The sequence below is a fragment of the Durio zibethinus genome, chromosome 9 (genome assembly GCF_047325235.1).
Source record: "Durio zibethinus cultivar Kanyao isolate XHJ-2024 chromosome 9, ASM4732523v1, whole genome shotgun sequence".
Lineage (NCBI taxonomy): Eukaryota > Viridiplantae > Streptophyta > Magnoliopsida > Malvales > Malvaceae > Durio > Durio zibethinus.
This window is the reverse complement of record NC_143170.1, coordinates 9,392,217-9,464,305: the sequence shown is the minus strand read 5'-3', so window position 1 is coordinate 9,464,305 and position 72,089 is coordinate 9,392,217. Positions and strand designations below refer to the sequence as shown.

At 31.1% G+C, this 72,089-nt stretch overlaps 2 protein-coding genes and 1 pseudogene across 3 annotated transcripts; 1 reads left to right on the top strand and 2 right to left on the bottom strand.

Annotated features, from left to right (window-relative positions):
• Positions 1–20,978: 20,978 nt before the first annotated feature.
• Positions 20,979–24,412, bottom strand: LOC111310887 (AP-3 complex subunit delta). The gene has a single exon (XM_022910265.2). It carries the CDS (start codon positions 24,072–24,074, stop codon positions 21,267–21,269), a length of 2,808 nt encoding a protein of 935 aa, XP_022766000.2. The 5' UTR covers positions 24,075–24,412; the 3' UTR covers positions 20,979–21,266.
• Positions 24,413–37,793: 13,381 nt separating this feature from the next.
• Positions 37,794–55,159, top strand: LOC111310877 (zinc finger protein BRUTUS-like; annotated as a pseudogene). The gene is made up of 14 exons (XR_016345158.1): positions 37,794–38,210; positions 40,146–40,355; positions 41,963–42,157; positions 42,244–42,583; positions 43,494–43,723; positions 44,120–44,288; positions 44,402–45,629; positions 45,713–45,884; positions 46,048–46,269; positions 46,344–46,481; positions 48,054–48,288; positions 48,410–48,469; positions 54,347–54,418; positions 54,740–55,159. The product of XR_016345158.1 is annotated as a zinc finger protein BRUTUS-like (transcript).
• Positions 55,160–59,078: 3,919 nt separating this feature from the next.
• LOC111303106 (uncharacterized) lies at positions 59,079–60,807 on the bottom strand. The gene has a single exon (XM_022899152.2). It carries the CDS (start codon positions 60,261–60,263, stop codon positions 59,490–59,492), a length of 774 nt encoding a protein of 257 aa, XP_022754887.1. The 5' UTR covers positions 60,264–60,807; the 3' UTR covers positions 59,079–59,489.
• Between the last annotated feature and the right edge of the window lie 11,282 nt (positions 60,808–72,089).

Here is a 72,089-nt window from a genome sequence, read left to right as displayed (position 1 = left end):
TATCGATTTCTACCTTTTTTTTTTCATAACCATTACCGAACTAATGGTCTGGTCAATTATAGCTAAGTATAAATATAGTACCTCATTGGGTCTTAGTTTAAAGATAATAAGATGGGAAAAAATAAACTATTTAAGCTCTTCAAATACTTTTTGACACTAGGGTGTCCATCTACAATTAGGATTTTCTTAAATATTTTGAAAAATGACAAGCAACACTCTATCGACCTGAACTTGAATTTGCTTAAAGTAGTTATTTTTCCTATTAATTTTTGCTCTTCTTTTGCTGAGGTCAACTCTTTAATTTCTAAGATGGCTTAAACCTTTTATGGGTTTGCCTCTATGCTTTTTTTGTTAATCATATAACCAAGGAACTTACTCGATGTGACTCTAAAGGTTTACTTAGGTTGAGGCTCATGTTGTATTTTTTTAAGGTGCCAAAAATCTCCTCCAGGTTTTTGAAGTGCTTTATAGGTTTCTTGCATTTCATTATCATGTCATTTACATAAACTTTCATGTTTCAACTAATTTAATTTTTGAAGACCTTATTAACCAACCTCTAGTAAGTTATTATTGTATTTTTCAAGCTAAAATATATGACCTTGTAGCAATACAAACCTTTTTCAGTAATGATGGCTATTTTTTCCTCAACTTTTTTTTTTCTCAATTAGGTTAGGATTATTTCTTACGAAAACAAATCCTGACATGATAGTTGTTTGTTGTTAGTAAGATTAGGTGTAATAGAAATGTAGAGCTGAACAAAATATATATTTTCATTTCATTTTTTCTTTGGTAGGCTTAATAGCTCAATCCCTTAGACATATATATGTGACAACTTAAAAGCTCAGCCTCTGTAAGATTAATTCAAAATTTATAAAAATCTATAGCTTGTACAAGTATAAAGCTTAAGAGTTTAAAATGGCATAAGAGAGTGTTTCTTTGAGGTCAGTTTCTTTTACTACTATTTCGTATGATTGCACTTAAAATTTTATCTTTTTAGTACTTAATTTTAATGCAATTGACTCATATTTTAGCTTGTTCTTTAACATTTCTTAGCAAAAATACTCCTAAAATCATAATTTTCTTATCTATAGGGGCAATTAAAGAAAATGAAGAATTTTGAACATAATGTGGAGGATTTTGGTGCTAATGGCCTTCATTAATGTCAATTGGTCACATTGATACTTAGGGAGTCTTTTTTTTAACTATTCTTGCTTGAATTTTTTTAGTTTTATTTTATTAGATTTTTTTTAGTAAACTTTGTGATAGAAAAACTCATTAAGTGTTGAAAATTCTTTTATAAAAAAAAAACTAAAGGCACAAAGAATGTTGACGTGCATGAAGGATCAAGCTACTACAAGGTTGCCTAAGCTAGGTTGGAGTGTATCAAATTAAAGAGTTAAGTTGGTTGAAGCTAATGCATGTGAATTAATGAAAGTGCAAAGCTATTGAAAAGCCAAGCTCTTGAACAAAACCCAGGCGTGGTGCACCCCAAAACCCAAACGCACACAAGTACCAGCACCAGCAGGAAATGGGTGAACATGCTAAAGCCTCAGACATGCACTAAAAAGAGGAGTGAGGCTCTAATTAGCACATAAAATCCTTTTTTTCTAGCTATAAATATGGAAGAAGGCTAGCTTTAGAAAGCACTTAGGCTAGATTTTCATTTTTTTTTCTTTTTGTATTTTTTTTCACATTCTTAAACTTTCCTACCTCTTAAACACTTGTTTTCTAGATTTTCTTAGTGAAACTTGTTTTTAATTTGATGCTTTTGTGTATTTTCTTAATATCTTTTCAAATCTTGCAATGAGATTTAAGGATTCAAATGGCTTTTAGCTCCAAACAGATTAACTCCATTTACTTTTCCACTTGTTTATAAAATTGATTAGATTGATATTCAATAAGTTTTTACACTAAATCTATAGCAATTTTGTTAGATTTTATTCAAATTTGTTTTACAAGTTCCTAAGTTATAGATCTTTAACATTTATAAATTTTAGATTGAATCTTGAAGTAGAGAATTTCATATCAAGGTTGGAAGGTGCGATTGAAATAGCTATTGGTGCCAAATGTGATCACTTCTATTTGGCATGGATCTACTTTCTTCATTGAGACATGTTTGCTTTCTTTTCTTTTTAGACTGATAGTTTTATGATTTACTTAATGATCTTGATTACTTCCTTAGGTTTTACTTAAAACTAGGTATTGTTTGGATAAGTACTTTCTATTAAAGCATGTCAATAACTTATTTTGTTTTTCACTTTGCTAAGTTGATTTTACATTCAATTTTTGCTATTTGCTTGTGGATTTTTATAAAATACTTCTTAGTACTAATGTGTTCAATGTTGTTCAAGATTTCTTATTACCTTTTATGATTGTTTACTAAAGTTTTTTAAGGTTCATGCAAAGTAATATGAGGTGAAATAGTTTCTAGTTAACTTCAAGTTGAAGTTTTTTTTTTTTCTTTAGATCTGTTATATTTTAGCTCTGGTTTATTCATCATTGCCTTGATCTTTTAACCTTCATTTAGAGATAGGTTTCTTTACTAGCATAGAGATTTCATTCATTGAAATTGCATGTTACATTTTCAATTATTATTTACGTACACTAACTACATACATGAAACTGAAAATTTTTTTCTATTTTGCTTTTGTTCAATCATTTGCTTAAGTTTGTTAATGCATTTTACCTCATTAAGTAGATCTTTTCTTGTCCATACAAAGTGCAATTAGATTTAAGATCATATATACATTTTATGAAAGTAAATTGAGATGTTTATGCTAGTGCAATTCATGCAAATAAAGATGCAGTTACTATTATTTACACTTTTCTTGCATTTTTTTCTATTTCTTTCATTGCTACTCTTCATATAAGTATGCATTTAGTTTTTCATATAAGATTTTCTTAGTTTTAATGTTTCATCGATAGGCATCAAGTTAGTGTTGGCATGCATTTGTCTTTTTTAGAATTTCTTTTCAAAGTTGATTATATGAATATATTTTGCTCACTTTGAGAAGTTGTTCAAAGATCTTGATATTTAGTGGTTCATTTGTGTTTTGTACTTGAAAATTCAAAGTCACTTTAGTGTAGTTTTGTTGTAAAGTAAATTTAGAAATTTCATTATAAGTGCTATTTTGTAGATTACACTATATTTCAACTATAGAATTTTGTTTTTAGAATATTAAGTTCTATTTTTAGATGAATATACCATTGTTCTTCATATTTAATTTTTAATTTTGCATTCTACTACATGTTTTTGCATTATAGTTCTTAGTTTTGATTCATAATTCTTTTTGTGATTTGTTCCTTGATTTGATTTTTCATCATTAATTTTGTAGAAGTATTTTTTTTCTTTCTTTTTCATAGATATTGATTGATCGAACCAACTTTAGATAGTGTATGGGAATAAGTGAAACTTAGTTTAGAAACCTCTTTTACTAATCCTCAAGGGATCGACACTCAAACTTTTTAGTCTTTATTATTACTTGATAGCCTATGTGCTTATAGGATTTTCCCAACTATCTTACCCTTGCTTTTCCCTATTTCTCTCATTTTTTTTCTGATTTAAAGCCCTATAGCTTCCTTTTTTTTTTCCAATTCATCGATCCTGGTCAAGTTGTCAATCTGCTTCCTAATCTTCCCTTTTATCATGTGACATAACGTTACCATGTTGTGAACTAGTCTTTCCTAACTTCTTTAACCCTATTGGGTGTTGGGAACTTTACCTCTAGGTGGCGGGTCAAGCCTATAAGTCATATAATAGACTAACTTGATCAACCCAAAATCATATTGTAAGCTAATAGAACATCTACAACCATGAACTCTATGATCGAGGTAACCATCTTCGATTCTATACCTAGTAAGATCAGTAGCTTAATAGTCCCATTGACCTATACCTGCTCATTTTTTAATTTGATTAGTGTAGTGGTGATTGACTATAGCTTATCCTCTGTAATTCCCATCTTTTTTATGGTAACATAGTATAGAATGTCAGTCAAGCTTCCACTGTCAAACAAAATCTTTCTAACCATAGAGTTATACACCATTATTATAATTATTATGGCATCATAAGAAAGTTGGATCCCTTCTAGTTCTTTCATACTAAAATAAATAGATTCATCTTTCCAATCTTTTTCTCTTTTAGTCGAAAGTTGGCTGCTATAACCAAGCCCTAATCAAATTTCCTTTTGGTCGAGGTAGAGCTCCATCTCATAATCACATTAATTATGCATGCAATAGATTGGTTATCTATATTTTAATCCTAGTTCTCTTCTTGCTCATTCCTCTAATTCTCACCACCCCTATTACCTTTTTTTTTTCGTTCCAAATTCATTTTTATCCCTTCTCTCTAATCCTCTCTTTTATACTATGTTTTGTCCTAACATTATCTTGCTCAATACACAAATCTATCTAGTTGACCTCTCTTAATTAAACTTTTTATTTCATTTTTTAGGTGACACAATTTTTAGTATTATGATCGATGTCTTTGTAGAAAGCATGTCTTTTGGTCGAGTCTCTTTTTATGTTCTACCTCAATGAGTTTGGCCATCTGAGCTCTAAGTTTTTTTTTATTTGCATTAAAATCCTCTCTCATGAGGTATTCAGTATAGTGTAATTCCTTACTCTACTTAAGCTCATGTCCTATGTCATCTCTCTTTTACGAGAGGATTGTACAATTCTTTACCTTTTTTTCAGCCAAAGAAGAGGGATGAGCTTCTTTCAACTCGACTACCAATGAAGAGGATAAACATCTCTTACCTTGGTTATTTTTCATGATAGCTTCAAAATTTATGTATTTTTCAGCTACAAGTAAAACGTTGGCTAGCGTCTTTAAGGGCTCTAAAGACAAGGTGAGCATAAGGTTGTATTTTTTGTCACTCAGTCCATTGGTCAAGGTGACTACAATAGCCATTTGCTCTATGTCTTTCACTTGTAGAGCTTTCACATTAAAACACATAATGTAGTCTTTTAAAGAGTCGTTTCTACCTTGATAAAGTGACATTAGACTTAAAGTAGCTTTCTTAGTTCTTCTATTACTGACAAAATAGAAGAAAAAAGAATAGTTAAGCTCTTTAAATATGGTGACCAACCTTAGTTTAAGGTTGTAGTATCAGGACCAAGCTACTCCTTTGAAAGTTGTGGCCAATCTTTTACAAATCAGTGCTTCATCTACACTTTACATCATAATATTAGTTCTATAGAGTTTCAAATGATCAAAAAGATCAAAAGTACCATCATAGGTTTCTAAGGTTAGCATTTTAATTTCTTTCGAGGGTACTATCCTATCAATCTCTTTGATGAAAAGCAAGGTTTCCAGAAACTTCAGCTTGTCTTCAAAACCAATAGTTTTTCTTTTCGATTCTTTTTTCATGGCCTGCATTTTGGCCTCTAGGTGTCCATTCGATTAGGGTTCTAGGTCAGTCTATTTGGATTTTTATGTGGTTACATGGGTAAAATTATGGTTGGGATAGTGATGATGGATGTTAGGGTGGTATGTTCTTCTTCCCTTGAGGCTGAACAGGCCTCAACTTCCTCGTAGTTGGGTTATCTTTCTATTGATTGTTTGCTGGAGGTGATCAAGTAGGGTACTTTTAAAGCTTAGGGTAGTGTTATGGTTTACAACATCTACTTTAGGGCTTGGATCTATTCGATCAAAGCTTGAAATTTTTCTATGGTCAACCCCACTTGCTATGGCAAAAGTTAGCCCATATGTTGGCTATTTTAAGTTTCAACCTAACTGGGACAGCAGTCTCTCTTTCCTCTTTGGCTTTCTTTTTGGGTGGCATGGTATTCAACTAGACTAAAAAATAATCCCCCTACCTGACATGTGAAATTTTTGTACCAAACTTCGAGTTGAGGTTCACAACCCTAAAATCATAGGAAGGAAAGAGAGGAGTTAAAGTAAAGGTAGTGAGTGTTCCTTCCATTCGCATTGACAGTCACTAATGAGGTGAATAACCAATTTACCTTTTGAACCCAGAAATACCCCTAACAATGTCGATAGCCCATAATTTACGAAGACCATATATCTTGTGCTTCTGTCTGTGTTTCTAATTATCATGGTTAAAACTAGATTTTTTTTAATGTAATTGATAAGAATAGTTTGATTATTATATTTATAATAATATTTATATATTTCTAGTATACTCTTATAAAATAAATTATTACTGATAAACTAAAGTGATAAATTAAAGACATTTTTATTTATATTGAATTGTGAATTCAAAATTTAATTCAATTAGTTTTTTTTTTCAATATCTAACTATTTTCTTTAATGATTTAGTGTCATTTTAGATATAAAACCAATAAAATGCTCTTTTTCATCTAAAAACAAATTTACACAAATTAGGATTTTTATATATTATAAAATAATTATAATTATAGTAAAAAATTATAGACATATATGTTATATTCCTAACATACTTTTTTTTAATAAAAAATTCCTAACATACTTAATTTCCTAAATAGTTGTTAACTTCAACCCAATGTCCAAACTATCATGTGCATGCCATTTGACTTAGCTCAAAAAGAAAATTAGTCATGTAAATAATCCAAGCTAAAATTTTCAAAAAAAATTGAAACAGTTAGGTACAATGAATACTTATTTATTTTTTAATTTCTACTAAGAATTAGTGGTTAATATAAGCTTAAGATATAATAATATATCTAGTGAGCATATATAGGCTAGTCACGATTGGCAAGCAATAAGAAATGACCTATCAAGCATTTGATAACTTGATAAGCAAAATACTAAAATTAAATTTTTTTTTAAAAGGCAAAATTCTATATTTATATTATTTTTATGTTATCAATTTAATGTTTTATGTAGTTATTAGTTAATACTAAATTTTACAAGTTCTAATATGATTATAGATAAAAATAATAAAAAAGCTTTTGAATTTTATAACTTTATTTAAATGACTCATTATACTTTTATTGCATTCAATTTAATTTTTAATTTGCACCAAATAAATCCATAACTTTTAATTTGTATTCAAATAAAACCTTTAACTTTTAATTTGTACCTAAATAAATCTTTAGCATAAATTATTCTTTCATTTTAAATAAGGGCCTATTTATACAAAAAAAATTATAAGGGCTCATTTAAGAAAAGTAAAATACTTCAGGGGCTTTTTTAGTAGTTTAGCCATTATTACATGTTGATTTTGACATTTGTTGATGGTGTTTTACATAAAGGTGAGCTACATAATAATTTGGAAAATGAGCTAGAACTGGTTTTACCTAAATAGAAAAGTACGATCAAGAGACATTAAAGTTGGTTCTTCGAGACGTGCTTTAACACTAAAGTTAATCAAGTGTCTAAAGTTTTTTGGAGGAAGAATGTAAGTTGTAGAGAGTATCAAGGAAGCTTAAGGAATAAGGGTTTAAAAATCCTTATCTAGACTTTTTTTTTACCATAAATATGAGACAATGGAAGATGATGTCATCAGGGTTGTTGATAGTTGATAGGAAGTCCATATAAAGCTCAAAAAAAAGTCACTTAGGTGAGTATGGGCTGCATTTAATCATATTAAGCAAATTAGAGGTTAGTTGGTTTGTTGTAAGGTGATGCACTGATGGCACATTATTGGTGGTAGTTGGGCAAGCTTTTCTCATAAACAAAGGAGTAAGGGTGAATCCCTGTTGTAAAGAAAAGTCTAGATGTCAATCCTTGATGGTGATGTGGTAGTTGGGTATATACTAACTTAACAAGTGTAGAGATTAACTTTGTAGACTGAGTGGCTAGGTATAATAATTGCCCTCAAGTCTAAAGAGGCTTATAAAGTGACCACCCTTTAACCTTTGTTAGGATACACCATCAAGGTTTGGCAAGTAGCTCGAGTTAAGAAACCTAGCTTGGCAAGCTTTCTTGATGACATGTCTCTATTTGGTTAAAGGACTTTACCTTGACAAGTCCAGTCGATGACATGACCTTTTGGTCAAGGGATTTTGTCTTAGTAAGTCATACTAATGGTGTGTCCTTATTGGTCAAAAGACTTTATCTTAATAAGCTACATTAATGGCGTGTCTTTGTTGGTTGAGGGACATTGACTTGGTGAGCTGTATTGATGATATATCCATGTTAGTCAAGGGACTTTTTCTTGGTAAGCTGTGTTGATGACTTGCTATGTTGAGGCACAGAAGGCAATAAGTGAAGACTTTAGAAAAAAAATTTTGTACCTTTCGCTATGCAATGTGCATGGTGTGATTGAATGGAGTGCATTTTTAGGAGTGCCCTAAGACATCTACCCATGTTTTTGAATAATACAACTATGTAGGACACATGGCGCAATAGGGTTTAAAAGTTGTCAACACATTTAATGCTTTTAAATTTTAAATTGTACCAATTTAATTAAAAAGAGAACATTTATGTTTTTTTTTTAAACAATGTAACTGAAGCGTCAGTCAATTTAGGAATTAACATGGACTATTTCACAACCAATCCAAATGGGGCTTTAATTCTTACCATTTCAATTGAAACATTTAACTAGGTATAAATAAGGGAAAAGAAGGATTAAAACTTACTTTATCACTTTTTCAACTAAGAGAAGTGTGTTGTTACCTAGACCTAGCGATTCATGTATTCGTGTCATATAAAATACTAAAATTTATATATCTATATCATGTTTTACACAAAAATTATGTATCATAATTCGTGTCAACACAAAAATATAAAATACATTTTTTTATTTTATTAAACTTAGATATAATTATTGCTAAAATTTTAAGCTGTGTCACCTTCTATCTTATATTCGTATCGTATTCATGTCATGTCACCACGTCATGTTTTAGATTACTAGGAATATAGTTACCTAAGTTTTATGTATGGTGCTTGTTTTATGTCAATCTTAAAAGAGTTTGTGGGTAAGTAAAATTTTTAAGATATGACTTTTATTAGATTATAAGTTGAAAATGGCACTAAAGAGAAAAATTGTAGTAGAAGATTTTAGTAAGGACAAGAGCACTACGGTACTAATCACTAGTGGTAGGTCTCATGATGGGGAAAGAGGGTGCAAAAAAGGGGTAGTAGAGCCCAGGTGCCTAAGCAATGTCCAAGGTTACGACATTGTGAATCAAGAGGTGGGTGCTTCAAGTTTTTAAGGAGTGTTCTTAATGGTAGCAAAAAAGATGAGATAAGAAAATGGAAGGAAGTGGTTGTAGAAGAGTCAAATGACCTTGAGTTGGAAAGGTGGACACCAAACGTGTGCAAGCTCATAGTAATGACAAGCATGACAAACCAAGCTCTAGATCGCAGCCATTCAATCCAGAGAACTTGGTGTTCTCAATTTCCCTACCTTCAAAGGTTTCATAATCAGTCAAGTGAGGGCAAACGAAAGAATGGTGAGGTTTTTTCTGCATAATATCTGCCATGAGTTTCACCTATCATTGTACCTTTTTCTTCCATATGGTGCTGGCTATCTTTAATTTAGCCACATCATAACCGAAACCAAATGCTTGGAAAATACTTGTGACATACTTCATCTACTGTTGACTAAATAAGTAGGTCACCTTGGTAAATGTGGTGTTAGCACTACACATGCTAATGGTGATCGTTTACGCAATGGAGTTGCCTTTTAATAATCGCTCCAACTATAATAGGTTCATGGTGGCTCACACAAAGACTCCTGGCATATATTTTATCTTCAAGATTATGTGGGCTCATTGTAGTGCATTGACAATAGGAATTTCAAAGTTTGGAAATGATAAAGCCAAGTAAGTGAATATCTTTAAAAATGAGAAGTTGTCTTACTTCGTGCTAGCCACCTATTAAAACATTTGTGATTAGTACTCTATCCTAGGTAAGGATCAAAACTTAGCTTCTATCGTAGAGAAAGATTTAGACCAAAAAGAATGGCAAGATGGGGATGAAGTAAACCAAAGGGAGAATCAAGAGTGCTAGCACCTATGCCTAATGGAAAAAAAATTTAGGTGATAAGAAAGGTAAGCTGATTATTTATGCATTGTTTGCTCTGTTGGTTAAGTTGTTTTCATTGAAAGATATATTAATGTGGTTTTGTGGTGGCTATGGATTTATGTTGATATTGCAATGAAAAGGGCATCAATAAAGTCTAAAAAGTTAGTGGTTTGTTAAGGAGCTAGTGCACCAAAGGCTAGTGGCATGCAGTAAGTGGTGGAGGAGAGGCCTACTATGGCTACCAATGCTAACATGCAAAAAGTTGAACTAGATAGGGGCAAGCTACGATGCAAGTAAGTGATGGCTACTGGTTACACTAATCAAGTAGAGGTAGAGAATGACCAAGGTCTGGCACAAGCCTATTAGTTAAAGGAAGAGCTTGCCAAATTAAAAGCTAAGTTGTATATAGAGCGTGCAAAGTTTTCAAAGAGGCTAGCTGAATAGAAGAGTGAATCATCTCTTATGTGCCTAGCAATTGGTGAACAGTATAAACTCTCAATCATATACCAAGCACAACTACAACTAGGGCCACTAGACATGAAAAAGGTGAATTTCTCAAAGACGAGAATACCAACAAAGGACTTCAACGTGAAGTTCCCAAAAAACCTAGCATAGCTCAAAAGAGTAAGAGTGTTAGAATGGGTTGGTAGGATACTGAGGGCATGACTTGAATGTCCTATCGGTTGTAACTTTAGATGTTCTGGCAAATAGTTTTGGCAAGGTTGTTAATATTGTACCACACAATGTTTCAATTTTCTTTTAAAAAAGGCATATGCTGGTACCAATTATTTTGGTATATTATTTCAAATTTTTGATTTAATACAAATATATTTATAAATATACATGGATTTATACATAATAATACTACTAATAATATGTAAAATAAATATATAATATCTTCGAAAACTAAATAAATAAGTTTAAAAGTACAACAAATAATATCATCAATTTATCATGATATTTTTAAACACTTAATTTGATCATATGATATTTAAATAAACAATTTTCTTTTTCATGTAAAAATATATTAAGATAAAAATAAAGAGATGAAAAAGAAATTAATTTTAACTTTAAGATTCTTAAATTTTAGAGAGAGAACATTATTGCTTTTTAGAAAAACTTGTGAATTTTGATTCAAAAAAGTATAAAAAAACATGTTGATATAGAAAATAGAGAAACCTAACTTCAATAGTTATTTTGTTCAATAGTTTTATTTTTTTAGGTTAAAAATAGTTATACAACAAAAGACAAGTTAAAATTACTAAAAATGTTTTACATTCACATATCAGCCAAAACAAGCTATTTTATCAAAATTCATCGAAACCATTTGAAACCAACAAAAACAATTAGTATCACCTAATACTAAGTTCAGTATGAAAAACTACCGATAAGTGTACCATATTTTAGCATAATTAGAGCATATCAGCATGTATGGCTGGTACTAAAACAAAATTAATAACAGTAGTTCTAGGACCAAGCTTACTCCTCTTATGCGTGATGCCAATGCCATTATCCATGTCTCGATGCAACTGATCCTCCTATGATCCTTATTGACAATGCCCTAAACCTTGCTGTTCCTTAAAAAATGTTTTTTTATTTCTTGATGAATTTTCAATTTTCATGTTTTGTATTACAATTCTTTTATGACTAAAAATTTAATGTTTATACAATAATTCTTATCATTTCCTTTATCAATGCCTTTGATTCAAGCATGTGTTTGACTTTGTGTTGAATGTTATAGGCAAAACCTTGTGATTTTGTTTGACAATTTAGTGCATAGAATTCTAAGTTGGGAAATTTTTTTTAATGAGTGCCAATTTATGGCTAATAATCTTAGTAACAAAATTTTTCTTACTCAGTAGCAAGTCACCTTTATAGTCTTTGCTTCTTGGACTTAGTGACTTTACATGCTTTTAGCCTTAAAAATTAGGTAACTTTGTATGATGGTTTATACTCATTGTCAATTTATTCTTACATTCTTGTAAGGATCAAGTAATGATGAGTCATAAATCCATTAGGCAATGATTTAACCTCTTACAGGCCTATTTTGTACCATGAAGATTTATAGGTCTATAGTCCTTTCAAGAGATTTTAGAAAAATTACACTTGTAGTTTTAGAATCTATGTTAGAGAAAGTGTGATAACGCTTGAATATAAGCTTTAAAGAAAAGATGGGATAATATTGCCTCAGTATAGGTGTAAAAATCAGCAAGTAAATGTACCATATCATAGTATGGTTTTTTATTAGCAATGAGGCCAATTATTTGTATGGCGCATTGGGTGTGTTAGCAAAAAGTAAGGCCTATATTCACTCACATGCCTTAATGCAAATTTTGTAAATGGCACATAAGGCATGTTGGATGTGTTTGCATGAGAGCCTTAATGTAAGAATGGTACATAAGGCATGTTGTCATAGGAGCCTTAATGCAAGAACAACATAAAAAGGCATTAAGCGTATTGGCATGAGAGTTTTAACCTGTGAATAGTGTGATACGCGAGGCGTGTTGATCATATTGGCAAAAAGTGAGGTTTATGTTTGCCATATACCTTAACATAAATTTACACTAGTGGAATAAGATGGTAGAATGCCCTCTTATCTTTTATTAAGAATTTTTGTATAAAATTCTTACCAAGGAAACAAATGAAATTCAACACATATAAAAGACAATCAAAATAAGAATACCAAAAGTCAAAAGTTGATGGACTTGGTAGCCCAATGTAGGGTGTAGTTTAAGATAATACTTCTTCAAATAGATACCATTCTATGTCCTCGATATCAAGTTTTCCTCATGTCTTTTATCTTGTATGCCTCGAAAGCAAATACAATGAAGACTATGTATGATATTTCCCAGTTTGGTGACATGTTTTTCTTTTCTTCAACTGGCTTGCTAGCTTTATAGTTTTTGAATACCAACTTGCCTACCAAAAATATTTATGCATGACTCTAGCGTTATAATATTTGGCAACCTATTGAGCCTTGATGAACTTCATACTTCAACCAAGTCCTTAATTTCTTATAATAAGTCCAAGTTAACCCTTAAAGCTTCTCTATTCATCTCAAGATTGAAATGTGTTGTCCTTATCGTATTTACTCCCATTTCTGCTCATATCATAGCTTATGTCTTGTAAGTCAAGTTCAACAGAGTCTAGCCTATCGTCGAGTGATTTATGTTTTTGATTATCCAAAGCATCTTAAGGGATTCTTCAACCCAAGCCCCTTTGACCTAATCAAGCTTCATCTTTAGGGCAGTCAAGATTTTATGATTCATTTATTCCACTCGATCATTAGTTTAAGGATGGGCCACTAAACTGTACACTAGAGTTATTTAAAGTTTTTGCAAAAGTGCTTGAACTTATCAGCTTGGAATTAAGTCCTATCGTCTACCACAATGGTCTTAAGGAGGCCAAACCTATACATTATGAAATTTTATATAAAGTTTTTTTATTGTCTTCATTGTGATAGTGGCAACTGGTTCTATTTCAACACACTTGGTTAAGTAGTGACAAGCTATAATTATGAACTTTTTTTTAGCTTTCACAATTGGGAAAGGGCCTAAGATATCAATACCCCATTACGCGAAAAACTAGAGATTGAAATTTTAATTGAGCACTTCTGTAGGCTATTACAAACTTTGGTGAATCTTTGGCATTTATCACACTTTTTTACTAAGTCAACTATGTCATTTTTTATAATCGCCAATAACAATCTTGTATCAATGACTTTTATGCTAACGTTTACTCATCCATATGGTAACCACATACCCTTTCATAGATCTATCATAAAACATAATTTACCTTAGTTGGCACCAAACATCTAAGGAGTGGGGATGTAAAGGCTTTCTTGTACAACGTATCCCTTAAGAGTACAAGTCTTGTTGCTTTTTTTTTAAGTTTTTTTACTATTGAGGAATTAAAAGGTGCTCACCCTTAAAAAATGCAATAATAAGGGTCATGTAGTTGTCTTTTTCTTCTAAATAGAGGATTAGAGAGAGTTATAGGTAGCAAAAAGATGGTACATATTTTAGTAGGATCTTATCACTTTCTTTTATCTCAATAAAAGCTATCAGCTTAAATAAAGAGTTTACTCTGATGTTGTTGGTGCGAGAAACTTGCTTAAATGTGAAAGTAGTAAAGAACTACCTAAGTTGGTGAATGATGACATGATATTCGATGAGTTTTAGGTCTCTAACTTCATATTAACCATTCATTGATGGGTGATAAGCTATGAGTTTATGTAGACTATCAAATATTTCACACTCAAATTAAAAGCCAATTCTAGACTTGTTATCAATGCCTCATGCTAGCTGCATTATTAGAAATAAAAAATCCAAAAGGTAATCCATATTCATATTTTGATTTTTAAACGTTAAGAAGTAAGATTCTCACCTCAAAACCATATTTTTTAAGGAACCATTCATATATAACATCTAAGTTTTTTTTATAGAGGCCATAATATTAGTGGATATTTGATAAATTGGGGCATTGTGGTGGGGTTTTGAAGGGCTCTTCTTATTACAGTACTGTTTGATATTTCTATTCTAAGGGAATGGCTCTTCATCATAAGCTTTTAGGGTTTCAACTTCTTAAGTGAAAGAAAACTACATGACTTGATAGCCTTTTAGGTTTGTATTTGATATGAAATTAGCTAATTTCAACACTCCATTTCATCATTCTTACTGAATTGTCTATCTTATGCAACACCTGTCAAGAAGCCAATTAATTAATACCATTATGGCATGCACTTAAAAATATTATCTCAGTCGATAGGCGATAATGATAAAGGCAAAAGCAATCTTTTCCAACCTTGTGTAATTAACTTTTCCATTATGTAATGCCTTGCTGGCATAATAAATCGATATCTAATTTTCATTTTCTTCCCTATCAAGCATTGTAGCAATTGTTTCATCTTAAGTAGCCAAGTACATGTTGAGAGACTTATCGAGTACAAGATTGGCAAGCAGAGAAAATGAGTTGAGATTGCTTGAGCTCTTTTAAGGCTTTCTGGCTCTGATCATCTCACTTGAATTTGTAACACTTCGAAGAATTTTTAAGAATGGTAAGCATTTGTCAACCAACTTGGAAACAAAATGGTTAAGGGCTACCAGTCATCCTGTGATTCATTGCATTTCCTTAGTGGTTCTTAGGGGATTCATATCTAAGATAACTCTTAACTTTTTCTAGACACCCCTATTGAAGACCATGAATCCTAAAAACTTTCCTGCCTTCACGATGAAAGTACATTTAAAAAGGTTTAATTACATATTGTTCTACCAAATAACAAAAAAAGCTTTTGCCAGGTCCTGTATGTGCTACTCTAGAAAAGGGTTTTTTACCAACATACCATCCACATAAATTTTCAAAGATCAAACTATTTGATATTTAATAATCTTATTCATAAACATTTGATAAGTTGTCCTTGTAATTTTTAACCTAAAAGGCATAACAAATTTTTTATAAGTTATTCATAGCCTAAAAAAGGCATCAATGAAGCTTAAATACTTATAAAGTGTAGATGAGTCCGCTAGTCTATTAATAGAAGGTAGGGAAAGCTGTCCTTTAATCATGCTTTATTCAGATTCATGAAATCTATAAACATGCACCATTTTTTATTGGCTTTTTTCATCATTACAACATTGGCCAACCAATAAGGATGCTTAACCTTTCTGATGTACCCAAATAGCTTGTCTATTTCTTCTTGAATTGCTTGGATAGTCTCAAGTGTAAAATATCTTTTTTTCTTTTTTTGTTTGACTAGCTTAACTATTGGATTTACATGTAGATAATATGTGATAACATGCTCATCAATGCCTAAAATATCAAGGGCAAACCATATAAAGACATTCGTATTTTTTTACAAAAACCATTGCAACTCACCTATAGCTTTAGGTCTAGTAAGGAACTCATTTGAGTGATTAATTCTTGGTTGGGGAGATGTAGCTGAATTGGTGTGGTTTGCTCGACATGGTAAGCCTTGTATTGTTTAGCCTCATCACAGGCATCTAGGCTATCAATGCTAAAGGTTTATGCCATGATAGGGTTAATAACATGTATTAATATAAGGGACCAAAGCTGCCCCCAACCTATTCACTAGCTACTACTAGGGGTTTTAGATTTTCTTCTATTCAAAGTCTACTTTTTGTGTTAATTATAAGGATAGAAAATGACATTAGTGGCCAATTACCTAATTAGTTTGCATAAATCTCATTCCTATGGGCATGGGGAACTTCACTTTAAAGCAGTAGATAATAATGATCATCTTTATTTTCTTCATCAGTAGTCTGCTAAAAATGACTTTATACATCGAGGGTTAGTCAATAATTAGAAAGTCCACCATCACAATGAGTGTATGTACCATATCCCCCATAGTGATTGATAGAGTAATAGATTTTTTCATAATAATGGATTGGTTAATGAAACCAAAGATAAGCCATGATGGCAGCAAATCATTGTTTGAGAATCTCATGTGCTTAAAGGCCTAATATTGAATTAGTCCATTGTATTCTTGTTGTCAACCCAAATTCTCTTCACTTAAAAGTTAGCTAAAATAGTAAATACCATAATAAGGTCATTGCCATTGTCAATCAAAATGTTTATGTCATCTATAAATAATGTTACTCGTCAATAGTCTATTTGTTTTTAATTTTTTAGAAACCATGTTAATAGATATAACATTACACAAGCGAGACTTGTATTTTGATTTGTTATTGGCCAATCTTTGGTTACATAGACAATGACATAGATTATCCCCTAGATAAGGCATTTGCTAACTACCTTCACCTGGTAAGCCTATTCTGTCTATCCTAATGAACCATCACCCTATTGACAAGTAAGTAGATAAGTTATTTTGCACTTGATAGGATGAACGAATTGATTATTAATCAAGCTTTTCAACCTTTCAATCTCCTTTTAAAAGGTAATACACTCATTAGTAAAGTGCCCCATATTAATTGATAACTATAGAGTCTTTTTACAGGGGATTAGTTGTTTAGTCTTTTAGGTAGTGGCCTCTTCTTAGTAGGTCCTAGAACAGGTCTTTGGGAAATGGCATTCAGGATTCAATGTGTTGATTAGTGTTTTTTGTTTAGGCTTGGTTACCATTTTTTTTTCTAGGGGCTTGGTTTTGGAATTGATAATTATCATGGAATCACTGACTATGAGTTTTAATCTATCTACAATAAACTCACGAACGCTTAAAAAACTATTCACCTTTGTCATTTTTATCAACTACCTTAAGCTTTTTTACTTTAAAACCTTTCAAACTCTCTCATTAAGATAGTATAATTGGTCGAGTTTGCTTTCCATAGGAAAATACCTAAAATGGTCGTGTCTTACCCCTAAGGTGAACACTTGGATGGCCCATTCAATGTTTAGATCTTTTATTTACAAGGTTGTTGCTTTGAATCTTTCAAAATATTGTCATAGGGTTTTATCAGGTTTTTATCTTATAGCTAATAAGCTCGCAAATGAGTGTACAATGAGTTTACTGTTGAGGAGATAGGTTAGGAACTATTTGTAAAGTGTATCGAAGCTATCAATGGTTATTAAAGCCACTAAACAAAACCATATGTGGGCTCTACTCCACAACATTATGGGAAAAACTCTGTATTTCATTGCATCTAAGACATTGTAAAGATCCATGAAGGTTCTGAAGTGGTCAAAGTGGTGTTCGAGGTTAGTAGTTCCATTGTAGGTTTTTTAGGGAGCTTAAGGGGGGGAAGGATATCTACCTATGTGATGGCTACAAATAGGGGGTCATGGTCATCTTTTAACCACTATAAATCTTAATTACTTTCTCTTTTAAAATATGTCAGTTCTTGGCGAAAGACAGCAACTTGTGCTACTAATTTGCATTGTAGGTTTTGAAGGGTAAATGTTGTCTTAAGAAAACTAGGGGTAACTTTTAACATGTTAGGTTTTTGCTATGGCTCTCGAAAAAAAGAAGTAGTGCTCTCTTTAAGGTAGGGTTTTTCTTGTTATGATTGCTAGATGGCTTGCTAATAATGTTGGAATAGTCTCTGTTAGGTGACCACTTGAGCATTTAAGAGCTATATCTAGGTCATTAATGTATGGCTTAATTTTGGAGAAGATTGTTATATGTTTGTTTGTTACTTAAGGATCTATGAGGGTGGAAGTGTAACTTGCACTGTAGAGGTAGTAAGAGGAATGTTTTGTTAGTAGGTTGTATTTATAGGTTGTGAGAACTGTAACTATTGTGTGGGGGTTGTATGGTTGAGTTTCAGGGTCTAATAGCAATTGTATGGACCAAATAAGGGGCCAATGACACATTTGGAGACAAAACTCCAATTAAGTTCTGATAATAACTCACTGGTTATGAGGTCCAAGCATTCAAAAGCATAGCATTACTAGTAAATGGGAGAACAATATCATATCTCAATGTCCATGAGGGGAGATTTGGTGATAGAATTTGTTGAAGGGTTGGAAACATGGTCGTAGTGTCAGAAGCAATTATAAGTTAAGTAGTCACTTAAGTGGTTAGGGTTGTTGTTTCTAAAAAATAAGGGTGAAACATGGTTGTCGTTCCTATAGGTGGTGCCAATTGTTAATGGTGATATGGAAGACAAGCTACGATTGGTTTGTACTTACAATAGGAAAGTACAATCAAAAGGCGTCAAACTTAATTCTCTGAGATGCGTTCCAATGCCCAGATTAGTCAAATGTCTAGGGTTTCTTAGAGGAAGAAGATAAGTTACAGAGAATGTTAAGAAAGCTTAAGAATGGTTTAGAAATTTGTACCTAAACATCCTTTTTACCTTATAAATGAGACAATAGGCGGTGATGTGACTAAGATTTTTTATAGTTGATGAGAAGTATATGTAGAGCTCAATGAAGGGCCAAGTGCATAAGTGTGAGCTGCATTTAATGATCATAGACATGCATTTAATACTCTAAGAAAATTGAAGGCTAGTTGGTCTAGTGTGAGGTGATTAACTGATAGAATGTTAGTGGTGGTAGTTAGGTGAGCCTTTCCCATAGGCAAAGGGGTAGGAGCGAGCCTATGTTGTGACAAAAAGTCTGGATGTCGATCCTTTTTAATGGTAACGTGGTAGTCAGCCGTTTACTAACTTAGCGAGTGTGGAAGTTGACTTTGTTGATTGAATAGGTAGGTATAATAATTGTTGTGCCATTTTAGCTTATCTGATGAAGCATGTGGTCATGGGTTTTATTCCCACAAATTGCACCAATTATTTATAGTGTTTTAGGTGAAAATGAGCTAGATAGTGATTTGATAAATAATTTGGGACTGATTTGTTCTTGTAGTAGGAAAGTACGATCAAAAGACATCAGATTGTTCCAATAGGATATTAATGGTGATAGTTGAGTGAGCCTTTCCCACGATGAAAGCATAAGGGCAAACCCGTGGTGAGAAATCTAAATTTCAATCCATTTTTAATAATAACATGATAGTCGAATGTATACTAATTTGACAAGTATGAAGGTTGATTTTATTAACTAATTTGGTAGGTATAACAATTTACTTGATAGTAGATCCAATTATATTTTTAAAAAGACACATATAATTATATTAGAAGTATATAAAATATTGCCTAAAGGAAAATATGCTTGTATAATTAATTGCATCCTACCTAATGAATAAGAAGTAGACATTTTTTTTTATGGCCAATAAGAAGTAGACATATTTTAACATCATAACATTGCACGTATGGCAATAAAAATAGTAAATTGCATATGAAAAGATCATTTGTATTAACAATAACTTAATTGAAATTTTTAGCTCATACATTTTTTTTATTTTTACGATAAAATTATTACTTTTTTTTTAAGTAATCCATATCAAAATTAGTCATTTATGCACCATATGGACTTCTTAACTTTCAACTTCTTGAATTGTCAGCTTATTTTTTGTTTAAAATACATGTTGATTATCTCAAATTCAATATCCTAATTTAAAAAAAAAAACAAAATAAGATTAATGTTATAAATGATCCCTAAATTATAATAAAACGTTTAATGTGATACATAAATTTTAAAAATCTCTAATATAACACATGAACTATGAATCTATTAACTAATGTGATAATCACTTTTAACATAATTAATTTCAAATGATAACATGTGACGAATAAATAATTCTTCAAATATCACTTTAATTAACAGATTTATAATTTAGATACTAAATTAAAAAATTTTTAAATTCAAATAATATATTAAATATTTCGATATAGTTTAACACTATATCTAAGTACTGATAATTGGTATACCAAAAAGAAAATGGGTTTTTATCAACCACAATTTGCAAAGATTCACAATATCAATTTTCAATTTATCATTCTGGTCCCTATACATGTTGCATATCTTGATACATAGGAGATATCATAAAAAATGCTGAATTTTTGTACATTTAAATGATATTTTCTCGACCTAATAAATCTATGAATTCCCATAAGAAACTTGATATTTCCACCAACATTTGCTAAAACGAAACAAAAGAAAAAGCAAAAAAGGCATTTTTTGAAACACTGATGCTAAGTTCTAAATTTTTGCAAATACACCAAACCCAAAGAGGACCAGATGACTTACCATCCGGCTCGCTTCTTGCAATCCTTGAACACCCAAGTCCAAAAGTTTTGGGTTGAAATCATAGCTAGCAAACCTAAACTATAGAGATTTTCTTATGATGGTAGCTACATACTTCTTACATCATCACTGAATTCTGACTGAGTTTCCTTCTGGTTGAGCTGCAAAACTATGGTTATCAAACTATGTTGATAAGTGGTCAAGGGTTGATATCCCCTCCTTAAGAGGGCTAAGATCAAGGCTCCAATGTCCTTATCTCCAAAACAAGAACAAGAACAGGAATTGTTCCTCTGATGCTGCACAACTCAACTGCACACAATCTCTGCAACAAAATTCAGCCTTTCGAGCATGGCACACTACACAATATATGCATAGCTAGACAAAGCCATGATAAGTACAGGCACAAAGATGTAAATATTATATCCTGGTGACCTAGTACTCAAAATGAGATTGCAAGATACGGAAAGTCCAAGCAAAACAATACTAAAACTTGAAACATAGAGAGGGATTTCAAGGCTCAAAACCAACATATAGAGAATATATTCATTTTAGATCTTGGGGGCTAAAATGTTTCAAATTGAAACTTTAGTCCACAAAATTGAAATTCAAAATGTGTAACATCTGAAATAAATCCCATTTTTTCAAATTTCAATAGACCACATATGCCAAATAATAACAAAAACCATAACAATTTACAGCAGAACCGAACTTAGCATGCATGAAGGCTGAATACAGGGGATATTGTCGGCCAATTTCTCTTGAGCAACTTCAGACTTTTGGTTAAAAAATTTTAATGCTATAAAAGGAAATCAGGTATCACAGGTGTTTGTACAGAAAAATTAAAAGGCTCTTCAGCTCTTTGTCCAGATTTATGCATACCATGGCGATGACTACTCTTTTCTTTTAATTTCTGACCATTATCTTTTCTTTCCTCAGCATTCTTCTTCCTTGGACTTCTATGTCTTCTCTCTTTACCATGACTATGGTGTTTTCTCCTCCTTGAACTAGGATTTCCATGGTCAACTAAATTTTCTTTTGATTCCACATGAGAATCTGTATGTTGTTTTTCCTTCCCTTTTCTCTTGCTAGATGGCATATCAGAAAGGTTGCTTTGTGATGAAGTTGGTACAATATCTTCACTACCAAAAAGAACATCATGCACAGCACCTGAAAGTGAATCTTCCTTAGACTCAGGTTTCTCATCCACTTCATCCAATTTCACCACAACAGGCCTAGGCTTGGCATGGTTTGGTTTTCTCTTAGGTGTAAGTGATTCCTCTGTAAGTTTAACAAGATCATCAGCATTATCATTGATATTACCCAGTAACATGGGGTCATTGGCAGGAGGATAATCATTTGAAATCATTTCACTCTTCCCCGAAGGAAGATAATACAACCCATGGTGCTTACGGTGCTCCGCTAACAGAGATGTGGACTCATTTGATTGCCTAGAGTTTTCTTTGATCTGAAGGTTAGAGAAAGAAACACCACCCTTCTCCTCATAAGGACTTCCAAAAGAAAATGAGTTTGATGAAGGTTGATCAATGTCACCACAGATCATTTCCAAGTCGCCGAGGTTCTCCTTAAGCATTAACCCATCTGGTAGACAAATTTTTCCCTGGGCGCTTGAAGAGACGGGACCAAGCTCCTTAGAAAAGGCACCATGCATCAGTTCTATGGTTTTGGAAGCTTCCGCTCCTTTTCTCTCTGAATCCTTTTCCTCTTGAACTGAAGAATTAAGTAAGTCCAGTTTTGTCAAATCAACAAAGCCAAGCACATTCCGCGCTCTCTCCTGTATTTCTACATCATGGCTTCCTAATAGAGGACCCAAAGCCAATTCAACCAGATTCAACAGGTTTACAATGGATTCATTGGTGATAGAGGCAGAGGTACCTGTTGGGCCATGAGTATCAGTTGCATCCACAACGTTTTCAACAGACAGATCATCAAATGATTCATAGGACACAGATGCTGAAACTGCTGAGGGCAAATTATCAGGAAACATAGACGAAGCAGTACTTCCCCTTTGCATGAGGTAAGTAAGTAGGCAAAAAACTAAAACTTTAAAGGCAGACTGAATATAAATTGCCGTAATAGATGGTGGCAACAAACTAGTGCGAGGTTGTAATAGTGCTTCCATAAGCTCTAATGGGTTCCTTGAATACTCAACATATTCTCCAGACACCCAAGCTGCAGCAGATAATAGCCTATGCAAGAAAGAATTCCCAAGTAAAGCAGGATCAATCAGCAGATCACGACTAACACGAACAAGTTCTGGCCTAACATCCTTGACCCTCATACCAATATCAATTAGTTGATTTTCAATTTCTTCTCCCTTCTGGCAATGTGGGATTCTTGACATCTCCCCAAGAAGTGATACATACCAATCAAAATCAACAATAATCTCATATACATTCCTAGAACAAGTTGATAAAATAGAACCAAGAATCTCATTACAAAAATCAGGATCAGATTTAAGTGCATAATTGACCAAAACTCTGGAAATTTCAGCCACATTATGTTCAGATACCAATGCCATCACAAGACGCAATGACTCGATCTTAATATTAGGATCTGCATCACTCAATGACTTAATCACAAATTCCTTATTCTCTGAAACTGCCCACAAATGCTTCGGTGCTACAATGGAAAGTGCCTGTAATCCAAGATACTTAAGATTCGGATCCTCATCCACCAAAAACTCCCGAACCTTTCCCACTGCAAGCCTCACGGCAGAATCATTCTCAATCAAACTAGTAACCACAGTCCTAACACACTCAAACACCAATGACTTTGCCCCAGTTCTCCTCATATGATCACAAATGGGCTCAACAACCCGTTTGGCTAACCTTGGTTCCAGAGGAGCCAACTTAGCAAAAATCTTCAACACCTTAATCAAAACCCAATTGTTTTTTGAATCAACCAAAATCTTATAAAACTCAGGTGCCAACGGAAGGTATGATATGGGATCTTTACTAGCAAGTTCACAAAACACCCCGACGACAGCAGATAAAACCTGGGGATCAGAATTCTCTAAATTTTCAACTAAGCGTTTAAAACACACCCTAACAGATTCTGGGTATTTCTCAAAAACCCTTAAAACTACAGCCACTGCCTTTTTTCGAACATAAAGTTTATTACTAGACAGTAAAGTGAAAATTTCCGGGGTCAAATCTCTAGCAAGATCAACATTTGCGATTCTAGATAAGCATTGAAGAGATAAACTTACTTCAAACTCATTGGTACTCGAAAGATCCTTGCGCAAATGATTAGTTATAAGGAGAAGAACAGGGGTAGAATCATGGAAGGAAATTGAGATTGCATGGTAAGCGATTCTTTTGTGGGAAAAACGAGGGGAAGAGAGGACTTCCAAGGCATGGAAAGTTGCAAACGACATGTCATGGAAGTGGAGAGAGGAAAGGTAGGAAAGTTTGAGGAGAGCTGTGGATTTGGTTGAGAGGTCAGTGGATTTGATTTCTTTACGGATTTCTTCCAGGGCTTTGGAAATGAAAGCTTGTTCACCGATCAGTTGTTGTCTTAGGCCCTTGATTAGGTCCTCTAAAGTGCGTTGAAACAGGGAATCCATCAGTGATGGACCTGACATTGCAAATACGGCGGAAAAAGAGATTTGGGTGTTTGACAATTTCGGTTTATTTGATAGAGTATGGCATTGGAATTTGGGAGTATTTTGGGTTGGGGGAATGAAGGGCAGAAACAACCTTTCTGGGAATACTTTTCAGGGAATTTTGGGTTGAAGTGGGAAGGGGTGTTTTTTCTTTTTTCTTTTCTATTTTAATGAGAAAAAACGACAAGGGATGATAGGCTTCGTCATGGTAATTGGATACAAATGTGGCCAAAACGGGTTTGTTTGGTTATTGGGAAAATGCTAGGAAAATTGAGGATTTTTTTGTACATGGAAGATGTTTTACGATGAAAATTGAAACAAAGATTAACATCCGAATCAAAGGTATTTGTCAATCATATTAGTTATATTATATTTTTTATTATTTATTATCATAAAACTAATTATCTCTTGGTTCCATTAAATCTCTTTAATTTTTACAAAATTTTAAAGACAGTGATATCATGTGTTTAATATTAAATTTTTAATTCTTTCATAAAATTAATGTTTTATGATTTTTTAATATTAAAATTTTAAAATAAAAATAAAAAATAATTTTAGAATAAAAAAGTTTTTAATATTTAAAAACAAAGAATAAATAGTTTTGGAATATAAATATATGAACAAATAAAAATGAGTTAAAAAAGTAATTAATTTATATTAGTGCAGATCATCTAGTTTCGTATGTTTTGTTAGAAAATTTTATAATATTTCATTTAATTGATATTTGATTATATTTAAATTTAGATTGATATATGTAATTAAGAGAAAGTAATTAATAATATAAAATTATTAATTTTAAATAATAATTTTTTATTGCAAAAGAATTTGATAAAAAAGTTGAAGAAGTAGATGATACAATTCTTCTTTATTAAGATAAGATTAATAATTTAAAACTTCAAGTTTATTCAAGGTTTACTCGTTGTTAAATCTTAGACAAATTAAGGAAACAAACAAAAGTTACAAATAGATTTAAAAGCCATGAGACAATATAACTAAGCATTTTTTATGTCAAATAACCAAGTAGCTATTGTTGAATTAAATGAGTTATAAAGTTATGCAAAAAATGTTAATTGGAAATTTTCAAACTAAAAAAACTAGACAATCTTTAACATACTACTTTTGAATGTGAGACAAATCTTAGAAAAATAAGTTATAATCTTTTTAATTTAAAAAAGATTCTATGCATATAAATGCCAACATTTCAATGCATAATTATGAAAATATAATATGTGAAAATATATTAAAAACTCTAAATAAATTCAAACAAGCTATCATCTCTTTAACAAATCAATATTTTTACCTAGTTCCATTAGCGTTATATGCCATTGTCATGCACCAAAGTCCAAAAGCATATAGTTCACTTTAGATCCCAAGCAATCATATAACCAAGCTTTAATCTCCCATTAATGGTGGTGGAAAAGATAAATTGTTCATATATAAAAGGTTTTGAAGTATAATGAGAATAAAAAATGAAAATTTTCAAAAAAAAATGCTAAAATCCTACAACCTAACCATGAAAGAATACATAGAAACAACAAATAGTGTACTAAGCTAATAATAATTTCTAAATGAGGTTTACTTGAATTTTTTTTCTTTATAATGAGGGCAAATAAAAGGTTTTGAAGTATAATGAGAATAAGAAATGAAAATTTTCAAAAGAAAATGCTAAAATCTTGCGGCCTAATCATGAAAGAATACATAGAAACATAAAATAGTGTACTAAGCTAATAATAATTTCTAAATGAGGTTTAGTTGAATTTTTTCTTTATAATTAGGGCAAATAGAATATATAAGAGCTTCACAGCCTTCAAATGTTTAATGTTTACATTCAACTATAATGTCCTATACTTGCCAAACATGAAATTTCAATATAAAAAAAAAAACAAATTCTTTTTTAATTTTCAAAAATTAAACCAAGCCAAAAGTTGATACCTTTATCATCTTATCATCACTATATGTAGCAATATGTAATAGCTTGTTAGAATAAGCAAATGCTATATTATTAACACTTTCAACATGGGCATCAATCTATAAAATATAATAATAGGTTGTTAATGACCTTATCTGTTGTTCTTCTCAAAAGATATTTGATATGTGTTGTGATGATCTTTGCTCCAAATGTTGTCTTAATTCTCTAATTGTATTGCAAAAGTATATTTGAAATATATGCTTCGAAAATGCAAAACTTATAATAAACAAAATTTAATTCAAGAACTGTATACAAAAAAACATATATGTTTTGAAATGAAAAGACTATGTTTTGCTAAAATAGTTAATACTATTTATTTTTTGAATTAAAAAAAGCATACATGACAACATTCAATATAAAAATATTACTAATAAGAGTAGTATATTTTTTAAAACAGTGCCAACCTTTTAGAACAAAAAGATTATATTTCATTAAAGATATACTGATTGCTTTCGTACTTAATATGTTGAACTGAGAAATGTTGAACCAAGGATTCCTTAAACCCTAAACTCTAATCAACTACGAAGCATATGTGTATCTTGAAAATTAATGAACAAAAAGCTTACTTAAATCATCAATATTAAAAAAAAAATAAAACTATATAATATCATAAAACTTTAAAAAAGCATATAGGCATACAAGGAATATCAACAAATAAAAAACTAATGAAAATGGCAAATAAACCCTTAAAACTTAAACATCATATAAACATCATATATTCTTTCTAGTTATAAATGGAACACATGCATACTACACAATTAATTACATTCAATGACGAATACACAATTAAGTAACCTATCTTATTAACAATATAATGAGTTTTCAAAGAGCCGTTCAGCACTCTAAATTGTTAGTAAACTCACTTAATCCCTAATAAATGAGACAAACTTGAAAGATAAATCCATCAAACAACATAAATGCAATAAAACCATCACAAAACTCAAAATTTCTTTATAAATTTTCTCTTTTAATTGAGATAAAATAAAGGAATGAAATTTGAAAATGAAAAGTAACATATTAAGAAAATAGAAACAAAAAGCAATTACTATGAAGAAAAGAGGAAAATTCTTTAGTACTTATGATTTTTTTTACAAAAATAGAAACCCATAAAAGAAGCATGAATGCAAAGTCAAGAAATCAATAAAAAATTAAAAATTGATATTCTAGACCAATACAATGGAAAAAGGAGAGTCAAAAGACAAAAACTAATGAAACAAAAAATAAAAACAACAAAGTGATACTAATAACCCAAAAAAAAAAAAATATATGAGTAATCTAATTGCTTTCTAACGTAAGCAATCCATGCTTAAAAATAAAGAACTATCACGTTAATAAAATATTTTTTTAGAAAAAAAAAAGAAAGAAAATTAAAACAAAAAACACTCGAGCGTTTGACTTAATGGTATACGTATTCCCTACTTTTAAAATATAGTTTGAATGCATCTTCCCCCAAATCAAAGAAAAATAAAAAGAGAATGGAGCAAGTGGCAAACTAACATAATAGCAATATATTATTTTGGTATTACGATAGTTTGATATTTTGAAATAATAGTAATCTACCACAACAATAAAGTGATATTATGGAGAAAATATTGATAGTTTAAAATGCCACATAGGTTTTTTTTTTAGAATGTGTAATGCCTGTTCAAAATAAGCAATTCAAATCTACATTTCAAGGCCATTTTTCTACTTCACATTAAGGGTGTAAATGCTACATTAGTACTTGCAAGCTACTCAAGTTTGACTTGAATAAAACTCAAATTTGGCTAAATTATTATCAAGTCAAGCTCGAGCTTGAGTAACTCGATTTATCGATTGAGTCGAGTTTGATCATTCTTATATCTGACTCAAGTAGCTCGCAAGCCTAATCGAGCTTTTATATTTTTATATATTTTAATTATTTTAATTGATAACATATCTCGAACTTGAATTCGAGCTCGAACATAAATAATCAAGTTTTTGTTGAATATAAGAATCAAGCTTATTTTTACATGTTAATTAAGCCTAATCAAATGAGCTCGAGTAGTTCAATTTTTATCTCAAGTTGAGGTTGAGTTAAAAAAATAAAATTAAATTAAGTTCGAGCCAAGTTTCGAGCCTTGAATTTGGAGTCGAGCTCGAGCTTAATATTGTATCACCTCGAACTCGATCGATTACATCCTTACTTTACACAATCAACAATACAACAAAGTAGATATAGAAAACCTTAAAACTTGATTGAGTTCGAGCTGAGTTTCGACCCTCGAATTTGGAGTCGAGCTCGAGCTTCATATTGTATCGGCTTGAACTCGATCAATTATATCCCTACTTCACACAACCAACAATACAACAAAATAGATATGAAAAACCTTAAAGCCATTGTGCAAGGTCTGACCTAGAAGAATCCATTCCTTGATCAACTCTGCTAATTTCTTCTGAACAGTCCAAAATTCATTTGTTGTAAAGACAAAAAAATATATAGCACACTCAAAAGTTTTTCCATAAAGCAATCATATCCTCTATACTTTACAACACTTTGACAAATGTTTTTAAACTTGACATTGATTTTTTTTTTCAAACAAGAAATAAAGTTGAGTTTCAACTTTCATATTTATAATATAAATTTTAAACATTTAGTATTTGATAAATATATTACATTATTATAGTTTAACATCAATAACAAAAATGAATATACTTTTCTAAATCAAAAGCAAGATTGTTTCTCTTTTTGAACCATATATAAAAATTTTCATAAAATATATAAAATCAAAAATAAATGGCAAACATATATGCTATAAAAGGCTTACCTATTGCATATTAAGAACCTTTTCATCTTTTTTCTTTGTCTCTATAAAGAAAGAGTAACCTCTTAATCTCTACCAATAACAATCTAATATTTACCTTAAAATTAAAACCCAAATCAACAAATAATCCCTTAAACTATACAAAATCAAAACTAAATGGTAAGCATATATGCTATAAAGGGCCTACCTATCACATATCAAGAACTCTTTTATCATTTTTCTTTGTCCTTGCAAACCTTGAGAAACATTTCAATCTCTACCAATAAAAAATCTAATATTTAACTTAAAACTAAAAACCCAAATCATAGAATATTAAAAAACTTGTAAAAATGAAAAAGAAAAGATAAAAATACTCATTTGCCAAATCTAAAAATGCCATGAACCTAAAGCAAACCATCAACATTGATCCCATTTGAATCTTTTCTCTTTACCTCTATACTAGCATTAATTCAAAGCTTGAGAAAAATCTTTCGAAAACTCAAAAGAAAGGGAAAAAAGTTTTAACACAAAAACTTTTGCTTTTACATTTTTTTTCAAACTTAAAAAAGAAAATAAAAAATTTAATCCATTGATTCATAGCAAAAAAAAAAAAAAAAAACTTACCCACCCACCTTTTTTTTAATTTTATTTTTTTGGTATAGTTCGAAATGCTATGATGATTCAATACATCAAAAAGCCAGGTGCATGTGGTCAAACTGGGGTCTTTAATGAGTTTACCTTTATTATACATGTGAGAAAACACTAATTTGTAGCTGATTGTAATCTTGTAATCTATATAGTTTTATTTGTATCCCTAGAATTAAGTATTTGTATCCCTAATTAAGGATAAAAAAATAGGATAAACAATTTCTCAATTATAGGATCAATTTTTAGAATGATTTAGTTTCTTAGTTTACCCACTACTTAATTATATATAAACCTAAGGTGTTTGTATAATTCTTTATGAACAGTTTTTCAATATATATTCAGTTTTACTCTTTGTTTTTCATACAATTTTATTTCTTAGTTTTTTTATATGGTACTAGAGCTTTAAGCTCCTTTTGGGTAGCAAAATTTTTAGTTTTTATTGCTGACTTCTATTTTAGGCCTTCATTAGTGAACACTGTTAAAGCCTTTATAGTCATTTTACTTTTTTTTTCTTGCTAAGAGTTATTTTTAATTATATCTTAAGACTTATTTTAGTTCAAAAAAAATCACTAGCACCCAATTTGAGGAGATAAAATCACTATAATACTATAGATGTCTTGAAAACAAGAAACGTTGGATAGAAAAGAGATTGAAAAGCTTATAAGCCTATTGAAAACCTTTGAAAGCCTATTGGATATGTTCTTTGGCCAATGTCTCTAGTTCAGGTAAAGCTTTTAGTTTTCATGAATTAAATGTCTCGGTTAAGCCTATTACGAGTTTTTTGGTCATTGACTCAAGACTCACAGACCATATGACATATTTCTCACAAAAATTTAGTACATATATCTTATGTCTTGGTAATAAAAAAATTATTGTTACAGATGGTTCACTTACTAAAGTAGCATTATTAGAACATGTTCAAATTAATCTTTAGTTTATTCTTAAAAAAGTTCTTTATGTTTTTGGATTATCTACTAATCTGATATCTAAATAAAAACTTATCAAAGATATAAATTACAAAGTGACTTTTTATCCGTCCGATTGTGAATTTCAGAACCAGAGTTCTGGAAAAAAGATTGGACTTGCTAAGAAGAATGATCGACTATACTATTTTAAGATATCAAACAACATAATTAATATTAAGAATAGTTTACGTTTGTAATTTTTTCTGAAAAATCTATTAATAAAGATAAAATCTAGCTTTATCATTTTCGTCTTGGACATTATTCTTTTAGAACTTTAAAAAATATATTTTCTTCTTTGTTCAAAGGATTAAATGCTAGAAATTTTCATTGTAATGTTTGTGAATTTGTAAAGTATAGATGTGTGTCTTTTCTAATTAGCATTAAAATAAGTTCTACTTTTTTTTACTTAATTCACAGAGACATATAGGGTCCCTCTATAATTCATAATATTTTGGTTGTAAGGTGATTTTTTTCTTTCATAGATGATTATACCAAGGTCTCATAGATATTTTTACTTAAATCCAAATCAAATGTGAATAGTATGTTTTTAAGCTTTCAAAACATGATCTAGAATCAATTTGGAGTGAAAACCAAAAAATTTAGGTCTAATAATGCAAGAGACTATTTCAATCAGAGTTTATCTACCTATTTTCAAAATAAGGGGATTATCTATAAGTCATCTTACGTTAATACTTTACAGTAGAATCATTTACTAGCCACAACCCAAGCTTTACTTTTTCAAGCAAACGTACCTAAATCTTACTAGAGGGAAGCTATTCTCACTATCACATATATTATAAATAGGTTACCTTCAAGGGTTTTGGGATTTAATACCTTTATGGAACTACTCTTATAATTATATTCCAACTTTAATATCATAAATGAACTCACACCTATGAAATTTAGTTGTACATTATTTGTTCATGTTTATAGTCATAATAAGGGGAAGTTGAATCCTAAAATAATTAAGTGCATTTTTGTGAGATATTCATTAACTCATAAAAGGTATAAATGTTATCATCCTCTTACTAAAAAATTTTATGTATCTACAGATGTCACTTTTGAAAAAAGTAAGCTATTTTTTACTCAACTTTATCTTCAAAGGGAAACTTCATTTATGGAAGATAAGGATAAAGACTTCTTTTCACTTGATTTATCATTTTCTTCAATATTTTCACCTATTAATTTTTTTGAGTCAAAATTTGTTTCTTTTGAGTCCAAGTTAAACGCTAAATTTAAGTATGAACTCATTCCAAACACAAAAAATGTGACAAATGATAATATTATTCTTGATTTTATAAAGGAATTATAAGTGTACTTAAGAAAAAAAAGTTTCAGATCTTGAACCAGTGCTAGTCTAAGAACCTGATCCTAACTCTGAAAATGAGATAACTATAGTCTTTGACTCTGTTTCTCAAAATGAGCATGAATCTCTTAAAATTATAACTAGTAATTATGACTACTTATTACCATTAGAAAATGAACCAAAAAATGTACTAAACATCCACTACACTCAATTTTTAATTTTGTATCATTTGAAAAATTTTCACTATCCTACAAAAATTTTCTTGTAAGTCTAAACACTATTTTTGTTCCAACTACATTATTCGAGGATTATCTAGTAAGAAATGAAGGTAAGACATGAAAATAAAAATGCAGCCCTTAAAGAAAAATAAGATAAGAACTAATGGAGTTGCCTAAAGGAAAAAATTTAGTTAGGTGCAAATAGGTTTTCATTGTAAAATACAAGACAAATGGTATTGTTGAAAACTATAAAGCTAGGTTAATGGCTAAAGGTTACACTCAAACTTATAGAGTGGATTATCTAAAAACTTTTACTTCAATTGTTAAGATGAATATAGTTAGGATTTTGTTATCATTAGCTATAAATTACAATTGGTAGCTTCAACAATTGATGTAAAGAATGCTTTTCTATATGATGATTTGAAAGAAAAAATATATATGAAGGTTTCATCGGGATTTGGAGGTCATATAGAAACAAACAAAGTATGTCAGCTGAAAAAGGCTTTATATGGCCTTAAAGTCTTTTAAGACTTGGTTCAAGAGATTTGTCAAAGTGATACTAGCAATAGGATATAAACAGAGTAATAAAGATCACACATTGTTTATCAAGCACTTTGATTTAGGGAGAGTCACAGTTTTATTAGTCTATGTTGATGATATAATTACAATTGGAGATGATCAAAAAGAAAAAAAATCTTTAAAACAGTGGTTGGCTAGAGAATTTGAGATAAAAGAGCTAAGGAGATTGAAGTATATCTAAGAATTGAAGTAGTTTACTCATAGCATGATATTTTTATCTCACAACAAAAATATGTGATAGATCTTTTAAAAGAAACTGGAAAGCTAGCATGTAAACTTGTAAATAACCGTTATAGATCTTAATCATAAACTTAAAAAAGCTAATGAAGATGTTACTACAGATAAAAAGATGTACCAAAGATTAATTGAAAGACTCATTTATCTCTTACATACTAGACCTAATATAACATATGTTATGAGTGTGATAAGTTAATTTATGCATAGTCTTAAAGAAGTGTGCTTACAAGCTATCCACTGTGTGTTGCATTATTTAAAAGTCAATTTTGAAAGAGGTATCTTATTCAAAAGTAATTCAGGACTGGTTCTAGAGGCATATACAAATGTTGATTATACAAGTTAGTAACTGATAGAAAATTCATTTTCTTAGGTGGTAATCTTGTGACTTAGAAGAGTTAAAAATAGAATATGGTGGTAAGATTAAGTGCTGAAGCAAAATTCAAAGCAATGACTCAAGAAATATGTGAACTAATATGGTTAAAGATTATTCTAGAAGACTTAAAGATCAAGTAAGATGGACTAATAAGACGTTACTATGATAACAAATTTGTAATAAGCATTGCACACAATCCTGTGCAACATGACAGAATAAAACACATTAAAGTAGATCGACATTTCGTAAAGGAAAAACTAAACAGTGGATTGATTTGTACACCATATGTATCAATCAAGGGTCAACTTATAGATTTGTTGACTAAATGTCTCAACAGTACAACATTTCAAAAAATTATTTTCAACCTGGGAATGAAAAATACCTATTCACCAACTTGAAGTGGAGTATGAGAAAACATTTATTTACAACTGACTATAATCTTGTAATCTGTATATTTATAATTGTATCAATAGAATTAAGTTTTGTATCCCTAGAATTAAGGATAAAAAATTAGGATAGATAATCCTTCAATTATATGATCAATTTTTAGGAAGATTTAATTTTCTAATTTACCTACTAATTAGTTGTGTATAAACCTAAAGTGCTTGTATAATTCTTTATGAGCAACTTTTCAATATACATTTAGAGTTACTTTTAGTTTTTCACACAATTTTATTTTTTAGTTTTTTCATAATACACAACAACCAAGGTTGACTTATTGACAATAGATATAAATACTTAATTAATCTTTAGAGAGAAATTATGGCAAAAAAAAAATATAATTTTAAGAAATGAGAGAAAATTCAAGAATTTGACCTTATATACAATGATCCCAAAACATATTTGAGCCAGATGGTAACTACTTATTAGAATACAGGTTTTGTAGATGTTGTCAAGGTGATATTAAGCCCGTAAATTTCTTCTTTTGCTGGTATTTTCCAAGAATTTGCCAAGGTAATCATCAGGTAAATATTTGCAAAATTCAAACTTTTAATGTTCGTAAAGTCTTAATAACAATATCTTACTAAAAATCTAAGATGTGTTTGCTAAAGACATATAATTCATTGCTAATACTTTAGGTGGCTACAAACCTTCCTGCTATAAAAAAGAAATAATTGAAAATGATAACCCATTTCAATAGCATTCTAAGATAAAGGGATAATAAGCAATGAACCTAACATTGTTGTCCAATTAATAACTTGTTGTTTTACTTTCTCCATAGATAATGACTTCCCAATCTTAAGACATCTAGATACATACAAACTCCTAGCTTTCTCTTTTTCTACACATGCCTTACAAAACTCCAAAATCAATTTTTATTCATTTTTTCTACACACAACAGTTGATGGAGATGTTGAAACATGTAGTGCTTCCTTAACTGCCCTTGTTTGCTCAACATTTTAAAATAAACTAAATGGAACTTAAAGTTGACATTGAATGCTTAAAACTTAAAGGCAAAAAATAATAATAATTATAAAATTAGCTCTAAGATTCCAATTTATCTTCATTGGTTTTTCACTAAAATCTTCCTTAATTCCTTGTAAATATATAAAATTAAACAATATTAACAATCTTTTAAAACTTATCCTTTCTTTTATAGAACATGAATTTCATCAAATACTAAAAAGAAATAAATGTATAAATATATATTCTTTTATTTTGTCAAAAAATCAATTAAGTTTCTTGTTAATTTCAATTTATTTACTTATCCAAAAATTAATAATAAATTCAAAGACTAATTTAACTACAGCAACCATACAATAACCAAAGTTGTAAAACTTTAATAGTAATGGCTCACATTTGCAGGGTTGTTTGAGCTTGAATTTAGGCAATGGCAAGGCGATTTGAGTTTCATTGATGTCGACGCCAAACTTTTTTTGGTTGTCACTGCATTGGACCTTAAACTCTATTTTTGAGAAGTGTAATAGCCGTTAGATCTAGCGATGTTGTTACTTTTGGCGACCACTATCTCCTTGAAAAGGAGATGAATTATGATCGGTAATTGTAGGCATTGTTATATAAAAAAAAATTATTGAATACCAAATGGTAACCTAAATTAGCATGCAACATAAAACGTATCAATTTGCAAGTCCTCATGTGCTAACACAAAATTACTTGAGTCAACTATAGACTCATACTTCACTTTAAAGACATAAAGATAGAAAAAAAACCTTCTAGAGACATGAAAAAACAATAAAAGATAGAACAACCCAATAAAAAAAAAAAAAAGACAGCTGTCAACCTCAGGCTTCTTAAATGATCCTTTTTATTTATAGTAGTATTGATTTATTTTATTTAATTAAATAATATTGATAAGCCAAACTTTTAGTTAATTTTTATTTAATAAAATGTTTTTATGATATTTTATTATATATTTCTTGCAAAAATGCTGGACTTTATTGGCTTTCTACTTAATATTTTAATAAAAGAAATAGGTAAAGAAAATAATTTTTAATATAAATTTATGTGTTGAGGAAAAGATTCAAGGAAATGAACAAATTTTAAAAAAATTATAGATAGTCCGAATTGAAGAAAAAATAAGAGAATGTCATTTTAGATGGTTTACATATGTGAAATGTAGGCCTATCTATGCACTAATTAAAAGAAATAAGCTTCTAAATTTAGGATAGACCGAAATTTTTAGAGATAGACCATGAAAGATGTGGGTGTAAGTAATAAGAAATTATATAAATGTTAAGAAAGTAGATAAAAATATTGTTTTTAAGAAGAATGAGTGTGTAAAAAAATTTAAAACTACGATATAATATGATTTGTTTTTTTATTCTTTCATACAGTCGATCTCAGAATTACGAAATATAAAGTTTAAGTTTTTATTATTGTTATGATGATTGAGTTACATGTGTTATTTTATAATTTAATCATTAAATTAAAATATTCTTTTTAAATTAAAATATATATTTTTTAAATATAGTTCGATCCTTCTGTTGTTTCTTTTCATCATCGTTTAACCATGTAAAGAAAAATCTCAATTCCTTTTTACCCCAAATTCTTAGGTTTTAAATTTTGATCTTTTGATCCTAATTTTTATACACTTAATAGGCAAAAATGATATGTATTGATAATTATGAAAGTTTTCATTTTACAGCCTAATCCTAAAAATATAATTGGATTTTTAACAATGGTAGGAAAAGGAGTTTGTGTTTTTGTCCTATTTACACCTACCAGTGATTTTGGTAAAATCTTAGCTTGTATGCAGCGTTCGTTTATTAAATTACTTTAGGCTTATATTTTAATTTTTTAACTTTGTATCAGATTAGAAGATACTAAATAGGAACTTTTGCTTATCCTTATTTAGGCTTAGAGATAGGTCGTGAAATGAACTTGGCAATATTCAAATGGCTCACATAAGGCTTAAGCAATGCCAAAATAAAAAGTGGCAGCTAAGGATTATTCTTTTTTTTTAAGATGTGTTTTGATATTGCTTCTCGAAAATTTATTTTTGAGAATGTAATATAATTCTCAAAAATTCATTTTTGAGAATTATATTATATTTTTGAAAATCCATTTTCGAGATTTACATTGTATTCTCGAAATCTCATTTTTGAAAATACATAAATTTTGGTTTAAATATATATTTAATTATAGACTCTTGATAACGTTTTTAATTTTAATTTAAATAAAATATATTTATTTATTTTTAAAATAAATAATACAAATGTACAAATATTATAGATAAGTTCTCATGCAAGCATGATAGGAAGGGTTGAGTCATATATGCTCATGCTTACTTAATCATATGTGCAAATGAAAAAGACATGTTAATTTTCAAGCCTGTATGAGCATAAAAGGTGTTCTTGTCTTGAGATAAAAAAACCAACAACACCATTTTGCCCACATGACCAAGAAAAAAGATGTTCTTGATTTTTTGGAGTCTCAAGAGAAAGAATAAGTTTGTGCCATACATGTTTAAGAATATCCATTTCAATTCCATTCACACATATGATCAAGTGAATTGATCCATAAGCGCATATATATTTAATTATCATTCTTAAACAACTCATAGGATATGGATCTGCATGAGTAAGATTTTGAGTGATTAAAAATAAGAAATCCATTTTCGAAAGTTCTTAAAGGTTTTTGAAAATGAATATTTGAAAAGTTATAAGACTTCTTGAAAGTGAATATTTGAGAAACTTAAAGGTTTTTCAAAAACCATTTCTAAGAAGTTTTAATGATTCTTCAAAATGAATATCTAAGAAGTTTTAAGATATTTTGAAAATAAATATCTGAGAATTATTGAAGTTTCTTAAAAATAAATTTTTGAAAAATCTTAAAATTTTTTGAATATCCATTTCAAGAAATTCAATTTCACGTAAATTCTATTATACATCTTAACTATATTCACATGATTTTAACCATAATTCAACCAAAATAAATAAAAGCGGGGTAAGAATTTTACTTTTAATCATTGAAAAATTAAAAAATACATATGATTTTAGGTTAATTTGATTAATTTAAAAATTTTTTATTAAAAAGGAACAAAAACAAAGAGAAAAGTCATGAATGAAAAATAAAAAGTGGAGAGTATGGATGTATTTAGTAAAAATAAAAAATTGAATTTTGAAATTAAGGTGTATAAAATAATAAATGTGGTATAAATAAAAATTGTCTTTTGAAATATTAAAAAAAATTTGACAAAGAAAATGAGATATACTGTAAATAATAAAACCAAAAGAGGAGAGAATTAGTATCACGGAGAAGATGAAAGAAAAAGAAAAGAGGGAAAAGTTAAAGGAGCAGAGAGTTTTGAAATGGGGATTCCTTTACCGGAATTGCAGCGTAAAGAGGAGGCGGTCGAGGTGTTGACGAGCATGGTCAAAACGGCACCGTTTGGAGCTCTGTCGGATGGAGAGTGGAGAGAAGTCTCCTATTCTGATATTCTTGTTGTTTCATAAGGCGGTGCGGAATGAGCTGGATGCGCTTCACCGATTGGCTTTGGCGTTTGCTATGGGAAACAGTGTCGATATTCAATCGCTGTTTAATTGGTACGGTTTTCTCAGATTGATTTATAAGCACTACTCCGTTGCCGAAGATGAGGTACTTCCTTTTTCTCTTCATTTTGTCTCAATTTTCGAATGTTCTGGTTGTTTCGCCGGGAGAGTTTTAAAATTTGAATAATCTGATTTTCTCTTATTTTTTGATTCCGTGAATTTTAAATCGTGTTTTTAATAATTTTGGTTTATAGACGACTAATTATGTATTTGCACGACTGCCTGTTTGTATATAGTCACATTTTAGGGGTTTTTTTTTAATTTTAATTTTTCTAAGTCAATTTGTTGTTTCCTTGGTAACTGGAAGTGAGGAAGGAATTGATTTTTTCGTAGTATATTGATGGAATTTCATTCTTTCTTTTTTCTTAGTAATTATTTCTTTTCTTCTATTATGTCAGTGAAGGTGAGTGCTGCATAGCGTTTTACTCAGACCTTATTCATAGGAATCATGAATTTTTGGTTTTTCTTTTTGCTTTTGGAAATGAAAAAAAAGGAAAAAGATTATGATTTGATTTGTAATCAGCTTTGATTTATTTCTATGCATGGACTGCCGGTTTCTTTCTTTTTTTTTTTTTGCACACTCACTTATTCTTATAATTTTTAATTTTTTTAGTATTCATTATCCTGTATATTTCCCTAACTTAGATGTTGTTTAATAATTGAATGAATAAAACATTGAAAATTAAGGATATAAATTTTAATTCTGAAAATTTTAAGTACTAAATTTATGATATAAAAATTCTTTGATATGCTACTAAAGATTAAATGGTAGTAGGTTTTTAGTAATTTTTTAATAAAAGACAAATATGATTTTATAATCGTTTTCAACTGGTAAAAAAAGAAAAGAATAAATAGTTTGAAGAAAAGAATTTAAGATTAATGCAATCAAATAGTATTTTTTCTTAAATAAAATTAACTTAATGCATTAAGTAGCTAAAAACTACTTTGTATTTTCAACATTTTTTCATTGAAAATGTAGTTTCTAGGAAAGATTTATCAAAACTCATTGAAAAAATAAAACCACGAAAAATTTTAATTTTCAATGATTTGAAAATTTGCAATGGTTTATCAGAGGCATTCAGTAACAAGTGCTTCCAATTCAAATGAGTGTCTTTGTAAATAAATTTAATGGAAAAATTATGCGAAATATTTTTTGACAATTCACACTTTTATCTAAGAATGATGTGTGTTTTTCTCTCTCCTTTTTTTTTTTTAATTTTAATAACTTGTGGAAGAATGTTGACATTTTATTTTGAAAAACTGAAAACGTGGTTTTGTTGAAATTATGGGGATCTATTGAAGTGAGTGTGTGCAAAATGTTCCAATAAATGATGCTAAGCAAACAGAGCCAACTTGTAAATTTTCATTTTTATTTCCAAAACAAGTTGCAAATTGCCTCTTATTCTTCTAGAAGGGAATCACAGTTTGGAAATATTACTCATTTTACTATTAAAGGTTTCTCAGTTTGTAAGTTAGCGGAAAGCACTTTTGTTTCAAATTTTCTGCATTGCCAAGATGTGTTTGGTTGTAGTGATTAATTAATTTGTGTTTCTCAACCAAGAGTTTTTTTTTCTTCAGAAAAGTATTTGTATGGTTTTAACTAATGTAGGCATCATCATTAGATGATTGTGCATCTATTACAGATAAGAAGATATTGCTAATTTCTGGTTTATTTGAAATTTGATTGTTACTACCTAGTATTTTTTTTCTTTGGTGTGGTGACTCTTAAAAATATCTTAACTTGCAATTTATCTTTTAAACTTAAAAGTTTGGTAACTGCTGCTTACTTCATATTTTTGATAGAAGTAGGCAAGATGCTCTCTAGAAGTTATCAGGCAATATGCATGAACACAGTTGTGAGCTGAATTTCAAAGATTTCAATTTGACTCCCGGCAGCTTTCTTTAGTGGCATATATATGTTTCCAAACCTTTTCTTTCTACGATACCAGAAGTTCTGATAGCATCACGATTTGAAATGCAGGTTATTTTACCAGGTCTAGATATATGTGTAAAAAATGTGGCAAAAACGTACTCCCTTGAACACAAGGGTGAAAGCAGTCTTTTTGATCATCTATTTGAGCTTTTTAATTCTTATATGCAAGATGATGAGAACTTCCCAAGGTAGTTAGGTTCTTGTACGGGGGCCCTTCAGACATCAATTAACCAGCACACGGCCAAAGAAGAGGAGCAGGTATAAGCTCATTTAGTGTTGTTTTCCTATTTTAGAATTTAGACAATATAAAGTACAAACTCTTTGCTATTGTCTGGGCATCCGAAAATAACTAAGAAAAGATATGGTCATTTTGTCCCCACCTGAAAACTGGTTTTCATTTGCTTCAATTTCATAATAGTTATATTCGGAATAGTTGTTTTTAACCTACTAGTTTAGCATCAGTTAATTGACAGAGTGAATAGAGTGCTCAATATAAGCTTTTCACATATATTCTCAAACATTGCATTTATTTCCCATGAACTGATGCAGTTTTCCTTGTATTGTGATGTGAATGCTCCCTTCCATAAACAATATTATTCCTCCTCTCTATTTTGCATTGTACTTACTATTTTACTTCATTTAATGATCTATAAGTTTTGTTTGCCATGTTTTGTTGATGGATTTTAGAATATTCATAATCTGAGGTTTGATTTGACAAATTTATTGGAAGATGCTTTTCTTATCTCTGTAAAGAATTTACATAATACTAAATTAATAAATTGTTTTATTGTTGGTCTCCCTTGAGTACTGCATCTATGGCATATATATCATTGGATATCTAACAAGTTTGTGCCAGTTGATTAGGCTGTATTAATTTTATGTGTGCTTGAATTACCATTCCTTTTAGGATCATAGGTTGCCACATGCGCTTGGTAATGTATTGAAAAAAAAGGATGAGACATTTGTTGCTCAGACTGGGGTATGAATTTCGGTTATGAATATGTGTCTGACATGAATGCGTTTAATCCTTCATAATCTTTCCATGCAATTGGAGAGTTGTATCTTCATACATGTGTCTTCTTCGAGATGTCTGATATATGTCTGACAAGTATACATTAGGAAAAACGGAAAGCCTGAGCAGGGGCTCTTAATCACTTTGATTGTTAGAGATAGTTATCTGCCTCAATTTATGAAGAAATTAAACCTTTTGCTTTGCCTTTCTTGTGGTTCTTTGATTTCTATTGTTGGGAGACAAATGTGCGATGTTAAAGATGGAGTTTACTTATGATAGCTGTGTAAGATAGGTGTTCAGTGGAGATACTGCTCTGAAACACCTCCAAAACTGATGTATGTGTGACACAGATAATATAATTTGCAAATAAGAAATAGAAACATCATTTCTTGAAATTGATCAGAAACATGGTTGATTTCAGAAAAGGAATCAAGGGATCTAATTGTAGATGAGAAGGGAAACAGAAGGACAAAGATATAATTACTGAAGATCTATATTTTAGTCAAAGAATTATTCAGCCTCATGCCTTTACTTTATCTATCTCCATTTTCTAAGGTAATTACTGCATACGCCCACTATTGTTTTTGATTTGTTAAATTTCTGATGCTTTGTGAAGAATATGCCAGTTTGAGATTAAAATTTAGATATTTCTTTTTGCTTTTTAACACATGGAGATTAAAAGCTAACCCAATTCATGTTGATTGCCATTCCTTTATTTTCTAAAACTAATTCAGTCAACATGACTTAAAGGCCTTCTACCTTCAATGCTTTAATCCATCAATCCAGAAGATGATACATGCTAAAGTAGGGATGTATATTCTGCTTACATTGGTATACTCTTTGAATATGACAGGTTTTTCCCTTGCTTATTGAAAAGTTCTCATTTGAAGAGCAAGCATCTCTGGTCTGGCAGTTTTTATGCAGCATTCCTGTCAATATGATGGCAGAGTTCCTTCCGTGGCTTTCATCTTTTTGTCCACCTGATGAATATGAGGATATGCAGAAGTGCTTGAGCAAGATAGTTCCGGAAGAAAAGCTTCTGCAGCAGGCAAGATCTCTATTGTTATTCAGCTCTTTGATTTTGTTGGACAGTTTTGTCTGCTTATAATTGATTACTGTTTTCACTTTCCAAAGGTTATCTTCCCCTGGATGGAAGGAAGAAATGGTGCTGACATACTAGGAAAATGTCGTCTAGATTCTACTGATGGCATAAGTCAGTTATTGGACAGCATAATATGTCCTTGCAAGTCATCCAAGACAGGGAAAAGAAAATATTTGGAGCCTAGCAATAATGTTTCAGGTATGGACAGGACACATCCAATGAACGAAATATTGCTTTGGCATAATGCTATTAAGAGAGAGCTGAATGAGATAGCCGAAGAGGCTAGGAAGGTTCAACTTTCTGGGGACTTCAGTAATCTATTAATCTTTAATGAATGATTGCAATTTATTGCTGAGGTTTGCATCTTTCACAGGTATTTCCATTTTGTTGTTTTATACCTTTTCCTTCTCTTTTCTTATAAATTCTATCTTAATAATCTACTATATCTAAATTTCTTTCTTTTTTTTTTTTTTTGGATAAATACTGTATCTAAATTTCGCTTCCTTTGCTCTTGAGAACTTTATAAACTGGCATCCAACTCATCATTCCTTGAAAATTGTTATTGCCTTTTTCTTTATTATATTTCTTTGTAAACTCATTTATCATTTTAATAAAAATATAAATGACATTTTGAATATAAATTTATTATTTATTCTCATATTAGTATTAAACAAATATACATATTATATAATATAAAATTAAATAAAGAGTAATATAAATATCAATTGTATATATTCCCTGGACCAGGCAATCTAAACCTGTTTTCCTGTGGTCTATTTTTTTTTATTGAAAAAAACCTTCCCTGCATTGCTTTAGCCCCCATTTCTCAAAGAAAAAAATCCCTGCCAGGGCAGGTTGGCACTTGTCACGATATTTTTTTACCATCTCTACATAGAAACAATCTTGAAAGAGAAACTTATAAGTTATGGCATCTTTCATACAGGCTCCAATCTGATCGTTAGCACTTTGAATCACCTAATTCTATTTGTCAAGTTTCTCTCTGTCTCTGTTTCTAATTCAAGAATAAGGGTGGACCAAATAAAAAGATGTATGTCTATCCTCTAGTTTTCATGTTGAAATGTGAAAGTCTTCTGATATTATGGCTGTTAATCACAGGAGAGTCTTGATTATGAATTTTGAAATCTTCATTGATGCAGAGCTGGTGTATATATATATATTTATTTCAACACCTTCTGATTTTGAAATTATAGTTTTGCTGTATATTCTCGTGTCTATATTTTTAAGAAGGAAAACTGATGATTGTTATTGCTAATATTATGCGGTAATACAGAGGACAAGGTCATATTCCCTGCTGTTGACGGAGAACTGTCTTTCTCCCAGGAGCATGCTAAAGAAGAGAGCCAATTCAATGACTTTAGGTGTTTGATTGAAAGAATTCAAAATGCAGGTGCAGTTTCTACTTCCGCCACTGAATTTTATTCCAAGTTATATGGGCATGCTGATTAAATAATGGAAACTATATGGACGCATTTCCACAATGAGGAAGTTCAGGTGAGCTTTATTTTTGGGGGATGTTTGATAGGTGCTCTTATGTTAAACATGAAGTTTTTGTATTCCTAGACTGACCCAGTTTATTTGTATGTATACATAACTACACATGCATATATAAAATTTGCATAAATGTGCACATTACATGGGGAGAGAGGGGAGGGGGGGAGAGGGAAAGAGGCAGTTGGGTTCTAGGGTAATATGTGAAAGTGCGCTAGGATATTAGTAAATAATTTTATATCCTATGGTTCATTTTAAGTGTATAGAATATTAACTAAAGCTCTATGTTTCCTCTTGCTGTAATTGGTTAAATAACTTTGTGCATCACTAGAAATTTGTGCTACCAAACATGTTCTTTCAATATGTGAATGTTTCTGCTAAGCTCTTGTCCATTTCTAGGTTCTTTCTATTGTGCGAAAGAACTTTAGCTTCAAAAGGCAGTGAGAACTTTTGTATTGAAGCTTGTATGTGATGCCCTTGAGATTGATTGACCGTGTCTTGCCATGGCTGGTTGGGTCATTAACTGACAATGAAGCCTGGAATTTCCTCAAAAACATGCAGTCGGCAGGTCTATATAATCCATTCCCTATATAGTCAGTGAGCCACTTTGTGGATATTACAAATTAAAAATTTTACTGTTCAATGAACCATTTCTAACTCACTTATACTTCTTTAATTCAGCTCCAGCAAAAGATGCTGCTCTGGTGACACTTCTTTTCTGGTTGGGCTTGCAAGGGTCGTAACATGTGTTTGTCTCCAAATGGGAGTTTTTGTTGTGTTAAAAGGTTCGCTCACATTGAAGAAGATTCTGTCCAATCATTCTGTGCATGCACTTCTGCTTTGTACAAGAATGAAACTTGTTTATCAGTTCATGGAGATGAAGTAAAAAGGCCAGTCAAAATAAATGTTTCTGTTTCTTGCAATAACAATGCCTCTGATCAGTCGGATACAGCAGATGCCCATAGGCCATCTTGTAATGAAAGGTCCTACTGTGTTCCTGGTTTAGGAGTAAATTGTAATAATTTGTGGTTGAGTTCTCTTTCAACAGCCAATTCTCTGAGATCTTTCTCTTTTAGCTCATCTGCTCTGTCTCTTAATTCCAGTCTTTTTGTCTAGGAAACAGACAATAACTTGTCTGACATTGGCTCAGCTGATAGTCCAATTGATACTATATTCAAATTTCATAAAGCCATCAGGAAAGACTCGGAATATCTGGATGTTGAATCTGGAAAGTTCAGCCATTGTGATAAGACATTCCTTTGGCAGTTTATTGGAAGGTTTCGTCTGTTATGGGGTTTATACAGAGCTCATACTAATACTGAGGATGATATTGTTTTTCCTGCATTGGAGTCTAAAGAGACACTTCATAATGTCAAGTCACTCGTATACACTAGATCATAAGCAGGAGGAAAAATTATTTGAAGACATTAACAGTGTTCTTTGTGAACTTTCACATCTTCATGAAAACTTGACCAGAGGTCATATGCCAGCAAATTTAACTGGCAGTAGCACTGAACTTTCTGGTGCTAATGATGGTGATTTTCTGAGAAAATATAATGAGCTGGCTACTAAGCTTCAGGGGATGTGCAAATCCATCAGAGTTACCCTGGATCATCACAATTTCAGGAAAGAACTTGAGCTTTTGTCAATATTTCGTAGATATTTCTCTGTGGAGGAGCAAGACAAACTAGTTGGCCACATAATTGGAACCACAGGTGCTGAAGTGCTTCAATCGATGCTTCCACGGGTAACTTAGCCCTTACCCAGGATGAGCACGATAAACTGATTGACATGTGGAAGCAAGCAACCAAAAACACAATGTTCAATGAGTGGCTTAATGAATGCTGGAAACAACCTTCAGAATCATCCTTGCAGAATGAAATGTCAGAAACTGGCATCTCCCATAAAGGTATTTGGTAATTATATGCTTTTGGTGTTGTGTACTTTGTTGTGTGAAACATTTTAACTTATTTCTCCAATATTCTTCTCTAGATAATGATTTTCAAGACAGCTTGGACCAAAGTGATAAAATATTTAAGCCTAGGTGGAAAGATATATTTCAAATGAACCAAAATGATCTTGAGTCAGAGATCAGGAAGGTTTATCGGGACTCAACTCTTGACCCAAGGAGAAAAGCATATCTTGTTCAAAATCTTTTAACTAGGTTAGTTCCATCATAATAATCTGCTTTATATATATTTAATTCCATATAATAATTAGCATTATATTTTGTGTTTCTTATCTTCTCTTATTTCTGGTTCAATATTATTTCTTTATTATTTTTCCCTTGAGTTCTGAATAATCAATCAGTAAATTGTTTATTTTAGTCAATGGATAGCTGCTCAGCAATAGTTGCCTCAAGCAGCATCCAGTGAAACTTCTAATGGTGAAGATGTAATGGGATGCTCTCCATTATTTCGAGATCCAGGAAAACAAATATTTGGGTGTGAGCACTATATAAGAAACTGCAAACTCCAGGCTGCTTGCTGTCGCAAGTTGTTTACCTGTAGGTTTTGCCATGACAAAGTGAGTGATCACTCAATGGATAGGTAAGTTCCTATATTATTTCTTGCATTTGAGGTCAGAGTTCTCTGCATATGTCTTTTTTTCTCAACCTAGTCAGAAAAGCAACCTTAGAGATGATGTGCATGGGCTGCCTTAAGATTCAGCCTGTTAGGCCAATGTGCATTACACCTTCCTGCAATGAACTTTTAATGGCAAAGTATTATTGTAACATATGCAAGTTTTTTGATGATGAAAGGTATGTGTTTTGGTAATTTTCAACTTGCAGCAATCTCATGTGCATTTAATTTGAACTTTTTTTTTCTATTATATGATGCTTTTTTGGATACATAAGATTTTCTGAATGTCATTTCCAAAAAGTGTTCTCAATCCTTCATTTGTGAAGTTGTATTTTTCTAGTGCATTTTCCTGAAAGCTTCATTTAAATTGTTGTACACCACATTTATTCTGTGTCAAGATGTGCAGACTCTTTCATTTACCCTTTTCTGAAGCTCTTAGAAAACCTGCTTTATGAGTTTATGACTTATATGTACCATCCATTTTGATGATCTATAACCACCTTATACTGATTATAAGAATTCTCTATTGCTTAATACATGAAAGCTTTGGCACTAGCCCCAATGTGTCCGATGATATGAATTGAAGAAAATCCTAGAATGGTAGATACCATTTTAGGTATCATTTTCCAGATATTGTCCTCTATTCATTTTAAGAAGTTAAAATAAGGGTTAATGTCATGAATTGCCCCTAAACTATAGTGAAATGTTTAATGTGATATCTGAACTTTAAAAATCTCTAGTGTAGTACCTGAACTGTGAATCTATTAACTAATGTGATATTTGGAGGGTTGTTTATATGTTACGTGTCATCATTTGAAGCTAGCTACGTTAGAAGTGAGCATCACTTTAGTTAATAGATGCATAGTTTAGGTATCACATTAGAGATTTTTAAAGTTCAGGTACCACATTGAACATTTTACTATAGTTTAAGGGACATTCATGACATTAACCCTTAAAATAACTAAGAACATTTTATGAAAGTTAGGTTTAAAATGTCTGTTTAGTAGGCTACATTGTTAACGGGTAATGGAAAAGGGTGGTATGAATTAAGTTTAGACAGGCTGACTCTGTCTGCAGTTACATTTCAGTTCCAACATTTCAAATAGTATACGGGAAACTAAAAGATGTACAACTTATCACTGGTTATCTTTCTTTTCAGTTTTTCTCCTCATTCTGTGAGATAGCTAAGCTAAATATACAACATGAGCAACAACAACGACGACAAAAATAGGAGAGAAAAAGGAAAGGAAAAAAAGAAGTTGATTGGTTGGTTGAATAAGAAAAATAAAGCATGAAATCTGAGAAAAAATGGAAGAATAGATCTGTTTATGGGTTGAGCCTTTTCATCTTGTTTTACCTTATAATTAGGAAAGGATTGATTTTGTAATTAGGAAAGATGCATGTTCCTTCCTATTTCCATCTTCATTTTCTCTTCAATAAATTAGTAAATTGTTCTATATTGCATCTTTTCATTTCTACTCTTTTATCCTTTGTCCTCCTACCAATAAAATGTAAAGGACTTTTGCATTGCACTTATGTAATGATTGTAGGAGAATATGAAGAGAAAGTTGTAAAAACGGTTCTTTTTGCATCTAGGACCTTGTAACTACCATGATAATTGGCATTTGTACCATGAATTTCTGTTCTGCCTTCATTAATTTGGAATTGCTAAAGAGCAGCTGCATGGTTTAATTTTTAGTGGAAAAGATGGTGCTTCTCTTTGATCTATCCTAGTAACTTTTCTGCTGCAGGAATGTGTATCATTGTCCATTTTGCAATCTATGCCATGTTGGGAGAGGACTTGGCATTGATTATTTTCCTTGCATGACATGCAATTGTTGCCTTGAGATAAAATTAGTGAACCACAAGTGCCAGGAGAAAGGTTTAGAAACTAACTGCCCTAACTGTTGTGATTTTTTGTGCACATCAAGTGCAACAGTCAGAGCTCTACCTTGTGGTCATTACATGCATTCAGCTTGTTTTCAGGTCTCTTGTCTTTCCTATGTTCATAGTTCAATATGCACTCTTATTTCTTGTTTCATGTATAATTATTCTTTGAAGGAACATCAGAGAATGGTTAATGACCTCAAATCTTCTGCTGTATTAGGCATGTACTTGCAGTCATTACACCTGTCCAATTTGCAGCAAATCCTTGGGAGATATGATGGTAAGAGAATTTTATTGCACCTTAGTTTTTGTTACTTAGACAAGGTTTTATCTTTTCATGTTTCTCATATGAGATGGTAATGAGGTATTAAGAAAAATAAGAAACTGCAAGAAATTATATTTGAATAGAAGGCTTTACAAGAGTATATTTGGACTTGATTTGTTGCGCAAAGTTGTGAGAGTAAATATAGCAATATATGATATCAGTAAATGTTCATGTGGGAAAACACTTATTTATAGTTGGTTGTAATCTTTTAATATGTATATTTATATTTGTATGTCTAGAATTAAGTATTTGTATTCCTAGAATTAAGGACAGAAAATTATGATAGACAATTCCTCAATTATAGGATCAATTTTAGGAAGATTTAATTTCTTAGTTTACCCACTAGTTGTCTATAAACCTAAGGTGCTTGTATAATTTTTTATGAACAGTTTTTCAATATACATTCAATTTTTATGGAGACCCGTACTCAATCTGCGAGGTATTGTCTGCTTTAACTCAAAGGTCTGATGGTTTTGTCTCACAAAAGGCATCTCATAAGTTTAGATTTAGATCTTTACATATATATCATAGTAAAACTTTAGATTATCTCGATGTGGAATTGGGGTGTTACAAACTCCCCTTGTTAAAGCTTGATATCCCTGTAAAACCCAACACAAAGCACATAGATCCATCGAATCATACCAAACGTTAGGCAAGCCCAACATAAAACACACATAGATCACAGGATCACACTAAACGTTGGGATTTGAAAGGTGGCTCCCACCGTGTAGCACTTAGCTCCCGCAGGATTCTAAAGGTGGCTCTCACGATGTAGCATTTAGCTCTCGTCCGACTGGTGACTGCTTTGATACCATTTGTGAAGACCCGCACCCAACCTACGAGGTATTGTCCGCTTTGATTTGAAAGTCTCACAATTTTGTCCCACAAATGGTGCCTTGCAAGTTTAGGTTTAAACCTCAATTTATATATCATAGTAGATCTTAAAAGTCTCTTTATGTGGGATTGGAGTGTTACAAACTTTCCCTGTTAAAGCTTGACGTCCCCGTCAAGCCAACTCAAAACACTAAGATCCATTGAATCACATCAATTGTTAGGCAAGCTCAACACAAAGCACACACAGATCACAAATCATAGATCATAGGATCACACTAGATGTTGGGATTTTAGAGATGGCTCCCATGGTGTAGCTTTTAGCTCCCGTTTAATTGGTAACTATTTTGATACCACTTGTGAAGACTTGCACTCAACCTATGAGGTATTGTCTGCTTTGACTCGAAGGTCTTATGGTTTTGTCCCACGAAAGGCCCCTTTCAAGTTTAGGATTAAATCTTAACTTATATATCATAGCAGATCTTCAGAATATCCCGATGCGGGATTGAGGTGTCAAAGTTTTACTCTTAATTTTTCACACAGTTTTACTTAGTTTTTTCATATGATATTAGAGCTCTAGGCTTTTCTTGAAAAAAAAATTTTTTTTGCCTTTATTGTTGAATTCTATTTCAGGCTTTCATAACGAAATCTTGTTAAATCTATTAATATTATTTATTACTTCTTTGGCCTTCATTGCCTAGAATTGTCTTTGGTTAAACATTTACTATCAAGACTTACTTCAATCCTGAGAAAGATAGTCATGCCAGCGATAGCAAAATCTATCACTGCTACCCGATTTGAGGAAGTGACAACTGGTAAAACCATTGGAGTATTATAGAAGTCTTGGGAACAAAGAGAGTTGGATAGAGAAGAGATTGAGGAACTAAGAAGCCTATCGAAAACTCTTGAAAAGCTTACTAGGGTATGTTCTTTGGCTAAGGTTTCTAGTTTAGGTAAAGCTTTTGGCTCTTATGGATTAAATATCTTGATTAAGCCTATTATGAGTTTTTGGGTCATTGATTCGGGAACCACAGACCATATGACACATTCTTCATAGTAGTTTAATACATATACCCTTTGTCCTAATAATAAGAAAATTATTGTTGCAAATGGTTCACTTATTACAGTGGCAGGATTATGAGATGTTCAAATTAATTCCTCGTTTGTTCTTAAAAATGTTCATGTTTCTGAATTGTCTACTAATCTAATATATATATATATACAAAAACTTACCAGAGATATAAACTGCAAAGTGACTTTTTATCTCTCCTATTGTGAATTTCAAAACCAAAGTTTGGAGAAAAGGATTGGACTTGTTAAGGAGAAAAATGGACTAAACTATCTTGAAACATCAAACAACACAACTAATATAAAAAATAGTTTACCTTTGTTATTTCTTTCTGAAAAATCTTTCAATAAAGATAAACTTTGGCTTTATATTTTTCATCTTGGACATCCTTCTTTTGGAACTTTGAAAACATGTTTCCTTCTTTGTTCCAAGGATTAAATGTCGAAATTTTCATTGTGATGTTTGTGAACTTGCAAAGCATAGACGTGTTTTTTTCAGTTAGCAATAAAAGAAGTTCTACTCCTTTTTACTTGATTCATAGTGACGGGTCCCTCTACAATTTCTAATATTTTTGGTACAAGGTGGTTTGTTTCTTTCATAGATAATTGTATTAGGGTCTCTTGGATATTTTTACTTAAATCCAAATCATATGTGAATAGTATATTTTTAAGCTTTCAAAACATAATCCAAAATCAATTTGGAGTGAAAATCAAGAGATTTAGGTCTGATAATGCAAAAGATTATTTCAATAAGAGTTTATCTACCTATTTTCAAAAGGAGGGGATTATTCATGAGTCATCTTGTATTAATATTCCACAGCAGAATGGAGTGGCAGAGAGGAAAAACAACTATTTACTAGCCGCAACCTGAGCTTTACTTTTTCAAGCAAATGTACCCAAATCCTGTTGGGGAGAAGTTCTTCTTACTTCCACACATATTATAAACAAGTTACCTTCAAGGGTTTTGGGATTTAAAACTTCTATGGAACTACTCTTACAATTCTGTCCCAACTTTAATACCACAAACAACTTCGCACCTAGGATATTTGGTTGTACATCATTTGTTCATGTTCACAATCATAATAGGGAAAAGTTGGATCTTAGAGCAATTAAGTGCATTTTTGTAAGGTATTCATCAACTAAGAAAATGTATAAGTGCTATCATCCTCTTACCAAAAAATTATGTGTCTATGGATGTCAGTTTTGAAGAAAGTAAACCATTTTTTTTTCAACCTTATCTTCAAAGGGAGACTTTATTCATGGAAGATAAGGATAAATACTTCTTTTTGCTTGACTTGTCCTCCTCTTCAATATTTTTACCCATTAATTCTTCTGAGTCTAAACCTGTTTTTTCTGAGTCTAAGTCAAATACTGAATTTGAGTCTGAATCCATTCCAAATATAGAAGATGTGACATAGGATAATATTGTTCTTGATTCTATGTAGGAATTATAGGTGTACTCAAGAAGAAAAGTTTTAGATCTTGAACCAGTGCAAGTCTAAGAACCTGATCCTCACTCTGGCAATGAGGTAACTACAACCTTTGACTCTGTTTCTCAAAATGAGCATAAATCTCCTAAAACTATAACTAGTGATTATGATTTGCTTATTGCCTTTAGGAAAGGACCCAGAGAATGTATTAAGCATCCATTATACCCAATCTCTAATTTTGTGTCATTTGAAAATTTCTCACCATCCCACAAAAATTTTCTTGTGAGTCTAACACTGTTTTTATTCCAACTACATTATGTGAGGCATTATCTAGTGAGAAATGGAGAGAAGCCACGAAAATAGAAATGGAAGCCTTAGAGAAAAAAACATAGGAACTGGTAGAGTAAAGTTGTCTAAAGGAAAAAATGTAGTTGGGTGTAAATGGGTTTTCACTAAAAAATACAAGATGGATGGTACTGTTGAAATGTATAATGCTAGGTTGGTGGCTAAAGGCTACACTCAGACTTATGGAGTGGATTACCAGGGAACTTTTGCTCCAGTTGCCAAGATGAATGCAGTTAGAATTTTATTATCATTGGCTGCAAATTACAATTGGCAACTTCCAACAATTTGATGTAAAGAATGCTTTTCTACATGGTGATTTGGAAGAAGAAATATATATGAAGGTTCCATCGGGATTTGGAGGTCATCTAGAAGCAAACAAAGTATGCAAGCTGAAAAAGGCTTTATATGGCCTTAAATAATCTCTTAGGGCTTGGTTCACGAGATTTGCCAAGCGATGCTTGCAATGGGATATAAGCAGAGTCAAGGAGATTACACATTATTTATCATGCACTCTGATTCAAGGAGAGTCACAGTTCTATTAATGTATGTTGATGATATAATTGTAATCGAAAATGATGAAAAAGAGAATTTCTAAAACAGTGTTTGGCTAAAAAATTTGAGATAAAAGAGTTATGGAGATTGAAGTACTTCCTAGGAATTGAAGTAGCTCACTTATGGTATGGTATTTTCATTTCCCAACAAAAATATGTGATGGATCTTTTGAAGAAAACTGGGAAGCTCACATGTAAACCTACAAATACCCTTATAGATCCTAATCATAAATTTGGATAAGTTAATGAAGATGCTACTATTGATAGAGAGATGTATCAAAGATTAGTTGGAAGACTCATTTATCTCTCACATACTATACTTGATATAGCATATGCTATAAGTATGATAAGTTAATTTATGTATAGTCCTAAAGAAGTGCACCTACAAGTTGTCTACCGTGTATTGCACTATTTGAAGGCCAATCCTGGGAGAGGTATTGTATTCAAAAGAAATTCGGGACTGGTTCTAGAGAGGTATACAGATGCAGATTATGCAGGTTCAGTAATTGATAGAAGATCTACCTCAGACTACTGCATTTTTTTAGGTGATAATTTGTGACTTGGAGGAGTAAAAAACATAATGTAGTGGCAAGATCAAGTGCTGAAGCAGAGTTCAAAGCAATGGCTCAAGGAATTTGTGAACTATTATGGTTAAAGATTATCCTAAAAGACTTGAAGATCAAGTGGGATGGACCAATGAGACTTTGTTATGATAACAAGTCTATAATAAACATTGCACAAAATCCTGTGCGACATCACAGAACAAAACACATTGAAGTAGACCGGCATTTCATAAAGGAGACACTAGATAGTGGGTTAATTTGTACACTATATATATCAACCAATGGTCCACTTGCAGATGCGTTGACTAAAGTTTTCAGCAGTGCAATATTTCAAGAAATTATTTTCAAGCTGAGAATGGAAAACACCTATTCACCAGCTTGAGGGAGAGTGTGCAAATACACTTATTTATAGCTAGTTGTAATCTTGTAATCTATATATGTATGTTTGTATCTCTAGAATTAAATATTTGTATCCTTAGAATTTAGGACAAAAAATTATGATAGACAACCTCTCAATTATAGGATCAGTTTTAGAAAGATTTAATTTTTTAGTTTACCCGCTGTTAGTTGTATATAAACCTAAGATATTTGTATAATTTTTTATGAGCATTTTTTCAATAAACATTCAGTTTTACTCTTAGTTTTTTACACAGTTTTACTTCTTAGTTTTCCCACAATTCAAAGAAGCATTAAACGTGAAATATAAATGGGAAATGATGAGAAGTGACTTCTTTAATCTCATTTTTTAAATCTACATTTTAGAGATGATAATAGGAATTCATGGATTTGAGTGAGATAATAAATCATGAAATGTTATTTTCTGAGCTCTGCTGGAAGCATTAGCTAAATCTAAAACCCAAATTCCCTAAGTTCCTTTTTTTTCTAATTAAAGGATCCAAATGCAACCCTAATACTACTCTGCACAGTTTCCCCATTGGCTTCAATACTTAGTTGAGGGGAATAGTTTGTCCTGTTATGATAAACTTCAAGTTTTGTCTATGCGAGACATAATTATGTAATTATTATCTGTTGTTTATCTTTCAGATTTACTTTGGCATGCTTGATGCATTGTTGGCTGCTGAGTAGCTTCTGGAAGAATATAGAGATCGGTGTCAGGTACACATGCTTTTTACCTGAAAAGATAAATTTTGTCTGATTTCAGGGTTGGAGAAGTGCAGGGATTCATCTTATCCGATGAATTGCTTGTAAAATCTATTTGTAATTATTAATGTGGGAAGGTAACGGAAATAAGTTTAAAGTGAAGGTGGAGGTATAAGTCTACTTTTCTGCAAAACCCTCCCATTGAGGTTATGGCATGCATTGCATATAATGGTTGTTTATAATTTAACAATTTTTTTGGGTAATGAAATCAACCAATGTTTAGTTTTGCTGAGTACAAAAATAATCTGCTCATATCAAGTGCATATGCCAATCCAGGATGTTCTTTGCAATGATTGTGATCGAAAGGGCACAGCACGCTTCCGTTGGTTGTATCACAAGTGTGGATATTGTGGATTGTACAACACCCGTGTGATCAAGAGTGAGACAGTAACTTCAGAGTGCTCTACTACACATCAATAAGAGGCTTATCCTCTTTTGCAAAGATGTATAGAGGTTAGTTTGTAAATACTTGTATAGCCAAGTCTTTTTTACGCGTTACTAGGTGGCTATTTCCTTTACAACTGATATACACACATGCAAGTCCTTTTCAATCGGTTTTCTGACTTTTGGGCTCATCGAAAGCATAGAGACGCTGGTAGAAGCTACAGGGCATTGACAAGTTAGAGATGTATAGAATTTTTGCATCTCTATACCATCTTACAAGGAAAAAAATTAACACTACCTTACCTCCTTAAACTGCTCCTTAAATTTTAACCTAAGTGTTAATCGCCCTACTTTAGACAGTGGCACTTTTTGCAATGTTTTGTGTGAACTTGTGCCCTTCTACTCTGCTACTCTTTTTTGGGGCGATGGGAGCAAGGTTACTATAAAAACTGAATCAGGTCTAGAAGAAATCCCAGGGAGTAAAATTGACTGACCTGTCTGTCTAACATGAGCATGGTTGGCTCAGATGCCAAAGAGAGTGTTTTTCTTTTTGTTGTCCAAGTTCAAATCTGCTTGGAAGTTGTAGAAAGATAAATTTCCATGTATTTGGTTAGTTTCGTAGTGATAAATTTGCTTGGATTGATCTGAAAAGGAGATGTATTGGGCAAAGTTTAAAAATCTCTTGCCTCTTAAAAAAAATATTAAGGAATTAGGTTTTCTTCCAGGGGGAATTAGGGATCTCTTATCGACCGAGTGAAGGAAATTACATGGTATGGTTTCTTCTAAATGTTTTAGTAATTACTCTTCCAGAAGAATTTAGTCAGTTACATTGGCGTCATTTATTGACTTCATTTAAGAAAGAACATACTGCTTGGGCCAGAAAAGAAGGAAAATACTTGAAACTTTGTTCGGTGTACCATTTTTCTTCATGACGTTCATGATGGTAAATTGATCTTCTTTCCTTGAAATAAAATGGATTTTTCAGCAACCTCCTTCGGCCAGCCATGATAAAATCTCAAGTACTGACTTACTCAGAATGTTTGTGTACACGAAATTTGTACCCCTTTTCTGAAATACCAAATAATTTTCCACCGACACCAAAGTTTGTACCTGCAATTGACAGCCACCAATAATCATGCAAGAGTTACTGTAGTACCACCTTCGTGTTGCCATGTGTCATTCCAGCTCTAGAACCCTTTGTTGATTTAAAAGGTACCGGTTGAATTCCACCCGGTCCACCTGATCTGAGGTCAACCAGTTTTTGTCTCCTGTATCGGTGCCAACTGACCCCATTTCTTTGTGGCTGGGAGACACTTCTCGGCTCGTCCTCGGCTCCTGGTCATGCCTACTACACTGGCACAAATGTCGAAGAGGGTTATCTCCCTCTCTTCTGATTATATTTTTAAACTGAGTCCACCACATGTATTAGTTTGGTTAATGACTTATATTTTGTTTTAAACCAGAATTCGATTCTGACCGGAGTATTCTCAAAGTAAAATTTTCAATGTATTAAAATAACACGAGTTTATCTTTAATATTATTAAAAGAAGATTACTACAAGTGGTTGATTCAATCGATTAAATTTATTTTTTTTTATAAAAAGATTTTGAATTCAAGTCCTGTCTGTGATTACTTATTAATGTATTAAAATAACACGAGTCTACCTTTAATATTATTAAAAGAAGATTATTGATAAGTGGTTGGTTCAATCGGTTAAGTTTGTTTTTTTCGATGAAGAAGTTTTAGGTTCAAGTTCTGTCGGTGGTCACTTATTGTAGTTATATCGAATGTACGATTTGTAGTCATTTATTTTACGTTGTTAGATACGATATATCTTATCATAATATAAGGGATTGAGTAATATATTTATTTTTAAATTTTTTTTTTTACAAAAAAAAAAAGAAGATTAGGTTCGAGCAAAGTCTGATAAAATATGAGATTATGAGGTTTTGATATGTAAGATGGTAGATAAAATAGAATAATAATTATTTTGTATTATATTTGATTTGTATTTAAATGAAAGAATAAAATTATAAAAAAGACTAATTATTTTCTTAGTACAAGATGATTTAATCTTCTCAAAGTAAAAAAAATTATTTTTAATTTAAAGGATTGAATTTATGTCTTTTTATATTCTTAAAAATTATATTAACAATTTAAATTATATAAATTAAAAAATATATATTTTTAACTAATAAATAAATTATTTTATTATAATTTTTTCTCATATCAAATATAAGATAAAATAATATTATTTAATATTATATTATTTTATTTTATTAAAATTTTGTGTATCAAACTTATTTCGAGTATATTATATATAAAAAATTCATATTTTTTAAAAGTATCAAATTATCCAATAACTTGTAAGCAAGGTGTTCGTCAAAAGAGAAGATTCTATTCGTATAATCAAAGATTCAAAACAGTAATATCAGACCAAGTCAAAGATGATGCTAAAGTAATCAAGCTGATGAACAACTTCAACAAACCAGAAATAAGAAGCGGCAGTGGCAACAACAAACCAAAAACAATATTAGCAATATTTGTTGTTTTATTAAATTGATTCCATTAAAAACCCTAAAAATTTAAAGAAAGTGGTCAAATAAATAAATTTTTTATTTATTTTATGATAATAATAACACAAAAAATTCATAAAAAATCAATATTTGATTTAATATGAATATGACCATGCGGAACAAGCATATTAGATTAAAAGTGATATGTGACATATATTAAAAAATAATTTTCACTTATATTAATGTAAGAGTTACTCATTTTTTTTTCTTAACTTTGGATCAAAATAATTAAATGTAAGTGCTATGAATTTGCTTTTGATTCGAGAATAAAAAATATATATGTAATTCTTACATTATTGTAAGTGGATCTTTATTCATTAAAAGATAATTGTTTAATATCATTTTAATATATTGTTTAATATCATTTTAATATATACATATATATAAATTTTGAAATTTATTATTACAAATTAAGTTTTATTCATTTAAAACAATTACATCAAATGAGTGACATACAAAAATTCAAAATTACGACTTAATATGATTTTTTTTTTTTATCTTTCATATAGTTAATCTCAGAGTTATGAGATATAAGATTTAATTTATTGTTATTGTTATGTTTTTTGCTTCAAAAGTAAAATATAATAATCTCAACTTGTATAAATAAAAAAAAAATTATATGTATGAAATAATATATTACTATAGTTTTTTTTTTTTATCAAATAACGAGATAATATATATAAAAATATATAACTTTTGGCTTTAATATTAAAATTTCTTCAATAATGAAAAAAAGTATGATGTTTATATAATTGGAGTTGATATAGATATGTGTCAATAACTACATGTTTGCTAGTAGAATATTAAATTTTTAATTTCAGTTATTAGAGTTTAAATCATCGTACCAAATGAGGATGTGTCAACTTGTATGATCCCTGCTGAAAATTTTTTCTAACTACAACAGTGGGTTACAAAATCAGAGGCACTGATCTGCATATATTTTTGCGTAAACAATTTACCAAAAAAAAAAAAATACTAATAATGTTCATCAAACTCCTATAAAAAGCAGGTAATTAATACCAAATTCCAAGCTTATTGTGTCACAACTCATTGTCAAATTACTATTTCAAAAGTCATTCCGATTTCAACAAAAAAATTAAAAATTATTATCCAATATATTTACAATTTTTATGTTACTTTCAGCTTCTGTACATAGTAGTTAAAACCGTGACCAATAGTTTTGCCAAGATAAATAATTCTGTGATTCACCTTGATAGAACAGAAAAAGGGTTGAGCCCTCAGCAAGGAAAATCACTACCGAATGGAAAATGATGGAATGATGGGCACAGGGAAAACAAATGCTTACAATTTGTTTCCTGGCCTAACACGAATCTTACAATTTGCCAAACAAATGCTTACAGTGGAATTTGCTGCACATCAAGGAGAGAAAGAGAGGGGCAAAGGCCAAGGCACCCATCACACAACAAAAATGGTCCATGATTTGCTTATAACTGTAGCTGAAGCTAATGCAAATAAGAAATCCATAAAGGCAGCATTCAATTATACATTTGTTTTTTCTTAGAACATTTTTTTAATACTTAAAATTGTAAAAATTTAAATTTTAATAATTAAAATTAAGAGTTCAACGTTTTACCAACCGGTCGTTTGGCTCTTTAAATCATTTTCATTTGTCTATCTCTTCCGGAAATTACAAATGGTGACACAAAACAATAGAAATCTTTCATAAAAGATAAAACAACCAGATCCTCTTTATCTACATAATGGCAAGCTAAGCCAAAAGCTTCTTTTAAATAACCAAAAGAGACAGATAAATAGAATCCGACAAGACATGAGAGAAGGATACCTGTTTTTTCTGTCCCCTAAGCTTGTGGCAATTTCGAGATGTGCATAAACATACATCCCAAAATCTTTACTCCAATCCTCCTTTTTCTCTTCTTGATCATAGTATTTGTCCTGTACAACTAAGCTCTCTCTTAGATTTCCATCTGCTCAATAATTAATCGTCTGATACAATCTACCGAGTTGTTTCACATGACTTGGATCAGCAAAGTGAAGGAAACAACATCATCTCAATAATCTAAAAGTCAAATAATCTTGATTGAAATTTATTTCCTGCTTTTCTTATCTTTCCCGGTGCGTAAGAAAGAACCTAAACCGAAGAGGTTTGCTGTTCCTTTAGAGATGTAATGAGGTGGTACGTTCAAGACAGGACTAATTCGAAAACCATTGCCATAAGACTTGCCATGGTTTTTCTTCAAAGGAGGCCTCTGATGAAACTGATAAGCATTACAATTAGAACAGCATGATGATGATGATGATGATGATGATGACTTTGTCATTGAAATGGACAAAAGCTTTTGTGAACTATGCTTGTTACTATCCTTCATCGATGAACGTTTTGGATTTGGAACGGAACCAGTTGAATTGCTTCGCGAAAGAAGTGGTAAGGAGCAAATTATGCTCTTTTTTATATCACAGTTGAGACTGCTACTTCTCTTGAAACCCCAAAAAGACTTGGACTTTGGCTTTTCTTCCAAATCAGAATTCACAAGCATGATCTGCCTGATGCTCTCTTTTTTTGAATCCTCAGCTGTAGATAATTTAGGACATGGAGGAAGCGAAACAACAGCTGGGAGTTGGCATTTATGGACTACTTTTTTCTCTTGAAACCGGACTGGAAGTATCATTCCGTTTGCAAATAACTCATCTGCTGAAGAATATTCTTGCTCAAAGCTGCTGCTACAAATGTTAAACTCGAAGTCAGAACACGACTCCAAAAGCATTGTATTCCTTCGCGATTCATTGAGTTTGATTGGTAGATTATCAGCTTGGCCTAGATCATGCGAAAATGATAACCGTGGACTTGTTTCCGAGCACATAATGGTCTGCTTCACTTTCTCAATGAGGGATCAAACATACAAGCAAAAAAGTGTTTATCAAGAGGATTTTGAAGGAGTTGAAACAATTTAAGGGTGGGAACACTTAGTGGTCAAGTGAGAAAAAAGAACTCAATTACGGATTCATTGAACGACAAGAAGTCAAAAAAAACGGCACCGAAATTTCAATGATCAGAGACAGAATTTTCTTATTCTCTGCAGAGAAACAGAGGAATCAGAGGAAAGCCTGTCTGGGTTAGAGAAAAGACAGAAAAACATGCAAATGAAGGCAAAAGGCTATGACAGAAAAGTAGCGGAGAGGTTTTTCAGAACTTCGAGAGTTGCATAGAAGAAGAGACAAGTGAAGGGACAGTTAAGAGAAATGAGAGTTTAACATGAGAAAGCTGTCAAAGGATTATCATCATTCATAGGCAAAGAAGAAGCAGTGGAAAAAGGATTTGGAAAAGAATTGTTTAAAAAAAAAGAAGACAAAAAATTACCCTTTGAAAGAAACCATAGAGACTGCGCAAATAATGGAACAATGAGAACAAATTGTGGGCTTAAAAATTGGGATTTATAAACATGGTGATAAAAAACCGTCATTGACATTGCAATTTTCCTTTTTCTCGAGAATTTAAGGGCATCATAGAACAAGTTACTCTCTTGCAAATAAAAAAAAAAAAAAGAAAGAAAAGTTAACCTTTCTCATTGACTTTTTGGGACTACCAACTCAATCATTAATTGTTATAACGGCTTTGAAATAGTTAGACATTTAAAATTTTAAAATCGAAAAAAATAAATAATTATCATCAATCTTTTTATTAAGATGTGATTGATCACTTAAAAAAAATTTTTTTAATAAAATTATAAAAATAAATTTAAATTTTATTAAAAAGACAATTGTTAGTATACAAAAGATAAGATTGGGTTCGGGAGTCAGTTACGTATTAAAAAATATTAACATTCCCACAGCACCCATAAATTGGTACCAATTAAGCATAAATTATTTTCGATGTTGGATAAAACGGTTTCAATTTGAAATTTAATAATAATTCCCTTCATTTTGTTTTTTGAAAAAAAAAAGTAATTTTATTAAAGTTCATTATTTAGGAATATTAAAGAAATCTTTAAGTTAAATAATTATTTAAAATTCTCTACCATCTAGGTAAAATTTAAAATAACTTTTTTCGCTTAAGATTTATTATAACATTCCTTAAAATGAAAAAAATACTTTTTGTAGAAGATAATTGTTAGTGACTCTCCAATATCTAAGTAAAGTACTAACAATTATTTCTTTCAGAATATTATTTTTTTTTATTTTATAATTCCACATTTTTAAACTACATTTGAAAAAAAAATTTTATGTGCAAACAAATTAATGACGATATAATTACTTAGCAAACGATAATTAAAAATGTGAACTTGCGAAACGAGTACAAACAATAATGAATAAATGTATGTTTGTTAATGGGTGTTATGCAAGGTGATGAAATGCAATTCTGAAATGGGTTTTTAAATATAATAGAGGACCCTGACTTCTTAATAACTAGACAGAGTTTAAATGCAACTATTTATATTTAAGATCTAATTTATTTTTTTCTTAATTTAATCCTATTATTATCGCAGTTTAAGGACCGTACGACAAACTTAATGAAATAAAATTTTCTAAATATCCCATCTTCTATGTGGCATTTGGGAACAAATTACTTTACATAAAATTTTCGTATGTATCCTTATAATTTTAGAATAGTTTTGGGTAAAGCTTAGGTCGAGGTTTTATCATTTGAATGATTTTTAGACGATGACTTGGGGTTACATATTGAATTTAGGGTTTGGGTTAGATTTAAGGTCTTGATGCATTTTTAAGATTTAGGGTCTTGTTTGAAGGTTTCGAGATCTTAAGGTTTTAGGGTTTATGATTTCAAAATTTACGATTTTGAAATTTTAAGGTTTTGAGTTTTAGGGTTTTGGATTTTAAGGTTTTAAAATTTAAGATTTTGAAATTTTAAGGTTTTAAGGGCTTATGGTTTACGGTTTTGAGAATTTATGGTTTATGGTTTTAAGGGTTTAGGGTTTAAGGTTTTAAGTATTTAAAGTTTAAGGTTTTGAGTTTTGGAGTTTAAGGTTTAGAGTTTTAGGGTTTTAGATTTTAGGGTTTTGAGGACTTCCAAGATTTCAATTCTTTGGGGTGTCAAAATTTGAATTTTTATGATTTTGAGAGTTTTAGAGTTTCAAAGGTTTTGAGGACTTTTAGGGTTTTAAAATTTTTTTTCAAAAAAATATGAGCATATCTAAAAATTTTCAAAATTTAGGCAGACCTTTGGAATAAGTTAACTTTTTGTGATTTTCGAAAAATAGTTAAAATATTTTCATGTATTTCTTTTTTCATAAAATTTATTATTATTATTATTATTATTATTATTATTATCTTTAGTGTCGTGCATGGCACCGTGTCAACCCTATCTCTTTGTTTTTTATTAATAAAATTAAACAAAATTAAAAATCGGGGCTTAGTCTGGAGAACCGAAACAAAATTCAATATCTATAATTATCCCTCTTTGTGCATTTTTGAAAATTATGAATAAGGCAAAGACAAAGACAACATTTTTGTCTGAAGTTTTTTTTTTTTACTTTTTTAATGATTTGAATGGACGTAGATTGAAAAATATAATGATCGAAATTGAACTGTGAGTCTAAAAGTAAAGATGATCAAGAATGAGACACAAGTTCGAAAATAAAAATAATCGAGATTGAACCGCGAGTCAAAAATAAATATAACTAACACTGAACTACAAGTTAAGAAATGAATGTGACTGGGATTGAACCTTGAGTTGAAGAATAAACATAACTGGGACTAAATCATAAATTGAAGAATAAATATGATTGGAACTAAACCACAAGTCAAGAATAAAGGTGACTGGGACTGAGCCATAAGTCGAAGATAAATATGACTGGGATTGAACTACAAGTTGAAGAATAAATATGCTTGGGATTGAATCGTAAATCGAGAAAGAAAAATGAGTAGGATTAAATCGTAAATAAAAAAATAAAAATAATTGAGATTGAATCACCGGTCGAATAATAAATATGACAGATTGAATCGTAAGTCCAAAAATGAATATGATCGAAACTAAACGTTGAGTCAAAAAAAAATATGATTGTGACTAAACCGTGAGTTAGAAATAAAAATGACCGAGACTGAGCTACAAGTTGAAGAATAAACATGATCGAGATGAACCGCAAGTTGAAGAATAAAGATAATTGTAAATGAATTGCAAATCAGAGAATAAAGATGATTGGGATTGAACCACAAATTGAAAAATAAAAATGATCGGGATAGAACTGCAAGTCAAAGAATAAAAATGACTGAGATTGAGTTGCAAGTCAGAGAATAAAGATTATTGGGATTAAACCACAAGTCGAGAAATGAAAATGATCGAGATTGAGTCACAAGTCTGAAAATGAAAATTATTGGGATCGAGCCGCAACTCAAGAAATGAAAATGACAGAAACTAAGTCAGAACTGAGCCATAAGTCAAAAAATGAAAATGATCGAAACTGAATTGTGAGTTGAAGAATAAAGATATTAGAGACTGGGCTAAGAGTTAAAAAATAAATAGAACCGGGACTTAGCTGCAAGTTAAAAAGTGATTTAGGTGCTCCATAAATTAATAGTTAAGGTTTTTAATATCGCACTAGGGGTAACATTTCATCTTTAAAGCTAATTCTCTTAATTGACCTATCATCTTTATTTTGAAAAGAAACACATCTTAATTCCTCTTGACGTATTATAAAAAGACCTTTAATACAACTTATTGTAAAAATATATGCGATGCATGTGATGATTGTGATGAATCAAAAAGATAAAGACGCAATCAATTATTTATATAATGTGCTTTTATTCATATTAATTTGATTTTTTAGATTGGTTTGGTTCTTTCAGACTTTCGAACCCACTTTTAGTATTCTTATCTTTCTGAATCTTTAATTTTTCATCAAATTATTTCTCTTTTCTCTTTTTTTGAAATATCAAACTTTTAATAAACCCGTTTGACTTTTGCTTGTCTTGAAACTTCCTCTAAATTCTTTTTTTTATCTCAACACTTTTTCTTTCTTTTTGTTTTTGGTAATCAATCAATTTTTCATTTCATTTTTTATGTTTTTGACCATGTACTGTTATTTTCCATCATCCTTACACCTTCTTTTTTTAGCGACATATTGGTCTATTATGAAGATTATCAGTCATTATCATAATTTCAAGTAGTAAATGCAATGATTCCATGTTCAAGGTTGAATATGAGATTTAGTTAACAATGAGATATTTATTTTGGTTTTAGAAAAAGAAAGATAAGTTTTTCGAAACACAAATAACAAGTAATTCAAAAATATCTCAAGAATCAAATATCAATTTTTTAAATAATGAACATTTGAATGACCTTAACCCACTTAAACCAGATCTTTTTCCTAAAAACTTGTTACATTTTTTATATGTTTGATCTCATATAACTAATCCTTGCCCCACACTTGCAACCAATGGAAAGTTGCCCCCAAAGTCATTTCCTTTAATTTTGGTGCCAATTTGTCTAGTCATGTACCATCCTTTCGTTTCTTGAAAAGTTTCCTTCTAGCTTCACCTTTGTTTAAGCTACCTTTTTAGGTTTTCAGCTTAAATTCTCCTTTTTGGTTCAAACTACCCTTTTTGGGTTTTCAATCTGAAACATCTCTTTTGTTTTATTTTATTTTTCTTTTTTTTTTCTTTTTTTTCCTTTTTCTCTTTTTATTTTTACTTTTTTCAAGCAAACTATTTCTTAATAGTGTCAGAATTCACAGGATTTGACAATTCATCACTATCCACTTCTACAAGGATTAGAACTCCGCTGGAGAATGCCTTCTTTACCATATATGGACATTCTCAATTGGGTATCCATTTTTCTCTACTGTCGTATTGATTTGGCAAGATCCTTTTCAAAACCAATTCACCTTCGTGAAAGCACTAGGGTTTTATTTTCTTATTATGTGCTTGTATGATTCTTCTTTATACATCTACCCATAGTTGAGTACCAAAAGCTTTTTTTCTTCAATGAGATTTAGTTATTCGAAACGGTTTCAAACCCATGCTACCTTATCCAATTTTACTTCCATCAAAACTCTCAGGGAAGGTATTTTCATTTCGATTGGTAAAACAACCTCTATCTTATACATTAGTAAAAATAAGGTAGCCCTTGTGGATGCTTAAATTGATGTTTTATAAGTAAGCAGGGCAAAGAGTAACTTTTCATGCCAATCTTTATATGTATCGATCATCTTCCCCAACATTCTTTTGATGTTCTTATTCGTAGCCTCTACTATACTATTCATTTTTTGGCAATACAATGTTGAATGATGATATTTTATCTTGAGCTATACACATAACTCTTTCATCATTTTACTATTCAAGTTACTAGCATTATCAGAGATTATCCTTTTGAGAGCCTATATCGGTATATTATCTTTTTTTTATGAATTTACACACCACTGATAACGTAAAACTAGCATACGAAGCTGCTTTCACCCCCTAGTGAAGTAATCAATTATACAAAGATATAATAATGCCCATTTGAAGCTTTTGAGGTTATAGGTATGCTCATATCCATTTCTCACATAGAAAAAAGCTATGGTGGTGCCAAGACATATAGTGAGACTAGAGGGGAATTAATCTTATCCATGTAAATTTGGCATTTATAGCATTTTTGGCGTAAATGATGCAATCAGTTTCCAATGTAGACCCATAGTAACCCATTCTCATAATCTGTTTGGCCATTATATGCCCATTGGCATGAATTCCACAAATTTTCCCATACACTTCTTCAAGTATCTTTTTTGCTTCACCAGCATCTACACACCTTAGCTATATCTGGTCTTGACTATTTTTATACAGGATTTCTCCATCAAGCACAAACCTTACTACTAATATTTGAATAATCATTTTGTTATTCTTTAAAGCCTGTTCGGGGTAGTTTTGCCACTTGATATGCTGCACAATGTCATAATACCATGGTCACCAATCTACTTTTTTTTTTCACATTTGAACAGTGGGTCGATGAATCTTTCATTTGTATTTTGATGGGCTAGATTCTTGTATTATCATTTAACTTGAACATTGCTATCAAAGTAGCTAAGGCATCAATAATTTGATTTTTCTCTCAAGGAATATGCTGAGATTGGATCTCTTTAAACTATTTTATCAAGTTAGTTATGTGTGTTTGGTATAACACCAATTTTGGGTCCCTGGTCTCCCATTCACCTTTTAGGTAATAAATTATCGAGGCTGAATCACCATATATTTCTAGTGCCTTAATCTTCTTTTCAATGGTTATCTATAAACCTATGACACATACTTTATATTTAGTAATATTGTTTGTGCAATTGAAATCCAACCTTGCAATACAGGGGTAGTAATTTTCTTTCAGGGATATCAGTATTGTCTCAATGCCAAGCCCTATTATATTAGATTCCTTATCGAAAAACATCTTTCATAATTTTTTTACAGGCTTTTCATCTTCATCTTGCAAGATTACCATTAAGTTTTCATCTGAAAATTCAAACTTCAAGGGTTCATAATCTTTTATAGTTCGATAAGTAAAAAAATCAGCTATCGCACTCTCTTTTATAAATTTAATGCTACATACACAATATCATATTTCAGAAGCATGACCTGCCATCTCGTTAACCTACTTAACAGAGATGGTATCTCAAAATGCACTTGAGTGGATCCAACTTCTATATCAACCATGTCATATGATAGAGCATGTATTATCTGAGCTTACGGGTAGTCCAAGCCAGGGCATAACATATTTTTTTCTATTTGGGAGTACTTGGCTTCATATTTTGTAAACTTATTACTTAAATAGTAGATAGCATGCTCTTTCTTACCAGTTTTATCTTTTTGCCCCAATACGTATCTATCAATTTTTTTTTACACCATTAGATACAAAATCAATGACCTTTCTACAACTGGTGATACCAACATCGATGGACTTGTCAAATACTCTATAATCTTTTCAAAGGTATTTTTTCATTCTTCGTCCCATTTATTAGGATTATTTTCACAAAGTAACCTAAAGATCGGATTGCATTTCAAGGTGAGTTGAGATAAATAGCAAGAAATATAATTCAATCACCCCAAAAACACTTCTTTTTTAGTGTGCAGAGTTGACAACTCTTGAATGGCTTGAATCTTATTAGGATCTACTTCTATAGCTCTCTTACTAACTATAAACCCTAGTAATTTTTCAAATTTAACATCGAATGTGCATTTGGCCTAATTTAGCTTGAGCTAGTATCTCTACAACCTTTCAAAAAGCTTTCTGAGATTAGCAACATGATATTCACCTTTCTGAAACTTAGTTATCATATCATCGACACACGTTTTTATCTCTTTATGCATCATATCATGAAAAAGAGTGACCATCGCTTTTTGATATATGGCATCAACATTCTTTAACCTAAAAGACATGACTTTATAGCAAAATATACCCCACATTATCACAAACGTGGTTTTTTCCATATCTTTTTCGGTCATTTTGATCTGGTTATAGCTGAGAAAGCCATTCATAAGTGAAAAAGGTGGAATACCTAGTAGTGTTATCCACAAAGGTATCAATATGATGCAACAAAAAATTATCTTTTAAGTTGGCCCTATTTAAGTCCCTATAATCTACACACATCCTAACATTTCTATCTCTTTTAGGAACCAGGACTATATTGACTACATATTCAGGGTACTTGGCTACTTTTAAAAAATTTATATCAAACTACTTTTTCACTTTCTCTTTTTTTTAGCAATATTTTTTATTTTATACGTCTCAATTTTTGTTGTATTGGTCAATATTATGGTTTTAAAGGCAATCGATGGTCAACCACCTCTGTGCTAAGTTTAGGCATATCCTGATAAGACTACATAAATTCATCTATATATTCTTGCAACAAACCCACCAGTTTTTATTTTTCAATCGACGATAGTGAAGTATCAATCTTAACTTCTTTCTTATTCTTACCATCCCTCAAATTCAACAAGTCAACGAATTTCTGATAGGGTTTTATAATTTTCTTCTCTTGCTCCATCCATTTTAACAGATTATGAGGCAAATCATAGTCTTCCGAATCAATATCATTATCAAGCTAGCTAAGATGAATTGAATTTTTGAAATCAAATTCGACATTATTGTTTTGATCATCCGTAATATTCATTATTAAAAGACCTAAACATGGGTATAGTCACAAGAAAATATAGAGTAATTTTGGCAAAGGCAAGAAAAATATGAAAAACAACAAAAAAGAAAAAATGGATAAGATGGTATATGTGAAATGCATTTGCATTCATTATTTTGTTAGGATAATAAAAGTAAGCCCATAGATTTAACCTTCGCTTGCTCTTAGGCAAAAGCAACTGAAATTTTTAAGTTTGAACGGTAAAGGATAATGAGAATAGTACATCATTCTTGGATCTTCTAACCTAGGAAAGGAAAAAAGAAAATCTCTTCATCTTGCATAACTTTCTCATCGACACCAATATGAACTTAAGAAAAAGCTTCCTCTAATCCGATCGTTGTTCACACTTTTCAATCTCTGAAGATCTAGGGTGAATATATCTATAAAGTGAAATGTTTGGTATAAATAAGGGAACACCATTTTTCCATCAATTGAATCTTGCTCTTTGAGGCATGCCATTCTCTTTTTTTTTTCTCTAGCATCATATTCCTTCTATCAACAGCAATAGGTTTATAACCTAAACCCCATCTCTTTTTATTCTTCGTTATGCTCGGTGCCTTTTTTATTCCTTGTAAAGCCCTTCCTAACCTTATCTTACTTACCAATTTTTGTTGATAGCTTGTTTGATCACTATATTTGTAATCTTTGACAATTGAAAAGCCGTTATATTTGACCTTTCTCTGACATAAGTAGCATTTACTACTTTAAAGCTTTAAATAGGCATTTAATTATCTTTTCAACAGCTTTAACATAAGGAGTAGTCAAATTTTTTGTTACTAATAAGTTTTCCTCACCATCTAGACAAATTTGATTCCCTTCAATGATAAACTTTACCTACTAGGTAAAGATGAAGGTATAACTCCAGTTGTATGAATACAAGGTTTTTTAAGTAAACAGTTATATGTAGTTGTTATATCCATCACTTGAAATAGGATATTAAAGGTATACGGGCCAATTTGTAATAAATTTTTTATATCACCGATCACTTTTCTTTATGCTCCATCAAGAGCCCTTACTATCATATGGCTATTTCTTATATAGGAAGGGTCCACTAGAAGCTTTAACAATATAGTCAAAGACATGACATTAAATATAACCCATTATCAACCAATACTTAGGCTAAAGTGTGGGTTTTGCACTTAACGGTTATGTGCAGGGCTTTAACACTACTTCGTCCCTCCAAGGGTATTTTATCATCATTAAAAGTAATGAAGTTATGAGCTATTATATTCCCAACCATGTGATCTACTTTCTTAATATAAATATTATGTTCGATATAAGCCTGGCTAAATACTTTTAGCAAAGCATTCTTATGTGGCTCTGAACTCAACAATAGTGATAATAAAGAAATACAACTTGGCACTTTGTTTAAATGGTCAATCACACTGTACTTGATATGCTTGATGATCTTTAAGAACTCATAGGCTTTTTTCTCTGATACTGGCTCTTTAATCCATACTTTTAGACTTATTATTAGCTAAGTACCTTGACTTTCCACTATAACCTCTTCTCTCACCTTACTTTTTCCTTTTTTTACCATTTTCGATATCTCGAAAGTGTAAAACCAGCTATTTCAGGTTATTTCTCCTATACCAATTATGTTTATAGTATTTCTCATACCTGGATTATTCGAGGTCGTATCGGACCTTCGAATCACGATATCATAATCATACTTTTATGGGACTATTTTATCAGTTTGGTAAGGGAATGGACTAGAAACATAAATATTCATTATCATCCTAAAAAAAGAGATAGTTTCCCAATTACAGCTCTGATTTCTCATCATAGAATATTGTTAGAGGCTTAGGGATAAAAGACCTTTCAAAGGGCTCATTATCCATTATATTCACATTGCTTTCATCATACTCATCATAAAACTCTATTATAATTGCATCATCAGACTTTGCAATATTCATTGAAAGACTTCATATATTTGGATCGAATGTCTGACCATTCTTCCATGGTATTTGTAACCTTGGTTGTGGACTTCATGGCTTTCATTGTTATCCAAGGATATTGGCTGAATCATGACTACCTCAATCAAACAATCATACACCCGTTCAAAAAGCGTCTTCACTTTATCCATATTTCTTTTGATTTCACATCTTTTCCATACCCATAGCATTAATCTTCCTTTCAGTGTGGTCTAGCAAAAGGTTCCCACTGACATTTGGCTTGAATTTGGTATCAAAAGTTAATAGCCTCTTTTTTATTAAACCTTATACCTTATGTTTAAATGCTATGTAATTTTTAGTGGAGTGTCCTATCACACTAAAATAGTAGTTGCACTTGGCATTACGGTCATACCAATTTGGGTAAAGTGGCTTTAATGGTACCACATAGGCAGGGACAATAAGGTGGCCTCTCATTAATTGGGATTCAAATCAGTGTAAAACATGGGAATTGAGCCAAACTGAGGCTTCTCTCAATTGTTGCTATTTTATGGATTTCTTTGATTATTGGTTTTATGGGTTCGTTGGGTGAATGATTGAGTTAGAGGTACGAAAGTGTAATTAGGTGATTAAAGACTAAAGCTTAGCTGTGTGGTGGTTGTTGAGGTACTTAGGAATAATATAACTGCTGAAAGATTTGGTTAGTAGTAAGGTAATAGAAAAAGTATGGTAGGTTTGGATTATATAGAACAAAGAAATGGTGTTAGGAGTTTTCGTAAGTGACCACATGTGTCTCATGCTCTTTCTTTTTTGGATTTGCTATTTTTTTTTTAAGCTTTTTAATTTTGCCACTCTTGATGGCGTTCTCTATCATTTTTCTTAAAATTACCATATCAGAGAAATTCTTTATTATATTTCTAACCAACTGGTTATAGTATAGGGCTTTTAGTGTGTTGACAAATAACACAATGATTTCGTTTTTAATTAGTGGTGGTTGGACTTAGGCCACTGTATCTCTCCACCATTACACATATTCCTTAAAGGTTTTTATTAAAATTTTTTCCATATTTTGTAACAATAGCTTATCAAGGGCTATATCAAAGACACGTTTATACTGGGTGATAAAGGTTTTGGCCAAGTCTTTCCCCGAATGGATTCGGCTTCAATCTAGTTATATATACCATTTTGCTATTGATCTGGTTAAACTATCTTAGAAATAATGCATTAGGAGCTTGTTATTTTGAGTATGACCCGTCATCTTTCAACAAAACTTAGTAATATGAACAGAGAAACATATTGTTTCGTCATATTTCTCAAAATTTAAGGTTTTAAATTTAGTTGGGATAACTAAGTAAGCTGAGCTCATTAGCATCAATAACCCCATAAATATCATCACCATTACTGTTATGAGCCTTTCTTCAAGTTGGTTATACTTGTTTTGTATTTTTGAGTTCACTACCAGCTTCAATATTTCACGTGACTTCTCTTGTTCGACTAGATCATCTAAATTCGATACCAAAATGAGGTCAACAGGGATAGATCTAGGGATAGTGTTCAAGTGAATCTGTGATTAACTAGCAGAAGGATTGATATAAGGGTAAGTTTGTACATTTGGTGACTGTACATATATGCCACAGGGAGTTTGAGCTTAAGGTAGGGTGGACCCTAAAGGGTATAACGATTCTTC

Coding starts and splice junctions, on each gene's coding strand:
- LOC111310887 (XM_022910265.2), bottom strand. CDS start 24,074: ATGTCAGGTCCATCACTGATGGATTCCCTGTTTCAACGCACTTTAGAG.
- LOC111303106 (XM_022899152.2), bottom strand. CDS start 60,263: ATGTGCTCGGAAACAAGTCCACGGTTATCATTTTCGCATGATCTAGGC.